Source organism: Triticum aestivum, chromosome 5A (assembly GCF_018294505.1).
Source record: "Triticum aestivum cultivar Chinese Spring chromosome 5A, IWGSC CS RefSeq v2.1, whole genome shotgun sequence".
NCBI lineage: Eukaryota > Viridiplantae > Streptophyta > Magnoliopsida > Poales > Poaceae > Triticum > Triticum aestivum.
In genome coordinates this window covers 85,852,753-85,924,841 of record NC_057806.1, presented here as the reverse complement: position 1 = coordinate 85,924,841, position 72,089 = coordinate 85,852,753, and the positions used below count along the sequence as shown (strand labels likewise).

The 72,089-nt window shown below is 44.1% G+C and overlaps 2 protein-coding genes across 4 annotated transcripts; both read left to right on the top strand.

The window, feature by feature from the left end:
* The first annotated feature begins 6,029 nt into the window (after positions 1–6,029).
* LOC123106639 (uncharacterized) lies at positions 6,030–7,493 on the top strand. 3 transcript variants are annotated; one of them, XM_044528738.1, is made up of 3 exons: positions 6,030–6,274; positions 6,440–6,569; positions 6,672–7,493. In XM_044528738.1, the coding sequence occupies exons 2-3, from the start codon at positions 6,489–6,491 to the stop codon at positions 7,209–7,211; spliced, it is 621 nt and encodes a 206-aa protein (XP_044384673.1). In that variant the 5' UTR covers positions 6,030–6,274; positions 6,440–6,488; the 3' UTR covers positions 7,212–7,493. The 3 variants fall into 3 exon arrangements, with proteins under 3 accessions (XP_044384673.1, XP_044384674.1, XP_044384672.1); XM_044528739.1 differs by having other exon boundaries at positions 6,060–6,274; positions 6,460–6,569; XM_044528737.1 differs by having other exon boundaries at positions 6,061–6,274; positions 6,457–6,569.
* Positions 7,494–36,758: 29,265 nt separating this feature from the next.
* LOC123102428 (pyrophosphate--fructose 6-phosphate 1-phosphotransferase subunit alpha) lies at positions 36,759–42,800 on the top strand. Its single transcript, XM_044523775.1, has 19 exons — positions 36,759–37,872; positions 37,971–38,143; positions 38,237–38,349; positions 38,621–38,695; positions 38,784–38,897; positions 39,146–39,213; positions 39,304–39,387; positions 39,514–39,567; positions 39,663–39,743; positions 39,831–39,924; positions 40,045–40,118; positions 40,202–40,312; positions 40,407–40,451; positions 40,528–40,584; positions 40,669–40,773; positions 40,845–40,961; positions 41,321–41,424; positions 42,124–42,289; positions 42,373–42,800. The coding sequence occupies exons 1-19, from the start codon at positions 37,780–37,782 to the stop codon at positions 42,508–42,510; spliced, it is 1,866 nt and encodes a 621-aa protein (XP_044379710.1). The 5' UTR covers positions 36,759–37,779; the 3' UTR covers positions 42,511–42,800.
* Positions 42,801–72,089: the final 29,289 nt, after the last annotated feature.

Genomic DNA, 72,089 nt, shown 5'->3' with positions numbered 1-72,089 from the left:
GCATTAAACATAGCATGGACCATGATTGAACAGAGCGACCGCTGCAAAATAAATGTATAACAAGAGCGGGCAGCATCAACATGTAATAGACGTGTATTGTTATCTATGAGTGTTGTCGCTAGTGAACGCATACAGTTGCAGTTGCACTTCTGCAACCTAAAGGGGAAAGAAAAATCCAGTTGTTAACCCAAAGGACTGAAAAAATTCATTACAAAAGAAAAAAAACAGCTTTCCTAAGTTCACTTGCTGGGTGAAAAAATCAGCTATTATAAAAGTGAGCTCCAGATTTCAGCATGTATCATGCAGTTTTGTGTATATGGTTCACACATGAAAAAAGGATTTTGGCCAGTGCTAGGACATGGCATTTGTGGCCTGATAAAAGATTAGTTTGTGCTATCTTCAGGACAAAATGGGCACGGGAGTTACCAAACCAGAAGGGGAGGCCATGAGTATAGGTGGACTGAAACTTCTTGCTCGGTTGGAGCTTAATGAATCTGATCAATAGAAAATAATTTAATTATTTGAAATTAGTATACTAAAAAATGTAAGGGACATTGCAGAAACAACAGATTAGCAAAATTCAATAATGCAAAACCGAACCCACCATAGGGGAAGCATAGAAAGAAAATCATCGTCTAAACCCTATTATCCTAATCCACCTACAGATCCAATTTATATGCATCATGCCATGGAATTTCCAAAAGCATGGCTGCAGCCGCTGGCAATGATGTTGACCCAATGGTGCTTGTGCGGGCGAAGTACATCGCTATTGGGCTTGTTGCCGAGGAGTTCTGCAACTCACCGCAGCCTCAGGTCGAGAAGGTCAAACCCTCAGGGTGGGATTGGATCCAGCTTCCCCGTAGCATCAGAAGTTAGAGTCCATCGCAATGATGTGCTGCGCGACGACGAAGGACGGAGGATGAGAGGAAGATCGGCGAGGAGGTATCGATAAGGAGAGGCAGCAAAAGCGACGTGGGCCGATGATGTGTTGGCGGGTGCGAGGGGACATTGAGGACAGCGGCCAGCGCCGTGCGCGAGAGCACGATGGCGCCTAGCGGAGGAGCCGATCGAGCGGCGGGTGTGGCTGGCAGCTGCTAACCCTAGCGTGTCGTGCTTTTGTTGACACAGAGACGTGGGTTGGATCTCATTCTTTGCAGCGCTTGGCCCATGTATGGGTGTGCGGGCAGGGACGAACCGACGACCATCAAAGAAGCGGTAAAAGAATCGGTAGCGGGGATGCCTTCGATCGATGGTACGTTGGGCAGGAACGAACGACATACTAAGAGTAGAGATTAGGAAAGGTAACAATTGATGCGTTAGGAAAGTTAGGATTTTGATTTGATTTTTATGAAAATAAGGTTTTATTGTTTGGTAACGTGATATTATTACATGCTTGTTTGTGACGTGCCTAGTTAGGAAAGTTTAAAAATTAGGATTTGGAATTGATTGTGATGAAACTAAATTTTATTGATTGGTAATGCGCTATCAGTTCCTGCCCGTTTATAACGTGTCTAGTTAGGAAACTTTGGAAAGATTAGGAAAGTTTTTATTCTGAGGGTAAAAAAATCAACGTGAGGAGAGATGCTGATTGGATGTGAGACGAAAATAAACCGAACGAAAATAAACCAGACGAAATATAACCAGACGAAAATAAATCATGAACGCAATCCTACCAACTCAGACATTAGTAGTAGAGATACCTTAACTAACCACCAAATGCTTCATCGTTTATGTATTAGGGGCTAGAGACTATTCACCCGTTGCAATGTACTTACACAACTTAAAATATAGAGCAAGAGCTAGAGACATATATCCCGCAAAACAAAAAGGGCTAGAGCATATTACAGTTTTTTCACCCATTGTTACAATGCATGGGCATTTTCGCTAGTAGTAACTTAAATATAGAGCAACAATTGTTCACAAACTTTCCTCACACATTGACAAAAAAGAACTCCAGGTAGGCTCCTCTCACTCACTCTCTCACCCTTACGTAATAATGATGCTGACGGCACAAAGTTTATGTTATCTTAACCTAACTAGAGTAGAGTAGCTGTTACGGCAGCGGCTCGCGCTTCCATGGAAACCGGAATGATGAGTTGGGCGGCAGCCTCGAGGCGGCGGCCGGCGCGCGTGTGGGGAGACAGACAGAACGGAGCCTGGCTGCACCCTGAATTTCTCACACACGCCGATGCACCACCTTTCTCTCTCAAAAGTTTAGCGCTGAATTTTAGCCAACGAAACGCCCTCGTCAGCCTGCCCGTGCGACCGCATGCATTGTCCCCTCAGATTAATTTACCTTCCTCCCACCATCCTGATCTAGTAGCCATGGGTAATTCCTCCTGTTGTTTATTTCAATCATCCGTCAGGAAGGATGATATGAGACGAGATGGGCTCAACTTCAGAGTATTCTCCGAGCAGAAATAAAGAAGAGGTTTTGTCAGGTGTTCTGTCTGTCTGCCTGTTAACACAAGACATCAAATAATCCTATAAACTTGCGTCATTACCACACTTACTTGGTATGTTTTGAGTAGTAAATTATGTCATTAGGCTTCAAATTTCTAATCAATTTCGAACTGTGACCTGAAACCCACGACACTCCTTTTCAGTACGTATGCTATGCTTTTGAGATGTTGCACGCTGCTCTCTCTGACAGACCACACTGTTGCGTTGTGCATGGATCGGTTCCTTTTCCGAGGAAACAACGTCCCTTTTCCTGTCGTGAAAATCATGGAGTGATAGGTGGAAAAGAAATGTGCCTAAGCCCCTGACGAAAGGACCTTTTCTTTCCGCCATGGGAGAGAGCTTGCCGTACCTTTTGGCCTTTACCACTTTAGAAGTATGCAAAGGAGGTGAGGTGGCTTTCTCCCCGACCTACAAAGCTTCTACTGTTCCTGTTTCCTACTACCTGTTGGCCATGAAAGATGCACGGCTACAGAATTATTGGAAAATGGCACGCTATCAACTATTCCCTCCTTTCTGAATTATAAGATGTTCTAACTTTTTCCCGATTTAGATGTATATGAACGCATATTAGTGTGTTTGTTTATTCATTTCAGTCTGTATGTGACATCTATAGAAGTGAACGGAACTTTGATACGACAGCCTAGATTCCACATCCTAAAGGTGTATTATTTTATAGCGAGAAATTTATTGCTCATCTTGAATCGGCATTACAAGTGTTCATGCACACAACCATCCAACCATCATCTAGTATGAAGTTTGAGAAAAATACACCATCACCAAGATGTAAGCTGCGAGCCATCTGCACAATTTTCTCCACCCTTCCTGCCCATCTCCTCTTTACTAAATAGCGGTTCTTTCCTGTTCAGTTTCTACGTTCGTACGTGATTTGTTCATGATTCTAGGTTTGGTTGGGTTTGTGAGGCTGCTTCGGGCTTTCAATTTGTGGTTGGCTGGGTGGTGCTTTGAGAGAGGGTTGTTTTTTTTCCGGTTGGTTGTCCTAATGTACACCGGTGTCCCCAATGACCGACTCTCATTTTTCTATAGAAGGAATAATGCCTTTCAACTCAAAAGTTTAAGAAAAATAACCAGATCGATGCAAACGTTGAACATTTTGGAAGCAAACACCAAATTTATGGTAAAAAAGGGGGAGCTAAAAATGGAATCAGAGAACATCAAGCTATGAAGAGTTGACGTCACCAAGTGACCTCCTTGAATGCAATGAACCGTCAACGAAATAATGCCATTACGATTGCTTCCATACACTTACTCTATTGATCAATATATTCTAGTAACTCTACTTTCTACATGGGCGTCCACAATATACGTGCACAACCAAAGGCCACCTATTTTGTTTGACAAATAAATCTTACTCCTATGTCGAATGTGGAAGAGTGGGTTAGGGGAGGGGTAGTGCCATTTTGGCATAACCAAATAGTCGAATGTGACCTCCTATTCCATACATTTTTGGTTTGCCAGCGTGGAAGAGTGGGTTGGGAAAGGGGTAGTGCTTAACTATTCGACTATTTGGTTATGCCAAAATGGCATGCTTGATACTGATAATTAGAGTATTTAAGTGCTTAAGGGTTTTAGGGTTTCGGGTTTAGGCTCGGTTCTTGGAGAATTGTGGACTAGTGCATGCTCAAGGTCCCCATGTGCTAGCAAAAGAACTCTGGATTCCCCATTCATATTGGCTGTTAGGTTTATTTGGTGAGAACAAAATAGCAGAGGCTTTGACCAAACCTACACTTCAACTCATGGGCTTCAGGACAAGATCAAAGCGGAGGATAAGCCATGGGTTATTGTGTGCATAGATTGGATATCTGTGCATGGTAGTGTAGATTTTTTGGGGTCATATGATCCATGGTTTCGCTTTCTCTTTCTCTTTCTTTTCTTTGTGTTGGCTAGTGTTGTGGAGAATTGTTATCGGGGTTTTGCCGGTTGTAGCTATCTTTCTATCTATATGTTCCTTTGCATTATCAAGATTGATTAATTTTTGAAAAATTCCACATGTTCTCATTTGCGAGCTGCACAAGAATTGTTTTGTGTCTATAATAGTAGTGAACAATGCATCTGCTATAGACATATTTTTTTTTCTTTTGGTAGCCCTCAAATAAGCATATTTTTGTATGAAAATTACATGCACTTACTAGTAAGAATGCAAATATAAATGTGCAAACTATTTCATAATCTTCTAAAACTTTTAAATGCTGTTTTCAATTATTTTTGTAAATGGGACCCGAGAAACCAGGGCCCGTTTTGCAGTTTCCAAAGATAGCCATCAGTAAAATCAAAATGCTTTGCTAGTTTTTCTGGTGAGAGACAAGTTTTATCTATCTATCTATCCATATGTTTAAAAGCCTTTGCACTAGGGAGAAGACCGAAAGAAAGCCGAGAAAGCTGGAGTGCCTCCCTCTGGCCCACCACGCCGTACGGCTGCGCCTCCCTCCACCGGCAAAGCGTGCTCCATTGTCTTGTCCCTTGGACTATCCGTCCCCTTTGCTTAGGCTTTTTAATCAGTATAGTATACTCCTATTAGTAACACTAATCACTGTTGTAATGCTAAGCAACTGCCTGAATATTGCAATTTCTTTCTTGGTTTTGGCTCCCAAGTAATGTGGCTGATGAAGGAACTCCTTAATTAACTGAAATATATTACTATGCAAAGCCAAACTTAATACTAGTAGTAGCAGTGCAGACATGCATGCATGCTTTGATGCTTCCTCTGCAAGGGATGTGTCTGCATCAAGCTTTATCTTCTCCTTCAGTTTCAGTCTCAGTTTCTGCCTGCCTGCCTGCCTGCTTGGTTTTCATGCAATGCCAACACACAAACTGTTGCTGCTACCATCCCTCAAAATAGTCTTTTGATTTGTCAGGACAGGAGGCGCCATGCCATGCAACAGTTGGGCAAGAACCTGTCTGCATGCCCCTATATCGTGTACTAGATCTCCATACAACCGATATACAGCAAATATATGCAGAGATACTATCAAATGTACAATGCCTGTGGGGGTCAATAGTTAATAATGCAGGCAGTAGAGCACACATGTACATGCAATGTTCATCATCAGGCCAAGTGGATATTATGAATCATACCATGTACCTTTGCTTGTTTTCAGTGACAATCTGACAGCTCCATCTTACTAGGTTGTTGCTTGTTTGCTTGCTTGTTTGCACATACATACACAAAGTTCCAAAGATATACTAGTACTAAATGGAGCTGGAGGCTGAAGCAATGCATGGTACATGCATATCCATATCCTGCATTTGGGCATGCCAATGATCAGGGCAACACCATGCATGTCACATGGAAACATTGAAGTAGTATAGTTTTGCATCACACACAAAGTGCACACGCACTGTTTGAAATGCACTCCTCCTCCTGAGCTATCAGGATTAATATTAGCAGCAGTTTCTGCAGGTGGGGCCAACCCAGGATTAAACAAGGCTCTTGCAGGGGCTGTCTGCTCTTGGAGGGGCAGTGCCTGGCCGTCCTTCATGCAAGTGCGTGCCACTGGGTCTCTTGTTGCTTGGCATGCCAAAAAGGTGGGCTGCCAAAAGCAAAAATATGTGTCTACCTAGTGTCCAGTGACAGGCATTCGCCATTGGAGGCAGCCAAGCAGCTGTGTTTATAAATGAGCACCTCCCCTGCAACTGCAACTTCCATTCCCAGTTTCAGCATCAACACCTGATCTTTAGTCTTTGCTCCGTTCTATCTTGCTTGTCCCTTGCAAGTTTGAGTGTAGAAGGAGCGAGCTGAAGAGAGCTAGCTAGATAGACAAGGGAGAGGACAGTTCTTGGCTTATATTTACAGGTCAGTTACTTCTCTGTGGTTTGCATGAGCAATACTTGTCAAACATGCTGTTTGCATCTCTGGAAGAGTCAGAGGATGTTCACCATCATGAATCATGCTGTCAAGCATGACCAGAGTTTCTTCCTTTAGATGGATGCTTAGAAGTTTTTGAAATTTTAATTATAGGTTCTTCCACATTTCAGCAGGCTTAGAGCAAGTTTGAGTTTGAGGAGAGATGGGCAAGTTTGTGAGGCAATGTGACATGGAGGTCATGAAGATGGCCATGCTCAAGCATGAGGAGACCTTCAGGCAACAGGTACGTAGCAATTAATCTTCTTCGGTTCTTCTTCACCAGATATAGCAAACTGTTGCGTGCTATGAACTGCTAATCATTTGCGTTGCTAATCACCTTGCGCAGGTTCACGAGCTGCACCGCCTGTACCGCATCCAGACACAGCTCATGGGGGCCGACCTCAGCACCCGCCGGCAGCCGCGGCGGCGCGGCAACAAGCAGCCACGCCGGGCGCTCAACCTGCAGCTCCCCGCCGACGAGTACATCGTTGGCGCCGCCGACGAGGACGACGACGGCTGCGGCACCGGGGCTGAGCTGGAACTGACGCTCGCCGTGGGAGGGAGGAGGACCGGCTCCGGCACCGCCCGCAAGAACAACGTTAGCAAGAGAGGACAGGCCAAACACGACGGCGCCGGCGGCTTCTCCTCCCCCTTCGCTTCCGACTGCTCCGGGGGCACGAGCCTTTCGTCGTCGCCGCCGTCGTCGGCCGAGTACTCGGAGAGCGCCTTCGGGGTTGCGCTCCACGGCGGTTACCCGGGGGTGGCGGCACCGCCGCCGTGCCAGAGAGCCATGACGTTCGACCTCGGCGTGGCGGAGGCGATGAAGCAGCACCAGTCGCCCTGGCAGCTGGTGCAGTGCCAGTACCTCAGCCTCAGGATGACATGAACGAATCAACTCCTTCGAAGCTCGTTGATCATATATATCATCATCACCATCCAAGCCATGGCCATGGCCATGGCATGATCGCGTCGTACTACTTAGTAGCTTGTGTTGCATTGTAGAAGCAAGTAGCCATGAGTATTCCTTATCTTTTCTTTCCCTTTTTGCTGTTGCTTAGATGTGTGCCATTGATGGAGCTCGGGGAGGACCGGGTTCTGAATTCCGATCCTCATCCCAAGCTGCTGCTAATTGGTTAATCATGACAAATGAGTGCATGCTGATTGATTAGTCATCGATGTTCAGAGCCGAGACTGGTGTGAATTGATGAATAATATGCCATGTTCATGATTTGTACTCCATTTTTTGATGCGTGCATGCATGCAAAGGTTCACAGGAAAAAGGTCAATTGCAGTAAAAAAGTGAGGAACAGAAGTGCAGAGAAACTAGTATAGAAAGCATGAAAAGTGAATAGTGGCACATACCACATAGGGAGAAGGAGGCTACGTTTACAGTGCAAAAGGTTACAGTTGTTGATGGACAAGGACAATAGATTTGGTCATGTAGAGTTGCAAATTAACATGGAATTCAGATGTTTTGAACAGAATTACAAAATGGTGGAGATAAGTCATGGACGAGTTGACCTTTCTCTCTCGTCTCTCATGATTGATAATTTGATATCCTGATGGACTAGATCGAGTTCCAGCAAAAAGTTTCGAAAGAAGTTGCAGATTTAAAAAACGGGGAGTGCCGAAAAGAAGTGAAAAGAATGCATCCATTTTTTTTGCGGGGAAAAAATGCATCCATGGTTGCATAATTAGCAAGGAAAGGGAGTATTCCTAATCAAACGGAGAAGCATGTGAGAGCTAGGCAGGGTGCCTGCCCAAAGCTGGAGAAATCTCAGGTAAACCTTTTTTTCTTGAGAGAGAGAGAGAGAGAGAGAGAGAGAGAGAGAGAGAGAGAGAGAGAGAGAGAGAGAGAGAGAGAGAGAGAGAGAGAGAGAGATCTAAGTAAACCTTGCGGCGGCAGGAACCAAATGAAATTAAATTGTTCTTGGCGGCAACTCGCATGTGCTTCATGCATGTAGCACTATCTTGGATCCAACAAGACAGGAAGGATTTTTTTTGTTGTTGTTGTGAAAAATATATTAAGGAGACTGCCTTCAGTGGCTTGTACTCAAGTCAAGCCTGACTAACCAACAACAAAGGAACATTTGATCGCACGTACGGTACGTGAAATCCCCGGCAGCACTTCCGGTTGCATCCGAATAAGAAACCATGACAGCAACGGCTAGCAACTGGGGATGCCATGATCTCCGAGAAGATGAGCACGGAAATGGAAATATCAACGTCGTGCTCTACGGCAACCACGCACACAAGAAGGAAAAGAAGGAAAAAGGTGGAGCAATGGAGAAAATCCTAAGATGATAGGAATGAAAGGTTCGTCTTTGGGGCTTTTGGCACCTTCTACCTAGAGTTTTAGACCATTCAGTTTGCATCAAGATCTGTGCTATCCTTATATTGAAACTTCTCTTTTTCGTTTTTTCAAATCAGATAACATTTCACCTTGCAGGTCAACTATGCAAAAGTGTCACTCTTTGTATAACATGTTTTCAAATTTTTTTTTATGAAACATAACATTATCAAATTTTTAAATTTCAAATGAGTTGTACCATTTAAAAAATTGTTGTGCCAAATATTCGAAAAACATTTCAGCACATGCTAGTACTTGTGTGATGGTGATTTGCAAAGTTTCGAGTTCAAATGTTCTTCATTTGGGAGAAACAAAAAAGAGAAGTTTACCTGCATGAATTTTGATGCAAAAAGATATGAAGACTGTAGAATTCCTGCTTTACCCACTTAGTGGTCGGGCCTAACCCTACCCCCGCTCGCGTGCGGTGCCGCCGCGCTGCACCAGAGCGCCCCAGCCTCCCCCCCCCCCCCGGGCGCCACCGCCGGCAGCGGCGGCCTTCTCCTCGCACGCGAGCGGCTCAAGATCGATGCGGTGGATCCGAACTCGATCTCGGCAGTGATGGCGGACAACGACGGCTGGGGTGTGGCGACGAGGCTATAGCCGCAGCGGCGGCCATGCTGCAGCTGCTCAACCTCCGGTTAGGCTTCAGATCGCGGTGCTGCTCCTGGTCTTTGTTCTGCATCATGCGGGCGCCCGGGGCTTGGCAGTGGTGGTCGGCTTGAAGCTGGGTGGTCGGATCTCAAGAGCCGTCATCTAGTCCCAGTTGCGAGTTGGGGAGACATAGTTGCTTCTGAAAATCGAGCCGATGGCAGGCGATGGTGGCGGTCTGCGCCGCTACTTTGATGAAGGCATCGTCATGTAATTATTGTCGACCCACTCGTGCTGCTCCGGGGGAAACCCTAGGATCTGGTCTTCCAGATCGGATGATGGCGGCACTGCAATGTCGTTTCTCTCTTGGGAGCATCGTTTATGGATCAGCATTGGAAGACAGAGGCAGGAGGTGGAGCGGCTTCATCTTGTATGGAGTTTCGGTGGAGATGTCAAGTCATGCCTGACCGACAGGTGCTATGTTGTGCCATGCCTGTTCGGTAGGTGCTACGCACGACAGATCTTCCAGAGACTTCAAGATGTGTCGGTGGGTGGTACGTGGCGGCATGGTGCTGTGGTGTACCAGCGGCGACCGTGACGTGCTCAACAGTTTACGCGTAGGGAGGTGGTGCTGTTGGACGTCGTGGTGGCATTGACGGGATGTCCGGACTGGCAAGGATGATGTGGATCACTTTTCTAAAGATGGGTCAGCGGTTCGATGATGATGTCAGCTTCTAAAACGTATGCATGTGGTGTACGCTTTAGGTTGGTCGCACCGGCTATAGGTTCCGATACGTTATGTAGATGGATCAACGATGACACCAGTTTTAGATATGGGGAGTGAGAGTGCTCAACATTATCGAGTTTGTAGGTGTGAGTGGTGGCTTCGGATGGCTTGATGTATGTTCTTGTCAAACCTTTATTGAATAATTAATAAAGATGATTGCATCCATCGATTGATGCAGAGGCGGGGGTTTAAACCTCCTTTTCCAAAAAATGAAAACTCTAGTAGTACAATCACAACTTCCCCCTTTTGGAAGTGCAAATCATGGTCCCTTGGATGTATATACTTCCTTATAGCAACTCCACCTGGTCTTCATATTGCAGTCTTGATAATGCATATGAAGCACGCTTCATAAAGTATTGGAGACTAGTGAGGCCATTGTAACATCCGAGAGCAACCCTATTATAATTATTTTGCATACATTCATCATCATGTCATCATACAATTGCATTGTACAACTCAAATGCTACACTAGAAAATTCTTAAAACGATTTTCAAAAGTTAAATGCTATTTAATTAAATTGCCCTCCTCTTATTTGAATTTAAAGCACCCGTATTCCTTTCAATATGTTGGTGCTTCCCTTGATCCCAAACCTTGTACACATTCTTTTCATAGTATTTGGGAGTCACCCAAATTATTTCATGATTTTAGCACAGGCCTAGATATCTCTCATAGTTTAACCCTATTCATTTAAGTGAATGGAGATATTTTTCAAGTTCACTAGGTAAACAAACTCTAATTCTGATAAATTATTCTGTGTGGCCTCATTACGGTATAGAGGGGTCACATATAAATTTGCGAGTCATTCTAAGTTCGTTTCACTACTACAGAACCGAACAGCACTAGCCGACCAAATTACATCTTCACTGACTAGTTTCTAGACCATCAGTGCCTCAGGGTTAGCGATGATCGGCCGCCTGGCCTGTCAGTAATGACTTACGAGCATAGACTACTTGACATATCCAGTAATATTGTTTTCAGGCACTTGTTTCTGTTGTTGCCAACCAAGGAAATGAAATTGATTAAAAAAACATAACACAAAATATATAGGCACACCTCATGCATCATATATTTGCACAAGCACTTTACTTTTCATTATACAAAATCATATATTTAGCCAACATGTACATTTGTTGAACACACTTTGTAGCCAACATATTGAACATAGATATTTTTTTGACACTGACATATTGAACATAGTTGTAAGATCAACAAATATAACTTTATTGTGATGTGGTCATGCTACATCTTAGTCCCGACTAATTCATCCATCTCTCCTGTAGTGCAGGCGCATGGTGGAGGACATGTGATTTAAGGTCTTTTGGCGCAGTGCCACTAAAATATAATCTATCAAAAACAAATTAACAAACAAGTTATGATTTATAATAGTAACACATGAGTACGATAGAACTAAATGAAGATTACTTGGAATAATTATACTTGCCTCCAGATAAGAAGTTGATAGGCCGAAGTAAGAAGATACAAGTCCTGAAGGCAAACTTTTATCATCTAGAGTAGCAAGTGTTTTCTCCTGACCCTTCCACTTCTCTTCAAAACTTTTTGTGCGGTGCAACTAAGACATAATTTCATCACCGCCTTGACATTTTGGTGACATTGTACAGAACAAAATTGACTTGTCTTTACTACATCAAGTGAGATATGTAATCTAAAGCCATAAAAGATGTGTCTATCTCTAGTAGCATGAGTTAAAGAATTTGAGTATTTCTTCAACACCATTAGAATACTCTGACAAAATCTAAAGCATTGGCATAATTCTATAAGCATTATCTATAAAAGGATGTGCATGTAAAAAGTTTCATCATCGGATTAGTGTCCAGTACAACACCATTAGAATATGTTGACTAAAATCTAAAGCATTAACATAATTTTATAAGCATTAGCTATAAAAATATGTGTAGGTAACAAAGCTTCATCATATGATTAGTGTCTAGAGCAAGACATTTAGCATAGCTTCACCAAAATCTAAAGCATTAACAAAATCTTTAAGCAATCATTTTTGTTCGATCTTTGTTGTGTGTTCATCATTGACTTGCAACTTGTTGTAGTTCATGTCCATCATATTCGCCAATATTTTTTTAACTTCCAAACATTTTTCAACTTGCGGACATTTTTTGAATCCATGCTCATTTATTTGAACTCATGAATTTTTATGTATATGTGAACATTTCTGGAATTCATGTATATTTTCAAACTCCTGAACATTGTTTTCATATTCGAGCACTTGTTTTGAATTTGCGAACAATTATTAAACTAGTGAACATTTTTCATATTCTTGAATTATTGAACAATTATAAAATATGCGATGAACATTTTTACAACATAATGTTGACCAATTTTTAAATGATTTCACAATATGCAACGAAATTAAATTTGTGAGATTTTTTTTAGTTCCAAAGACATTTTTAAGTTTCAAGATTTTGAATTTTTTAGAACATTCTTAAATCACAAACTTATTTTTGAATTCCTGGTTTTTTTTCTAAAAAAGTACTAACATTTTTTAATCGTGCACACAACACACACAGTTTTGATGTATCCCTTTTTTTATAGAACAACAACCCATGGTGTCCCTTGTCTATCAAAGGAAAACAATGTGTAACTCAAAACAAACAGGAACACATACATGCTTTGGTCGACCGGCCCAAAATTTGGCATGTTGCCGCACTGCCGGAAGATTAGGCCAGCCCATGTCCTTCGATCTTAACCACCTCTCCGCCTTGATCCGCTTGGGCAGGAAAAAAATTCCCCAACGACGCCTGCATCTCTCACCTCCCCTGTTGGAACGCATGAGTAGCTTGCCGTCGGCCATGGATGTAGCATGGAAGACCAAAGTCCCTGTCATCCATGGATGTGGCATCCACCGCCACCACCGTTTGCATCCCCAGCCATCACCGTCCCCAACACGAGTTCTCGCCACTAGTTGCAGCAAGGTCGTTGGCCAAATCCAGGGTTGTGGGTTGCAACCTCTCACGTGCGCGTCCTTGCAGCCTTAATTACTTCATTTTGTGATCCAAAAATAGAGCAGAAAGGATTCTTGCCTTTTTCTCCAGAGGTGGCCATGAGTTATCGAACCCACTGGAGGAGGATGCCCTTTAAGTTAGGGTTTCAAACAAGCTTATATTAAAGAAACAATTTCAGATTTTGACCGGATCAAAATCAAACAATTGAAGTGAAACACTTATAATAAAAATAGGCATGAGCATGAGGTCTTAATGCTTACAACCATATATTTGTGACGGGACCAAATATAATCTTAATTTGTGCTATGAAAGTCACCCCTCGAGATGTGTACGAACCGAAGTGGAGGATGTGTCCAAATTGCGTCTTGATCGGCATGCATCCTGCATCAAGAGTCAGTTGTCCAATCGAAGGCCCTATCTGTCTTGCAGGGCAGCCACGATAATTAAGATGGCAATAATCAGACAAAAATATTGGGCATTTAATGACTACACCACTTAAATTCCCAGAGATAGGATCCATGTTACTGTACTAAACCTTTCTGTCACTGGTGGTCAGAATAACACTTCACGATTTCCATACCCTTAATCTCTCCGTGGCTCGTTCTCCATGCAAGGATGAAGAACATGAACGAGACAAGAGACATCTATAGGCCAATTTTATTTCACACATACATGACGTTAATTCAGCGCACTTCTATTGATCCCTCCAACAAATACATTGGGATGCAAGGCTCTTGCCTTGATCCATACCTTACCAGACTACTCACGCGTGGAGATCGGATCACGCGAAGAACACATCATAGAACACATAATGAAGGTAGATTGATCGATAATATGTCTTATAATGGATGTCGTGTGTGATACATGATTACAAGTATGACTAGAGGAGGAAGAACTAAAGGAAATATGCCCTAGAGGCAATAATAAAGTTATTATTTATTTCCTTATATCATGATAAATGTTTATTATTCATGCTAGAATTGTATTAACCGGAAACATAATACATGTGTGAATACATAGACAAACTTAGTGTCACCAGTATGCCTCTACTTGACTAGCTCGTTAATCAAAGATGGTTATGTTTCCTAACCATGAACAAAGTGTTGTTATTTGATTAACGAGGTCACATCATTAGTTGAATGATCTGATTGACATGACCCATTCCATTAGCTTAGCACCCGATCGTTTAGTATGTTGCTATTGCTTTCTTCATGACTTATACATGTTCCTATGACTATGAGATTATGCAACTCCCGTTTGCCGGAGGAACACTTTGTGTGCTACCAAACGTCACAACGTAACTGGGTGATTATAAAGGAGCTCTACAGGTGTCTCCAATGGTAGATGTTGGGTTGGCGTATTTCGAGAATAGGATTTGTCACTCCGATTGTCGGAGAGGTATCTCTGGGCCCTCTCGGTAATGCACATCACATAAGCCTTGCAAGCATTGCAACTAATGAGTTAGTTGCGGGATGATGTATTACGGAACGAGTAAAGAGACTTGCCGGTAACGAGATTGAACTAGGTATTGGATACCGACGATCGAATCTCGGGCAAGTAACATACCGATGACAAAGGGAACAACGTATGTTGTTATGCGGTCTGACCGATAAAGATCTTCGTAGAATATGTAGGAGCCAATATGGGCATCCAGGTCCCGCTATTGGTTATTGACCGGAGACGTGTCTCGGTCATGTCTACATTGTTCTCGAACCGTAGGGTCCGCACGCTTAACGTTACGATGACAGTTATTATGAGTTTATGCATTTTGATGTACCGAAGATTGTTCGGAGTCCCGGATGTGATCATGGACATGACGAGGAGTCTCGAAATGGTCGAGACATAAAGATTGATATATTGGAAGCCTATGTTTGGATATCGGAAGTGTTCCGGGTGAAATCGGGATTTTACCGGAGTACCGGGAGGTTACCGGAACCCCCGGGAGCTATATGGGCCTTAGTGGGCTTTAGTGGAAAGGAGAAAGGGGCAGCCCAAGGTGGGCCGCGCGCCTCCCCCTCCCCTAGTCCTATTAGGACAAGGAGAGGTGGCCGGCCCCCTCTCTCTCTTTCCCCCCTCGAGGAATCCTATTCCAACTAGGATTGGGGGGGGGGAATCCTACTCCCAGAGGGAGTAGGACTCCCTTGGCGCGCCCTCCTTGGCCGGCCGCCCCCTCCCCCTTGGCTCCTTTATATACGGAGGCAGGGGGCACCCTAGGACACACAAGTTGATCCTTGAGATCGTTCCTTAGCCGTGTGTGGTGCCCCCTGCCACCATATTCCACCTCGATCATATTGTAGCGGTGCTTAGGCGAAGCCCTGCGACGGTAGAACATCAAGATTGTCACCACGCCGTCGTGTTGACGGAACTCCTCCCCGACGCTTTGCTGGATCGGAGCCCGGGGATTGTCATCGAGCTGTACGTATGCTAAGAACTCGGAGGTGCCGGAGTAACGGTGCTTGGATCGGTCGGATCGGGAAGACGTACGACTACTTCCTCTACGTTGTGTCAACGCTTCCGCAGTCGGTCTGCGTGGGTACGTAGACAACACTCTCCCCTCTCGTTGCTGTGCATCATCATGATCTTGCGTGTGCGTAGGAAATTTTTTGAAATTACTACGTTCCCCAACAGTGGCATCCGAGCCAGGTTTTATATGTTGATGTTATATGCACGAGTAGAACACAAGTGAGTTGTGGGCGATATAAGTCATACTGCCTACCAGCATGTCATACTTTGGTTCAGCGGTATTGTTTGACGAGACGACCTGGACCAACATTACGCGTACGCTTACGCGAGACCGGTTTCCCCGACATGCTTTGCACATAGGTGGCTTGCGGGCGACTGTCTCTCCAACTTTAGTTGAACCGAGTATGGCTACGCCCGGTCCTTGCGAAGGTTAAAAAGGAGTCAAATTGACAAACTATCGTTGTGGTTTTGATGCATAGGTGAGATTGGTTCTTTCTTAAAGCCCGTAGCAGCCACGTAAAACTTGCAACAACAAAGTAGAGGACGTCTAACTTGTTTTTGCAGGGCATGTTATGATGTGATATGGTCAAGGCATGATGATGAATTTTATTGTATGAGATGATCATGTTTTGTAACCGAGTTATCGGCAACTGGCAGGAGCCATATGGTTGTCGCTTTATTGTATGCAATGCAATCGCGATGTAATGCTTTACTTTATCACTAAGCGGTAGCGATAGTCGTGGAAGCATAAGATTGGCGAGACGACAACGATGCTACGATGGAGATCAAGGTGTCGCGCCGGTGACGATGGTGATCATGACGGTGCTTCGGAGATGGAGATCACAAGCACAAGATGATGATGGCCATATCATATCACTTATATTGATTGCATGTGATGTTTATCTTTTTATGCATCTTATCTTGCTTTGATTGACGGTAGCATTATAAGATGATCTCTCACTAAATTATCAAGAAGTGTTCTCCCTGAGTATGCACCGTTGCCAAAGTTCGTCGTGCCCAGACACCACGTGATGATCGGGTGTGATAAGCTCTACGTCCATCTACAACGGGTGCAAGCCAGTTTTTGCACACGCAGAATACTCAGGTTAAACTTGACGAGCCTAGCATATGCAGATATGGCCTCGGAACACGGAGACCGAAAGGTCGAGCGTGAATCATATAGTAGATATGATCAACATAACGATGTTCACCATTGAAAACTACTCCATCTCACGTGATGATCGGTTATGGTTTAGTTGATTTGGATCACGTGATCACTTAGAGGATTAGAGGGATGTCTATCTAAGTGGGAGTTCTTAAGTAATTTGATTAATTGAACTTAAACTTATCATGAACTTAGTACCTGATAGTATCTTGCTTGTTTATGTTGATTGTAGATAGATGGCTCGTGCTGTTGTTCCGTTGAATTTTAATGCGTTCCTTGAGAAAGCAAAGTTGAAAGATGATGGTAGCAATTACACGGACTGGGTCCGTAACTTGAGGATTATCCTCATTGCTGCTCAGAAGAATTACGTCCTGGAAGCACCGCTGGGTGCCAGGCCTGCTGCTGGAGCAACACCAGATGTTATGAACGTCTGGCAGAGCAAAGCTGATGACTACTCGATAGTTCAGTGTGCCATGCTTTACGGCTTAGAATCGGGACTTCAACGACGTTTTGAACGTCATGGAGCATATGAGATGTTCCAGGAGTTGAAGTTAATATTTCAAGCAAATGCCCGGATTGAGAGATATGAAGTCTCCAATAAGTTCTATAGCTGCAAGATGGAGGAGAACAGTTCTGTCAGTGAGCATATACTCAAAATGTCTGGGTATAATAATCACTTGATTCAGATGGGAGTTAATCTTCCAGATGATTGCGTCATTGACAGAATTCTCCAATCACTGCCACCGAGCTACAAGAGCTTCGTGATGAACTATAATATGCAAGGGATGAACAAGACTATTCCCGAGCTCTTCGCAATGCTGAAAGCTGCGGAGGTAGAAATCAAGAAGGAGCATCAAGTGTTGATGGTTAACAAGACCACTAGTTTCAAGAAAAAGGGCAAAGGGAAGAAGAAGGGGAACTTCAAGAAGAACGGCAAGCAAGTTGCTGCTCAGGAGAAGAAACCCAAGTCTGGACCTAAGCCTGAAACTGAGTGCTTCTACTGCAAGCAGACTGGTCACTGGAAGCGGAACTGCCCCAAGTATTTGGCGGATAAGAAGGATGGCAAGGTGAACAAAGGTATATGTGATATACATGTTATTGATGTGTACCTTACTAGAGCTCGTAGTAGCACCTGGGTATTTGATACTGGTTCAGTTGCTAATATTTGCAACTCGAAACAGGGACTACGGATTAAGCGAACACTGGCAAAGGACGAGGTGACGATGCGCGTGGGAAACGGTTCCAAAGTCGATGTGATCGCGGTCGGCACGCTACCTCTACATCTACCTTCGGGATTAATATTAGACCTAAATAATTGTTATTTGGTGCCAGCGTTGAGCATGAACATTATATCTGGATCTTGTTTGATGCGAGACGGTTATTCATTTAAATCAGAGAATAATGGTTGTTCTATTTATATGAGTAATATCTTTTATGGTCATGCACCTTTGAAGAGTGGTCTATTTTTGATGAATCTCGATAGTAGTAACACACATATTCATAATGTTGAAGCCAAAAGATGCAGAGTTGATAATGATAGTGCAACTTATTTGTGGCACTGCCGTTTAGGTCATATCGGTATAAAGCGCATGAAGAAACTCCATACTGATGGACTTTTGGAACCACTTGATTATGAATCACTTGGTACTTGCGAACCGTGCCTCATGGGCAAGATGACTAAAACGCCGTTCTCCGGTACTATGGAGAGAGCAACAGATTTATTGGAAATCATACATACCGATGTATGTGGTCCGATGAATATTGAGGCTCGTGGCGGATATCGTTATTTTCTCACCTTCACAGATGACTTAAGCAGATATGGGTATATCTACTTAATGAAACACAAGTCTGAAACATTTGAAAAGTTCAAAGAATTTCAGAGTGAAGTTGAAAATCATCGTAACAAGAAAATAAAGTTTCTACGATCTGATCGTGGAGGAGAATATTTGAGTTACGAGTTTGGTGTACATTTGAAACAATGCGGAATAGTTTCGCAACTCACGCCACCCGGAACACCACAGCGTAATGGTGTGTCCGAACGTCGTAATCGTACTTTACTAGATATGGTGCGATCTATGATGTCTCTTACTGATTTACCGCTATCGTTTTGGGGTTATGCTTTAGAGACGGCCGCATTCACGTTAAATAGGGCACCATCAAAATCCGTTGAGACGACGCCTTATGAACTATGGTTTGGCAAGAAACCAAAGTTGTCGTTTCTTAAAGTTTGGGGCTGCGATGCTTATGTGAAAAAGCTTCAACCTGATAAGCTCGAGCCCAAATCGGAGAAATGTGTCTTCATAGGATACCCAAAGGAGACTGTTGGGTACACCTTCTATCACAGATCCGAAGGCAAGACATTCGTTGCTAAGAATGGATCCTTTCTAGAGAAGGAGTTTCTCTCGAAAGAAGTGAGTGGGAGGAAAGTAGAACTTGACGAGGTAACTGTACCTGCTCCCTTATTGGAAAGTAGTACATCACAGAAAACTGTTTCTGCGACACCTATACCAATTAGTGAGGAAGCTAATGATGATGATCATGAAACTTCAGGACAAGATACTACTGAACCTCGTAGATCAACCAGAGCGAGATCCGCACCAGAGTGGTACGGTAATCCTGTTCTGGAAATCATGCTGCTAGATCATGATGAACCTACGAACTATGAAGAAGCGATGGTGAGCCCAGATTCCGCAAAATGGCTTGAAGCCATGAAATCTGAGATGGGATCCATGTATGAGAACAAAGTATGGACTTTGGTTGACTTGCCCGATGATCGGCAAGCAATTGAGAATAAATGGATCTTCAAGAAGAAGACTGACGCTGATGGTAATGTTACTGTCTACAAAGCTCGACTTGTCGCAAAAGGTTTTCGACAAGTTCAAGGGGTTGACTACGATGAGACTTTCTCACCCGTAGCGATGCTTAAGTCTGTCCGAATCATGTTAGCGATTGCCGCATTTTATGATTATGAAATTTGGCAGATGGATGTCAAAACTGCATTCCTGAATGGATTTCTGGAAGAAGAGTTGTATATGATGCAACCGGAAGGTTTTGTCGATCCAAAGGGAGCTAACAAAGTATGCAAGCTCCAGCGATCCATTTATGGACTGGTGCAAGCCTCTCGGAGTTGGAATAAACGCTTTGATAGTGTGATCAAAGCATTTGGTTTTATACAGACTTTCGGAGAAGCCTGTATTTACAAGAAAGTGAGTGGGAGCTCTGTAGCATTTCTGATATTATATGTGGATGACATATTACTGATTGGAAATGATATAGAATTTCTGGATAGCATAAAGGGATACTTGAATAAGAGTTTTTCAATGAAAGACCTCGGTGAAGCTGCTTACATATTAGGCATAAAGATCTATAGAGATAGATCAAGGCGCTTAATTGGACTTTCACAAAGCACATACCTTGACAAGATTTTGAAGAAGTTCAAAATGGATCAAGCAAAGAAAGGGTTCTTGCCTGTGTTACAAGGTGTGAAGTTGAGTCAGACTCAATGCCCGACCACTGCAGAAGATAGAGAGAAAATGAAAGATGTTCCCTATGCTTCAGCAATAGGCTCTATCATGTATGCAATGTTGTGTACCAGACCTGATGTGTGCCTTGCTATAAGCTTAGCAGGGAGGTACCAAAGTAATCCAGGAGTGGATCACTGGACAGCGGTCAAGAACATCCTGAAATACCTGAAAAGGACTAAGGATATGTTTCTCGTATATGGAGGTGACAAAGAGCTCACCGTAAGAGGTTACGTTGATGCAAGCTTTGACACTGATCCGGACGATTCTAAATCGCAAACCGGATACGTGTTTACATTAAACGGTGGAGCTGTCAGTTGGTGCAGTTCTAAACAAAGCGTCGTAGCGGGATCTACATGTGAAGCGGAGTACATAGCTGCTTCGGAAGCAGCGAACGAAGGAGTCTGGATGAAGGAGTTCATATCCAATCTAGGTGTCATACCTAGTGCATCCGGTCCAATGAAAATCTTTTGTGACAATACTGGTGCAATTGCCTTGGCAAAGGAATCCAGATTTCACAAGAGGACCAAGCACATTAAGAGACGCTTCAATTCCATCCGGGATCTAGTCCAGGTGGGAGACATAGAGATTTGCAAGATACATACGGATCTGAATGTTGCAGACCCGTTGACTAAGCCTCTTCCACGAGCAAAACATGATCAGCACCAAGGCTCCATGGGTGTTAGAATCATTACTGTGTAATCTAGATTATTGACTCTAGTGCAAGTGGGAGACTGAAGGAAATATGCCCTAGAGGCAATAATAAAGTTATTATTTATTTCCTTATATCATGATAAATGTTTATTATTCATGCTAGAATTGTATTAACCGGAAACATAATACATGTGTGAATACATAGACAAACTTAGTGTCACTAGTATGCCTCTACTTGACTAGCTCGTTAATCAAAGATGGTTATGTTTCCTAACCATGAACAAAGTGTTGTTATTTGATTAACGAGGTCACATCATTAGTTGAATGATCTGATTGACATGACCCATTCCATTAGCTTAGCACCCGATCGTTTAGTATGTTGCTATTGCTTTCTTCATGACTTATACATGTTCCTATGACTATGAGATTATGCAACTCCCGTTTGCCGGAGGAACACTTTGTGTGCTACCAAACGTCACAACGTAACTGGGTGATTATAAAGGAGCTCTACAGGTGTCTCCAATGGTAGATGTTGGGTTGGCGTATTTCGAGAATAGGATTTGTCACTCCGATTGTCGGAGAGGTATCTCTGGGCCCTCTCGGTAATGCACATCACATAAGCCTTGCAAGCATTGCAACTAATGAGTTAGTTGCGGGATGATGTATTACGGAACGAGTAAAGAGACTTGCCGGTAACGAGATTGAACTAGGTATTGGATACCGACGATCGAATCTCGGGCAAGTAACATACCGATGACAAAGGGAACAACGTATGTTGTTATGCGGTCTGACCGATAAAGATCTTCGTAGAATATGTAGGAGCCAATATGGGCATCCAGGTCCCGCTATTGGTTATTGACCGGAGACGTGTCTCGGTCATGTCTACATTGTTCTCGAACCGTAGGGTCCGCACGCTTAACGTTACGATGACAGTTATTATGAGTTTATGCATTTTGATGTACCGAAGATTGTTCGGAGTCCCGGATGTGATCATGGACATGACGAGGAGTCTCGAAATGGTCGAGACATAAAGAATGATATATTGGAAGCCTATGTTTGGATATCGGAAGTGTTCCGGGTGAAATCGGGATTTTACCGGAGTACCGGGAGGTTACCGGAACCCCCGGGGAGCTATATGGGCCTTAGTGGGCTTTAAGTGGAAAGGAGACAGGGGCAGCCCAAGGTGGGCCGCGCGCCTCCCCCTCCCCTAGTCCTATTAGGACAAGGAGAGGTGGTCGGCCCCCTCTCTCTCTTTTTCCCCCCTCGAGGAATCCTATTCCAACTAGGATTGGGGGGGGGGGAATCCTACTCCAGAGGGAGTAGGACTCCCTTGGCGCGCCCTCCTTGGCCGGCCGCCCCCTCCCCCTTGGCTCCTTTATATACGGAGGCAGGGGGGCACCCTAGGACACACAAGTTGATCCTTGAGATCGTTCCTTAGCCGTGTGCGGTGCCCCCTGCCACCATATTCCACCTCGATCATATTGTAGCGGTGCTTAGGCGAAGCCTTGCGACGGTAGAACATCAAGATCGTCACCACGCCGTCGTGCTGACGGAACTCCTCCCCGATGCTTTGCTGGATCGGAGCCCGGGGATTGTCATCGAGCTGTACGTGTGCTAAGAACTCGGAGGTGCCGGAGTAACGGTGCTTGGATCGGTCGGATCGGGAAGACTTACGAGTACTTCCTCTATGTTGTGTCAGCGCTTCCGTAGTCGGTCTGCGTGGGTACGTAGACAACACTCCCCTCTCGTTGCTGTGCATCATCATGATCTTGCGTGTGCGTCGGAAATTTTTTGAAGTTACTACGTTCCCCAACAAAAACTATGATGGAGATGGAGATGATAACTATGGAGATAGAAAATGACGGCGGTTAGGATTGATGAAGATGGAGATGACTTTTGATTTTATGTGGTTCCTCTCACGGTTGTTTTGTTGACATTTTGGTCTCAACCCCTTTATAAAGTTTGTCCGGTGGACAAGGAGCATCAGTTTTCCACGCCATATGACCGCTCATGCGAGCGAGGGCGGTCGCTTGAAACGCCGTCTTTTGTGTTGGTTCTTCTGGTGCTCCTCCACTTGAATTCTTCTATCTCTTCCTCTACTCTTTTCCTTGTTCTGACTTGAATTCGTCCATATTTAGCTCATTTCTCGTGGAGACACAATAAAGAGAGGATTTGTGGAATCCTATGCATTTATTAGTCATTAGTGGCAATATTAGAGCGAATATCTCGGTTTTAATGAAATATATGAGTTTAAACTCAGTGTAGAGGAGTGTAAAAATAACACTCATCAAGCCTCACCGGCGCCAACTCGGTTGCAGCACCGACATACATGGTTGTAACATCGTCGAAACGATTGCAACTCTGGTGAACGTGGATGTAGCTTCTATAGTGTACGATTGTAGCATTTGTCGATGATGGCACCGCCAGTTGCAGCTTTGGCGAACATGGATGAAGCTTCTATAGTGTACCATTGTAGCATTGGCGACAATGGCATCCCCGGTTGTAGCTCATGTGTAAAGGGTTGTAGCTCTGGTGAACATGGATGTAGCTTTTGTGAGTATGGTTGCAACAAAACAACAACGACCGCGTTGCCCGCTGCACCTCCGGTTGCAGCAAAATCCGTCGCCGGATGCAACATCTCCCGCAACCGATTCCAGCATACATCATAGCTGGTTCCGACATCCTCATCCAAGTCAAATCCAGGAAAAACCATCGCTGGAAGCAGTGCCAGGGCAGTCGTGCTTGCAGCGCGCTGGTCGCCATCGTTAGCACCGGTGGCCTGCCCGGCGCGCAGCAACCGCGTCATCGTTTAGCGGGGGAGATTGGAGTTGGAGCCGACGTGTGGAGAGAGGAGAGGTAAAAAAACGAGGTTGGGCAGAAGCTCCATGGCTGACGGCGAGAGCAAAGGAGGAAGATGAGCCGCAAGAGGACCAGATAAGGACGGAAAGAGCCATGCAGCTAGTCGAAGTTTCAACTGGCTGGTCAGTGGTAAGCGTTTCACTTTAACAAGGAACAATTTCGGCCCAACTAGTTAGCCACCTTCCCTCCAATTTTTTTGTTAGTGCACTAGCCATGTAACCGAACTAACCTAGCAAGTAGCAAACACTCTCGTCTCAGGACGCGGCTATACCTCGCTTATAGTGAGGCAACCTTCCGATTCGCTAAAGCACGTTGCAGCCACGCGAGCATATGGGCTGGCCCAGTGGCCTCGGCCACGGCCTCTTTTTTGTGTGTTTGTTTTTCTTCTTTCGTTTATACTTACAAATATTCTAAATAAATACTATATTACAAAAAACACTGAACATAAAACATTTCAAAAACTGTTAACCAAGCATTTGAAAAAAAAGTTAAATTTACATAGAGAAAATGTTTCGCATGTATACGAAAAATGTGTACAAAAAATATATAACGGGTGTGAAAACGTGATCATGTATTTAAAAATGTTAATCCAAGCATTTGGTAAAACTGCTGAACAGGTATTTGAAAAAATGTTAATTAACAGTTCAAAAAATGTTGAATATGTATAGAAAAAATGTTGACCATGTATTCAAGAAAATGTCAAACTTGTATTTGAAAAATATTAATCAAGCATTTGAAAAATGTTAATTGTGTATAGAAAAAGTTAAAGATATAGGAAAAAATGTTAAACTTTTACATGAATTTTTTAATCGAGGTTTTGAAAAAATTGTTAAATGTGTATAGAAAAATGTTGACCATGTATTGAAAATATACTAAACTTGTATTTGAAAAATATTAATCAAGGATTTGAAAAAAAGTAAAATGTGTATAGAAGAAATGTTGGCCATATAATCAAAAAATGTGAACCTGGGTAACCTGGTACTGCAAAAATGTTAATCAATCATTATAAAAATTTAATTGTATGTAGAAAAAACATTGACCGTATATTCAATAAATGGTAAACTTGTATTTGCGCAAAAAAATGAAAAGTATATTAGAAAAGTATATTCGATATATACTTAAAATGTGTATAGAAAAAATGAAAACCTGAGACAAAACAAAAGAAAACCAACGAAAAGAAAGAAAAGCAGAAGAAAAATGAAGAAAAGGGAAAAATAAATAGTAAAAACAGAGAAAGAAACAAAGAAACCGGTGAAAAAGCTTGAATAAACAAAAACAAAAAACCTGGAAAAACAGTGAAAAAAACTACTCTTTTTCTTTAACAATGTTGCGACCGACTATTCTAGCACAAACCTGACGGTGGCCTGGTGGCTAGCTGTCCCTTTTTTTTAGTAGTTTTTTTTGAGAGAAGGCCATCATAGCTAGCTTTATTAAATTAAAAGACAGTTACATCGTCTACGAGCTTTCCAACCACAAAGTCAGGTGGCTCGTCTAACCAATTTAAAATAGACTTATTACAATAATTGTAGTTAGCTAGCACATGAGATGCTCGATTACAAGAACGAAGACAATGTTTAAATATGACCTTCCCAATTGTAGTGCTTATATCCACGCACTCCGCAAATAATGCTGCGGCTTCATCCCACCATTGTGTATGACCGGTACAAAAGTTAATTACTTGGAGAGAATCTGACTCCGCTTCTATTCGGTTAAATCCCAAAGAATTGGCAAATGATAGTCCATCTCTCATAGCCATCGCCTCCATGGTAATTGCATCAGCTACCACTGAGATGAACTTACATTGCGCGGCGATGAAGTTTCCCCTGTCATCTCTAAGAATGGCAGCCGTCACACCACTGCCATCATCTGCAAAGAAAGATGCATCGACGTTTAACTTTGTGAATCTTGGTTCTGGCTTGCACCATCGTGTTTCAGGCATTTCATATGATTTTGTCGAGGCATTCTGGAAGTTTCTTGCAATAGATAGAATAGATATTGGCCATCTCCAACTCGGCGGTACAGGTTCATTATGCGTCAGTTGTCTCCGAACCCACCAAAGATACCATCCTCCTACTGCTAATGCTTGTTTGAAGTTCACACTTGGGTGTATACTTAGATGATCATCCGGTAGTGATAGCAGATGCTCAAAAATAATAGATCCTGATCTGTCCACCGGCAAGGATTTATCTATGAGGCCCGACATTCCTAGACGCCTCCACAAGTCCCTCGCGTTCACACACTGGAACAGGAGGTGCCGAATATCTTCCGCGCCCTGGTGGCAGATCGGACATGGGCCATTAGAGCCAACATGCCTATTGGTCAGGATAGCTTTAAGTAGTTTATTTCCTTCAACTATGTGCGAATGGGTTGGCCCGCAAATGTACTTCAGGCAAGACCGAAGGAAGACTCGCTATAAGCAAAACATGGCGCTTCCTATTTAGCGCTGCAGGCGCCAGTTTGTGTGCATTTTGCAAACTGGCGCCTGCAGATCTTCGCGCTGGGCCGGCCCAACTAAGTCTCCTTTCGGCCCAACTAAGTCTACTTGGAGAGAATCTGACTCCGCTTCTATTCGGTTAAATCCCAAAGAATTGGCAAATGATAGTCCATCTCTCATAGCCATCGCCTCCGTGGTAATTGCATCAGCTACCACTGAGATGAACTTACATTGCGCGGCGATGAAGTTTCCCCTGTCATCTCTAAGAATGGCAGTCGTCGCACCACTGCCATCATCTGCAAAGAAAGATGCATCGATGTTTAACTTTGTGAATCTTGGTTCTGGCTTGCACCATCGTGTTTCAGGCATTTCATATGATTTTGTCGAGGCATTCTGGAAGTTTCTTGCAATAGATAGAATAGATATTGGCCATCTCCAACTCGGCGGTACAGGTTCATTATGCGTCAGTTGTCTCCGAACCCACCAAAGATACCATCCTCCTACTGCTAATGCTTGTTTGAAGTTCACACTTGGGTGTATACTTAGATGATCATCCGGTAGTGATAGCAGATGCTCAAAAATAATAGATCCTGATCTGTCCACCGGCAAGGATTTATCTATGAGGTCCGACATTCCTAGACGCCTCCACAAGTCCCTCGCGTTCACACACTGGAACAGGAGGTGCCGAATATCTTCCGCGCCCTGGTGGCAGATCAGACATGGCCATTAGAGCCAACATGCCTATTGGTCAGGATAGCTTTAAGTAGTTTATTTCCTTCAACTATGTGCGAATGGGTTGGCCCGCAAATGTACTTCAGGCAAGACCGAAGGAAGACTCGCTATAAGCAAAACATGGCGCTTCCTATTTAGCGTTGCAGGCGCCAGTTTGTGTGCATTTTGCAAACTGGCGCCTGCAGATCTCCGCGCTGGGCCGGCCCAACTAAGTCTCCTTTCGGCCCAACTAAGTCTACTTGGAGAGAATCTGACTCCGCTTCTATTCGGTTAAATCCCAAAGAATTGGCAAATGATAGTCCATCTCTCATAGCCATCGCCTCCGTGGTAATTGCATCAGCTACCACTGAGATGAACTTACATTGCACGGCGATGAAGTTTCCCCTGTCATCTCTAAGAATGGCAGTCGTCGCACCACTGCCATCATCTGCAAAGAAAGATGCATCGATGTTTAACTTTGTGAATCTCGGTTCTGGCTTGCACCATCGTGTTTCAGGCATTTCATATGATTTTGTCGAGGCATTCTGGAAGTTTCTTGCAATATATAGAATAGATATTGGCCATCTCCAACTCGGCGGTACAGGTTCATTATGCGTCAGTTGTCTCCGAACCCACCAAAGATACCATCCTTCTACTGCTAATGCTTGTTTGAAGTTCACACTTGGGTGTATACTTAGATGATCATCCGATAGTGATAGCAGATGCTCAAAAATAATAGATCCCGATCTGTCCACCGGCAAGGATTTATCTATGAGGTCCGACATTCCTAGACGCCTCCACAAGTCCCTCGCGTTCACACACTGGAACAGGAGGTGCCGAATATCTTCCGCGCCCTGGTGGTAGATCGGACATGCGCCATTAGAGCCAACATGCCTATTGGTCAGGATAGCTTTAAGTAGTTTATTTCCTTCAACTATGTGCGAATGGGTTGGCCCGCAAATGTACTTCAGGCGAGACCGAAGGAAGACTCGCTATAAGCAAAACATGGCGCTTCCTATTTAGCGTTGCAGGCGCCAGTTTGTGTGCATTTTGCAAACTGGCGCCTGCAGATCTCCGCGCTGGGCCGGCCCAACTAAGTCTCCTTTCGGCTTTCTAAAAAGGCAAAAAAAGCACACAGGGAGAAGTTCGATCCAACAACCTCTTGTAAGGTGGTACACTCCGCAAATCACTAGGCCGCTAAGGCAGTTTTATTAGGTTACATCTTTTCCACTCTTTTCTTCTTTCCTTTTTCCCATTTTTTAATTTTTGCTTTCATTTGTTCGTCCTTATTTGATGATTTTTTTAAATTCGTGAACCCTTTTCAAATAGATGAACTTTTTCTTCAAGTGAACGAACTATTTTCATTTCTCGATGAATTGTTTGTCAAAATCGTGAACTGTTTTTCTAATCTGATGAACTTTTTTTAAGCTCGATGAACTTTTTCAATCTGGATGAACTTTTTCCAAATTTGTTGAAATTCTTTCAATTTCGATGAATTTGTTTCCAATTCGATGAACTTATTTCAAACTTCATGAACTCCTTTTGATTTTGCGAACTTTTTCAAAATATATTGAACTTAAAAAATCGAAATTCTTTTGAAATCTTGAACTTTTTTGGACACATGAACTTTTTCGATTTGCTGAACTTTTTTCGAATACCTGAACCTTTTCTGCATGCTCATGAACTTCATTTGAAATCTATGAACATGTTTTCAAATAATTGAAAAATGTAAATGTTATGTAACCAAAAAGTACGTTTAAGTTTCTGTTTTTACATGTTCCGCGCTGTGAATAGTGAATCCTTTGCTGGATCCCAGTCAAGAATCCTTTTTGCGTGGGTTTTTTTTTGCGGTCCGTGGTCGTGGGCCGGCCCACCCGGACGCTGCTGCAAGCGCCAGTTAGTTGCTCGGCACTGAAGGCGCCAACCAGGAGGTCCCGCAAAATATATCCTTTGCTGGAAGGAGACTCAGCGCGGACCCTCGCGCCTTCAGCGCACCCTTTTGGGTCGGGCAATCTGCGAGTACCCTGTTTTTTTTAATTTCGTCTCTTTTATTTTTATTTTTTCTTTGCTATTTTCAGTTAGTTGCTCGGCACTGAAGGCGCCAACCAGGAGGTCCCGCAAAATATATCCTTTTCTGGAAGGACACTCAGCGCGGACCCTCGCGCCTTCAGCGCACCCTTTTGGGTCGGCCCATCTGCGAGCACCTTGTTTTTTTTATTTCATCTTTTTTTTTCTTTTTTCTTTGCTATTTTCGGTTTTTCAACTTTAAAGAATTTGAGATTTCACGAAAACAAATTAAAGAAAAGAATTTTGGAGAAAAATGTTCAAGAAATCATAAAATGATTGTGGATTTTAAAAACATTTCGCATATTAAAAAATGCTCAAGGTTTTGAACAACTTTCATGTATTCAAAAAATTGTTCATCACTTTTAATTTTTTTTGCGAATTGAAATAGTGTTCATGATTTTTTAAAATATTTAAAACAAATGTTTCAAAATTGTAAAAATTGTTGCCAAGTTTCAAGAAAACTTCATCAACTAAAAAAATTCATTGATTCAAAATATGTTCACGCATTTCCAAAACTTGTTCATCCAAAAAATATTCCAAAATTTTAAAAAATGTTAGCCAATTCAAAAAATCTTCACGTGTTTAAAAATATGTTTGCAATTGCAAAAAATACTCACGAATTCTAAAAATCTTCATGGTTTAAAATGTTCATGAGTTTGTAAAAATGTTCAAGAATTTGGCGTATGTTCACGATTTGTAAAAAATGACCATGATTTGAAAATAAATATTCACGAATTTAAAAAATGGCCACAAATTTGAAAGATGTTCATGTTTTGAAAAAATGTTCACAATTTAAAAAAATCACAAATTTGAAAGATATTCATGATTTCAAAAAAATATTAAAAATTTGTTAAAATGTTCCCGATTGCAAAAAAATGTTCACAATTTCAAAGGTGTTTGCAGAAATAAAAAGTAAAAAGTAAATAATTTTTTAAAAAAGTAGAAAGAAAAAGGAAAAAGTAAAAAAGAATGCAAAATAAAAATAGTAGAAATGTAAAAGAAAGACAGTAGGAATCGAAAAAAAAACAGTTCTGATAAATACATCCTAAAATGGGTCGGGCCAAATAATAATTCGGCGCGCTAGAGGGGCGAGCACTAAGTCACTCGTGCTCGACCCACACGCCAAATAGGAGACTCCTCGCCCAACGCTATGGGCAACCGAAAGGAACGGGCAACCAACATTAACAAGAAAAAAAACTAAATGCCTAGCCCAATGGTTGACACAAATCACAACCTACAACCCACAACCAAACAATCAGGACAGAACAAAAGGAACAACAAAAATAGATGACATCATCTTTATGACTTTAAGTCACATTTAGATGTACCTTAGACTGGCCCTCTCGTAAAAGAAGGACATCAAAACAAATGGACGGTGTTAGGAATAGGTAAAACCTTTGTATTCCATCAGATGATAACAACATGAATCAATCTGTGGTTGGATGGTTAGAGGGACTGTGTATCCCCAGCCCACCAGGGTTCAATTCCTGATGCTCGCATTTATTTCTAGATTTATGAGTTAAATACATCACGGGTGTCTCAACTTGTCCGGCGCGGTCATTTTGGTGCCTAAACTTGTAAAATACGTAAAAGTGGTGCTATAACTTGTCGCATGGTGCATATACGGTGCCTTCGCCCGTATGCCGCCATATGTGTTGTTCGCGATGTGTGACAGCTGGCGGCTGCCCCACATGTCAGTGTGTGTGAGCGTCGCCTTTGCTGGTGAGGTGCGTGCAAGTTATTTTTTGGAAACACCCTAAGGTTTAATTAAATGTGATAAAAAACCACCCTCGCTTATGCTAGTAAGTGGGAAAAAAACAATCATTGAGGGTTTCAATCTTGGTACCTGCAGGTTTAACAGTATGTACACTAGCCATTGGGACGATGAATACTTTCTGAACAATTGTTAGCTGGGACTAATATAGTTTAGGGTTTGTCTAGGTCTCAGTCGACTGATGACATCAGCATCTGTACAAATCAGGCCTGCTTTGTTTATTGAACTGTTTGCATGTTTGTGCTGCCACGGGCTGGCTTTGTACTTCTACTGGGCTTTTATCTCATCTTTTCCCCTGTGATCTGTTGCTTTGTTGTCAGATTTTTTTCCCTCTTTTTGTAGTTAGGATGTACGACTGCAAATATATTATGTATTTTGCTATCCAGCTACAACCTCAACGAGTGAGGTAAATTTTTTGTTCAAATCATAGCATTATTTGTTGCCGGAAAAAATCTTGTATATGCAATACGATGCATGCTTGTAGTGTTTTTTATATGGTCATGTAACTTATTGTCATTTTTTCATGATACAAAGTATTTGAACACAAAGAAAAGATATTGAAGAAAATAATAATAGTTTTGTGCTTGCTATTGCTTGCCCGCGAGCTATGAAGTTGTTGCCCGCTGTTGTTAAAGTATAGAAGGACAAAGGTCAAACACATAGGTATATACAGTATATACATCATTTTTGTTACACGAACAATTTTTTAAAAAGTGTCTGAGCATTTTCTAAAAATTACATGAGCATTTTTAAGAACCGTGAACAGCTTTCAATTTTACGGACAGTTTAAAAGAAATATGAAACGTGTTTTCAAATATGGACAATTTTTTAAATGCATGAACATTTACTAAGAATTGCATGAAAAATTCTAGAAAATTGTTCGTTGCATATTGAAAAAAATGTTCACCGCATATTCGAAAAGTGCTCACTAATTATTTAAAAAAAACTTAAACATGTATTTTTAAAATATTCATATACACACACAAGGAAATGTATTTCTACTAATGGGAAATTAAAATCATATTAAAGGGGAAAAGGAGCAAATTAACTGCAAGTGTCCCTCTCCAGCCGCCCTCTGGCAAAACAAGCGTCGGTTGCAATTGAGGGCAGCACTTGCAGTTGCGTGCCTAGCGTCAGACATGCAACTGCCCCCGCCCCCTCTCCCGCCGCCCACCGACAAAGCAAATGTTAGTTGCAGTCGGGTGTGTTGACATGCAGTTTCACTCGAGAGCGACACTTGTAGTTGCGTGCCTAGTGTCAAACATGCAACTCCCCCCTCTCTCGCCACCCTCCGACGAAACAAAGGACAATTGAAGTCGGATGGGTAGACATACAATTGCAGTCGGGGGCGAAACTTGCAGTTGCGTGCCTACGGTCATACATGCAACTGCCCCCTCCTCCCCCCTCCAGATGTCCTCCGACATAAGAAAAAAATTAGTTGCAATCGGGTGGGTAGATATGCAGTTGCAGTCAAGGACAACACTTGCAGTTGCATGCCTAGTCTGAGGCATGCAACTACCCCTCTCCTGCCGCCCATCGATAGAACAAAAGTCAACTGCAGTCGCTTGTGTGGACATGCAGTTGCAGTTGAAGGCGACATTTGCAATTGCATGCTTAGTAACAAACATGCAACTACTCCTCCCCTCTCCCACTATTCTCCGACAAAACAAAGGTTAGTTGCAGTCGGGGGCAACACTTGCAGTTGCATGCCTAGTGTGAGGCATGCAACTTTACGGTGTACGCATGTGAAAAAGAAAAGAAAAACACATAGCATATAAACACAATAAAAAATTGTTTTTGGGTAATACACGAAGAAACAAAGTAAAAAAATATAGACAGGATACAAATAAGCAAATAAAACAAAAGTCATGTAGAAAAGGCAATCACATCTCAAAATAAAAAAAATAAGACAACAACATGTGAGAATAAAAATTGTTCATGCGGTGTCAAAATGTATGTTCCTAAAAAATATAAATTTTCCATTTTTCCTAAACAAGAATGATTAAAAAATTGAAAATGGAAATACAAGTACACATGTATACTGTATACATAAACATAGAGTCATCTGCCCGATTAACTTTCTTCTTCTGTGTGTTCAAATAAAAAAATCTTCTTCTGTACATACATGGTGCACACAACCAGCAAAAAAAGAAGAAGAAAAAACATACAAAGATTTACATGAGACAACTATAAGAATATAAAAATAGACAAGCACAAAAGAAAGGGCCGCAAGCCACGGCCCACAACTGACCTAGTGTGTTTTGAAAAGGAAGAACACATCAGCGATTGAAACAGGTGGATAAAACTGGACAGCTAATCTCGTCGACTGAGACTTCGTAAAGTCTCAGGCGACTGAGTTTTAGCGTTCCCCTATAGTCTACGTATCGCTCTGCAGTTTACATTATGTTTTTTTTCTGTTGCTGTTTGGTTTTATGTTATGAAAAATTTCCAATATAAATATACAATAATTATCTTAAATCTTTATTCTATTTTTATTATTGTGTAGTTTGAAGAGGTAAACCTAAACTTTTTCTAAATTTATGTGGATTTAAACAGGTTCAACATATATTATACAATATTGTGTAAATTTTTATTTTATTATGTAATGTTGTATTTTGAAAGTTTTTCAACGTGTATTAAAAATGATTGTGTAAAAACAATAAAATCTATAAATATGTGAAAACATGTTAAAAATTGTATAAATGTAAGAATAATTTTACACAATAAACTTTTATTACATGTTCAACATTTTATGAAATAGATGTTGTAAATTTTGAATGCATGGCAAACATTTTTCAAAATCACCTTTACAGTTTCTTAATACATGAGAATTGCCAAAAGTATGTTGAATATTTTTTTCAAATGCATTAACACTTTTTTAAGTTAATGGCGGTTGTAATATTTTCTTATATTTCTTTTCAAATTGGAAAAATAAAAAATCATGAAATTGGAAAAAAAGCCTAATAATGAAATTGTGCGGGCCCACAAGACGCCATTCTAAGCTCCTAGATTCAAATTCCAGCATGGCAACTTTTTTTCTTTCTGTTTATTAGTTCATGCAGTATCACTCCTTTTTATAAGTAGGAATCTATTTTCGAGTGCAGCGATTCGGTGCCCAGGGTCATCTGCACCCGATCAGAATTTTTTTTAGAAAAAATGCTAGAAAAATTCAAAAATTCCAATTTTTTTCATGGTAGACAACTTACTGCGTGAGGTTCACTCCAAATATTAGTACATTTGGACATCTAAGTAACTCTCAGCAAAAAGACAAATCAGGTCAAAACAGTATGTGAACAGTAAATTGTTTTACATACCCTGAATTTGTCGTTTTTGCCGAGAGTTGCTCAGTTGCCCAAATCATATGAAAATTGGGTCGGACCTCACGCACCAAATTGTTTACCATGAGAAAAATATAGAATTTTTAGAATTTTTTAGTATTTGTTTTGAATTTTTTATTCAACACAGGTGCAGATGAGCCCGGGCTCAGAAAAGGATTTTCGTCTATTTCCATACTACACATACCACTACTATCGGCACATGTGCGCACACTGTGTGCTTAGGTACCTGTTTCCGGCGATGCACTTTCAGTGAGAGGAGACGTTCCCGTCGACGACGAGACGCCTACGGTGACTTCGTAAATCATAAGATGATATGCCGGCTCAGTCTCTCGGAGGTGCTCATAGGGGTAGGATGTGTGTGTGCGCGTTCATAAGGATGAATGTATGCGCGTGTATATGAGCGCTTGTGTTTGTACTGATGCTCAAAAAAGGTACATGTTTCGAATCGAGCCGGTGCGCCATTTTTCTTTTCTTTTTAGTACTATTTTATCCACGTGCGAACTCGATCTGACAGGTGCGATCAATGCAATTCGTCATATTTAAATAAAATGTGAGGTGCTTTTGCAAAACTCAATTAAAGTACATGAAGTTTCCTGTAAAAAAACCAGCACCCTCCATTCACAGCCATTGACATGTGGGCAAATGCCACGATGGCACGCCATGTGGGCAGTGCATACGCCCAGATATGAATGGATGCACCGTATTTGAACAATCCAACAAGTTATAGCACCATTTTTATGTATTTTTACAAGTTTAGGCATCAAAGTGATTGCGCCAGATAAGTTGAAGTACCTGTGGTGTATTTAACTCTAAATTTATTTCAGGATTTCTGACGATGCGCATTCAGTGAGAGGAGACGTTCCCGTCGACGACGAGGTGCCTACGGTGACTTCGTAAATTTCAAGATGGTATGCCTGCTCAGCCTTTCGAAGATCTTCATAGAGATAGGGTGTGCATGTGTGCGTTCATATGGGTGGGTGTCTGCGTGTGTATATAAGCGCTTGTGTCTGTACTGTGTTCAAAAATCAAATTATAACAACGATCACGTAAACTGTGTCCCCTGCGCGACACGTGCCCTTTGTGGACCAGTCCACCGCTTCCTCCTCCGGCCTTGGGCCAGTTCTTTTGTGCGATTCTACCAGAATCGCCCCCCTCCTCAGCTTCTTCCAGAATCACCACTCCATATGTTTTTTACAATCCTAGCTAATTAGATCTTAACTAGATAGGATTGTAAAAAAAATATGGAATGGCGATTCTGGGAGAAGCGGGGTGATTCTGGAAGAATCGCCGAAAAAAACTGGCCCCTTCTATCCTCACACAATCTCTCCTCCACAGCTCCACTTGCTCTCCTCCTTGTCTCTCCCCCCTCTCCATCTATCTTTCGTTGTATCCGAGAGGGAGAGGGTGCCCATGGTGACGCTGACCTCTAGCTGTCGCTGTTACGAACCAGGAGGGACGACGACGACCATCGCCAGCTGCATCCCGCCCCCAAATAGTTGTGTTGTTGCTGCGAGCGAGGGGACACATCACCAACTGTTGCGTCCTCACCATGAAGAGGCGACGCCGGCCACTAGAGTATCGCTGCCGCTGGTTTGCAATGCAGCACGAACGCCGGAGGCGGGCGCCGCTCCTGACTGGTCTGCGATGCAACACGCAGGAGGAGGCTGGGCTGCTCACCACCAGTGTTGCAAGGCAGCGCGAAGGCCGGAGGTGGGCTCCGCTCGCCGTTGGTGCCGCAATGCCGCACTCAGGAGGCTGGGTTGCTCGCTGTATGTTTGCGTTGGAGCTTTTGTCATGGCGCCGGAGCTATGGAAGCTGTGACGGGGATGCAATGGAGCGCCGCCTGGGTCGTGGAAGCTGTGACGGGGAGGCAAGGGAGCCCCGCCGGAGCCACAATGAAGCTTCGTCGGACATTGTCGTCTGATATGAGTCAATGACGTCTGACATGACGACCCCGGGAAGGGAAGGGAGTTCCGGGGTAGCATGATGTCTGACATGACGACCCCGGGAAGGGAGTTCCCGGGCAGTGTGATGTCAGGAACTACGACCCCAGGAACACTTACGCCCACGAGCGAGGTGGTTCCCGGGCAGGCCGTGTCCCCGCCAACAGCGCGGTCGGACCTGTTCAATGCCAACAACGACGTTGCCACTCCACATAGGTTACAACGTCTAGGGGAACCTTCTCGGCGAGTCTGCGGGACGATCACAACACCTCGAGATCAAGAAGGACGAGCACGGCGCCATCATCAAGCACAAGGCGCGGCTCGTCGTGAAAGGTTACATACAGCGCATGGAGGAGGACTTGTAGAAGGTCCTCGCTCTAGTGGCAAAGCACGACTAGGGCGTACGGGCTACACAAAGTCCGAAAAGACGGACATCCCGACGAAGGCATTTGGTCGCGATCGGTTCCAAAAATTGCGTGACAAGGTCGGGATCGTCAACATCCAACCTGCTCGACAGGGTTGAGAGGGAGATTGTGGGCTTCACCCCTGTCTCCAAGGCAACAAATCTTAGGTGGTAAGTTGACTGGAAGTAGACCAGCGTAAGCATGCAAGTACGCAGCAGTTTCTTTGAATGTGCTTTGCATGTTCATGCTAGTAGTCACGGAGGTGATATGCATGTACATAGTAGTTTCCTAGTAGTCTTCAGGGAGTTTACTTAGATTGACCTGGGCTGACTTGTGGCCTATAAAAGAAGATGAATCCCATCGATTGTAAGCAGGCCATTTCACTTCAATACAAGGCATTTTCAGTTCTTCCTAGTACCACCGTGTGTGCTCATTCAGCTCAAGTAGTACTCCAACTCTAATCTCTAGTGTGTGTGCATTTCACTAGTCCGTGGCGCAGCTAGTGAGTGTGTAGCCGCCGGTTGTAGTGTTCCTCCGCTAGATTGTACTGAGAGAGAGAGAGAGAGAGAGAGAGAGAGAGAGAGAGAGAGAGAGAGAGAGAGAGAGAGAGAGAGAGAGAGAGAGAGAGAGAGAGAGAGAGAGAGAGAGAGAGAGAGCTAGCTACTCGCTACTCGCTAGTATTTTGGGCTAACACCGGAGCTATGGAAGCTGTGACAGGGATGCAATGGAGCGCCGCCTGGGCAGTGGAAGCTGTGACGGGGATGCAATAGAGCTCCGCCGGAGCCGTAATGGAGCTTCGCCGGACATTGTCGGTGCTACGTTGCAACTTTTGTCGCGCTGCCTGGTGCGCCATGAGAGCTGTAAGGGAGCTTCACTGGGGTGTCATCAGTGCTCGGCGGTGCGTTGTGCTGCTGCGATCGGACGGCCACAGATCAGACAGCTGGCTAGGCGGGAAGTCATCCGGTTGAGAATAATCAGAGGATCTTCCCACGAGCCAACAAAAATATCTCTATGCAAAAGCAACACTTTAGCAGTTTAGCTATATGTGCAATCAAATCGATCGAATACTTTTGTGTCAACAGTATAAATCAATGGGCAGTGGGCGTCGCTTTCCGGCCGCCCCCTCCGTGAATAAAGAGCCGGGCATACATTCGAAGAAGCAAAAAGCACAGAAAAATCAGGGGGCAGCCCATAGCCTAGGGCCAGCACCCGTGTGTCGCTCTCCCGCCGGTTTGACGAAACAGACAACGACGACGCATGTCAAACCGCCGGCGCCGCCCCGTGGTATGACAATACCCACACTCTCATATCATATCTCCCCCAATCTTTCTTCACCAGACCAACGCACCAGCACCACAACTCCATCAACCAGCAAGTAAAATCGTCAATCTTGTATCGACCGATCGATCAAGAGGGAGGGATGAACGCGGACTACGGCGCGCCCACGGAGCTGGCGGGGCCCCTGCAGCAGAGGCGGGCGCTGTACCAGCCCCGCCTCCCGCCCTGCCTCCAGGTGATCATCCACCGTCGTGTCCCTGGCCCTGCTGCCCATCTCCGTTCTCTCGTTCTTGGGTGAGTGGTGATACTTAAAGAGCTCGTTGTCTGTCCCAGGGAGCGACGGTGAGGGTGGAGTACGGCGACGCCACCGCCACCATCGACCCCACCGGTGCGCACGCCGTCGCACAGGCCTTCCCGCGCACCTACGGCCAGCGGCTCGTCACTTTTCTCACGCCGGACGGCGCCGCCGGGGCTGGCAAGGCCGTCGACGAGCGCCCGCCCATCAGGTCAAGCTCGACAGCTTGCCCGGATCGTTTGATAATATATCCGTCCAATGGGAATCTGCAACACTGATGCATACAGTGATGCTGATTTTGCAGGGTGGGTGTGGTCTTCTCCGGGAGGCAGTCACCTGGAGGCCACAATGTGGTCTGGGGCCTCCATGATGCTCTCAAGGCTTACAATCCCCAGAGTATTCTCTACGGATTTATTGGTAATCTTTTAGTTCCAAAGTCTCAACTTCTTATGTTTTTTTTTGCGGCTCAGTTTCCAAAGGTAAAATAGTTTTCCAAGGGAAAAATATTTTCTTGATATTGCGTCAACATCTGGATTTTTTTCTCACATACTAAGTGGCTCTATATAAGAAATGCATTTTTTTTTCGAAAAGGAGGATTCCCCGGCCTCTGCATCAGAACGATGCATACGGCCCTATAATAAGAAATGAAGGAATTTTGTTTATTAAAGTAGGTTGTGCTTGTGTGTAGGTGGGACTGAGGGGCTGTTTGCAAACAAGACATTGGAGATCACAGATGATGTTCTTGCTTCATACAAGAACCAGGGTAAGTGTGTTCATCTACCGTCGGTTCTTGACACGCTTCTGCAGTTCTTATGGATGACAGAATAAACTTTGCACCTCTGTTTTCCCAGGTGGTTTCGATTTGCTGGGCAGAAGTATTGACCAGATCCGCTCGAGTAAGCAAGTGAGTGCTGCTATGACGACGTGCCAAGATCTTAACTTGGATGGCCTGGTCATTGTTGGAGGTACCAACACGAAAACCCAATAAAATTTGTTATGACAGTCCATGAAAACTAATGATCCAGGTTTACCTACGCCAATAATATGATGCACGAGCTATTTTGAGTTATATTATATAGTGTACCATGTTGTCAACATGCATGATATGTTTTCAAGCATAATTAGTGTTGCAATTTCAGACCCATCAAATATCCCATCTCAGTAGAAGCATGTACGTGGTTCTTTTAACACTGCAGTTATTCTCTGTTATCAGGAGTGACTTCCAATTCAGATGCTGCACAGCTTGCAGAGACCCTTGTCCAAAAGAACTGTAAGACCAAGGTACTGTATTAATTTAAGCTGTAATATCAAATGCTTGTATTCTTAAAGGGCCCAAGAAGTCTCTCAGGAACTAATGTCTTTATTGAACAGGTCGTTGGTGTGCCTGTTTCACTGAATGGCGATCTCAAAAACCAGTTTGTCGAGACAACCGTTGGATTTGATACAGTGTGCAAGGTGACCCACTGGATTCCACGAGAAATTTTCTACGACGAAATGTCCTGCGCATAATTAAAGAGGCATCGGATGTGGTTTAGCACTGTCAGTTTATTACCCCTGTCATTTATGGAAATTCTTTTTCAGGTGAATTCTCAGCTTATAAGCAATGTTTGCCTGGATGCAATCTCGGCTGGAAAGGTAACACTATAATTCACTCATTCGGATTAGATGTTAAATAATCCTAATTACGTATCATTAATATAGCACTTGCCTTCTGTTCATTTTCCTACCAGTACTACTATTTTGTTCGTTTGATGGGTCGAAAAGCGTCTCATGTCGCCTTAGAATGTGCGCTCCAATCGCACCCGAACATGGTATGAGTCATCAAACTTGTCAGCCAGACTACTATGCATGAGAAAAACAATATTATCAGCTTTATGCTTTTGAATTTCTCCATGCAGCTTATCATGGGAGAGGAGGTGGCATTGTCAAAACTCACACTGATGGAAGTTATAAACAAGATATGTGACGGAGTACAAGCAAGGGCAGAATTAGGTTTGTACAGCCCTTCGGCCGGTTTGTTTGCGAGATTAGCTGAAAACTTTGCCCATCATTTTTATGCCATCTTCATACATATATTTTGTGATAAATTGATGTCCCGGTATCCATGTTCAGGAAAACACCATGGTGTGCTCCTTATACCAGAGGGACTGATAGAAAGCATTCCAGAAATGTATGCACTCATTCAGGTATAATGGTTCTGGCCACCTGATAATAAGATGAAGAACATAACTTTGGTTCCACCTTATTCATTTCTGTTCAACCATTCCAGGAAATCAGTAACCTTCACAACAATAATGTGCCTGTTACAGAGATACCAACACAACTGTCTCCGTGGGCAGCGGCACTGTTCCAGTTCTTACCACCCTTCATCAGAAGAGAGGTGCTGCATTTCCAGCAAAGTTTCTTTGCATAGTCTTATGACATTAGCTGATTAACATAAACTAAGTTCCAAATACATTCCATTTTTCACTCAGCTCCTCCTCCATCAAGAATCTGACAACTCTGCCCAGTTGTCCCAGGTTTGTGACTCGCCATGCTCTTAGTTGCTGTAATTTTTATCATGCAACCGTTGGTATCACATTGTCGCTTTGACAGATTGACACCGAACAACTGTTAGCTCACTTGGTAGAAGCAGAAATGATAAAAAGAACAGTGAGTTTTGACGCTTCTGTTTCTTTTATTTGGGTTTTAAAATTTCAGGATTAGTGCCTTCTGATCATGTTGCTTAATTTCCAGAAAGAAGGAAGATACAAGGGAAAGAAGTTCAGTTCAGTCTGCCATTTCTTTGGATATCAGGCTCGAGGATCCCTACCGTCAAACTTTGACTGTGACTATGCTTATGTAAGGATTGTAACTTGTACGAATATAATATTTTTTTAAAGGCAAAATACTCTAATATTTGAACTATGCAGGTTCTTGGCCATATCTCCCTGCATATGATAGCAGCTGGTTTGACTGGCTACATGGCAACTGTGGCTAATCTCAAGGACCCTGTACACAAGTGGCGATGTGCTGCTGCCCCACTAACTGTAAGATATTTATTATGTGTTGCCATTTCTATTCCTTAATCTTTTGTTTAGACTTTAAAGCATGGTCTTGACAAAAAAAAAGCACTTGTATCAATTTCTATTCCTTAATCTTTTTGTGGTTAAGTAAAAACCCATCATGTACAATTAAGAAGCAGATAAGCAAGAATTATTTTGTCCACTAGACTTCTTGTCAACTAGAAATTTCTTCGGCCATACTCGCATTCTGGACTGCTTGTTGACTAGACTACTTCTGTAAAACTTGTTGTGTTTAAGTATTGTCTGAATTCAGTACAAAAAGAGTTATCTTCTGTTTAAGTAGTCCTTACTGACCCAGTAATACTTGTTGTTGTCATTAACAGGCAATGATGAGTGTCAGGAGGCATTTACGTGGCCCGGGGGCAATCCCTATAGGAAAGCCTGCCATTCATCCTTCTCCTATCGACCTGAAAGGGAAGGCATATGAGTAAGTCATTACCAGATTGGTTATATCTACATCAGTTTTCTACACTAAAAATTAGGTGTCATCTTCATTACTGTAGATGAGGAAAAAAAATACTGGAATCAAGTGTTCAACCACATGAATGTCCCAGCCCCTCTAGCTGCATTAAGCATAGCTGACAGACTATCAATAACCAAACCAATTGAGCAGTAGGGGGGAAGAGGATCCCCAGTGTAACTCCCCTATCATTAAACATATTCCCCTATGATTGAGCAGTATGGACAGGTCGAGCCTTAACTATAACAGAAAAATATGTAATGTTAAGATTTTACTACAGCAGAACCATTAAACATATTCCCACAAAAAAACATTATACATATTGTTGAGAAACGTTTATACTTCGAAACTGAATAATTTAACCTGTAAAAAATTCCCGCAAGAAATAACCTGTAAAAGAACTTGTTGGTTTAAATATTGATAACATAAATCACATTCAGCGATTTACGAGACCCCTGATATAATAAAACACGAAGGCTAGGGAACTCATTTTATTTAGAGGTCATCATTGACCAAAAGTAACGCATCAGTTCATGATGCATAATGAAATTTTACAAGAAAATAATGCCCGATTACTCCTAGTAGTAGTAACACTTAAAAGTCCTGCTTTTATCTGGTCACGATCTTACGCCTTATACAAACTGAATTGTTTCATGTGTGACTCAGGTTGCTGCGAGAGAAAGCTTCGAGCTTTCTCCTTGATGACTTCTACAGGACTCCTGGAGGTATTCAATTTGAAGGACCTGGTTCGGATGCAAAGCCAATCACACTGACCATTGAAGACCAGGACTACATGGGCGACATCGAAATGCTAAAACTGTATCTCGACAAGGTTCGTGCCAGAAACCCAGTTGCATTTTGTTGCCTGTCTCGTGTTTCAAACTATGCCAAGACTACCAATGAATTTACTTACAGGTGAAGACGATCGTGAAGCCCGGTTGCTCAAGGGACACCCTCAAAGCGGCGATAAGCTCGATGATCTCAGTGACACATGTGCTGACAGTGATGTCCCACCCTCTCAATGCTGAGCTGCCTCTCTACCATTTCAACTGAGCATGAATCACTCACTGCATCTGAGTTACAGGAGGCTGGCTTGAGCTATTCTGTTTTCCTCTGTGATCCTTTTTTGAAGGACAGCGTGTGAAAGCACTGCAGTCTATATGCCAGCAAACGTCGAGATAATAGTACTAGTTAATAATCCTTGTGTGAGACTGGATATGTTTGTGATGAGCAACCGATAGACTCGAGCTGAAGTAATCAGAACTTCAGGATCAGTTAGTCTCGAAAACTTTTGATTGCAAATGACTTGTAGTTGTTCTAAGTAATGACTTATAATTCGGACATTGCAACCTTACTGAATGTACAACCGGAGATCATCAACTCATCAACCGGAGGCCAATCCTCCCTCTCGCGTCGCACCCCTTGCGGGCGACACGAGAGGCCGGCGCCGGGCAAAGCCCGTGCGGTTGACGGTAGCGGTGGAGGGTTGTTCCTCCTTCTCCTGGGTTGAACGGCGGGGGGGGGGGGGGGGGGGGGGGGGGGGGGCGCTGGATCATGGGGGAGCGGCCTTTTCGTCGGTCCATGTCGGCGCGGTGGCTCCCGACAGTGGCGTTTGTGGTGGCGCGGGTGGAGATCGTCCAGAGGATGGGGGTGGGGTTGGGTGTGGCCGATGGCGGCGACGATGTCCGACCTGGATCTTGGGGTGGTAGCCCTGGTCGGTGGCGGTGGTTGAAGCTCAGGCGGCCTGCGGTGGCAGGGCGTGGTGGTGCCCCTGATCAAGGCAGAATTGCGCCAGCGATCTGGTGGTTTGGCTCCAGATTGGATCAGATCAGCGACGGTGACCAGCGGGAGCGGGATCTTTCCCGACGGCTATGGCAAGGTGGGATGGCGGACCTCCTCCAGGCTCCAGTAGTGGTGCACTCTGTCGGTGGCCGGTGCATCAGGGCTCCCGTGGTGGCAATGCTGTTGTGGGTGATCCGCAGATCTGCGTGGCTAGATCTGAGACTTTAAAGGTGGTTTAGTTAGTTGTAGGATCGAAAATATATTTAGAGGGGGTGATTAGACTACTTGATTAAATAAAACTTATTTTTTTAATTTAATTGTAAGCAGATTTTAGCAATTATGATAAGTCAAGCAACATCGTACCCATGCAATTTTAAGAGTATTGCAACGAAAAGTAAGACATTGCATATGTAAGTAAAGGAGGGGTTTGGAGAAGGCAAACACAATGGGGACACAAAGATTTTTGGCATGGTTCTGATAAGTGGTGCTATCATACGTTCAAGTTAACGGAGACTTCAACCCATGAAGGGTAATGGCTGCGTGATTCCACGGAGAGCTCCACCCACGAAGGGTCCACGAAGAAGCAACGTTGTCTATTCCATCATGGCCATCACCCATGAAGGACTTGCCTCACTCGGGTAGATCTTCACAAAGTATGCGATCTCCTTGCCCGTACAAATTTCTTGGTTCAACTCCACATCATGTCGGAGGCTTTCAATCGACATCTAACCAATCTAGGAGACATCACTCTCCAAAAGGTAATAGATGGTGTGATGATAGTAAACTCCTTGCACTTGTGCTTCAAATGATAGCCAACCCAACACTCGACTCTCTCTCACAGATTTAGCTACGGTGGAAGAAGGATTTGAGTGGAAAGCAACTTGAGGAAGGCTAGAAATCAAGGTTCAAATGGTACGAATGGAATCTCTTGATCTCAACACATGAGTAGATGATTCTCTTTAGGAAAATGAGTAGTGAAAGTATTGGTACATTCTGATAGCTCTCTTACTTAGTAAGGGGGGGGGGGGGTGGAGGGGTATATATTGTTAGGGAACGTAGTAATTCAAAAATTTCCTACGATCACGCAAGATCTATCTAGGAGAAGCATAGCAACGAGCGGAGAGAGTGTGTCCACGTATCCTCATAGACCGAAAGCGGAAGCGTTTAGTAACGCGGTTGATGTAGTCGAACGTCTTCACGATCCAACCGATCCAAGTACCGAACGTATGACACCTCCGCATTCAGCACATGTTCAGCTCGATGACGTTCCTCGAGCTCTTGATCCAGATGAGGTCGAGGGAGAGTTCCGTCAGCACGATGACGTGATGACGGTGACGACGAAGTTATCGGCGCAGGGCTTCGCCTAAGCACTACGACGATATGACCGATGTGTGTAACTGTGGAGGGAGGCACCGCACACGGCTAAGAGAAGACTTGGTGTGTCTTTGGGGTGACCCCTCCCACGTATATAAAGTGGGGGAGGAGAGGTGGTCGGCCCTAGGGGGGGGCGCCATGAGGGAGTCCTACTTGGACTCCCGGTCCAAGTAGGATTCGGTCCCCCCCTTTCCCGGTCCAAGTAGGATTCGGTCCCCCCCTCTCGACCACTTCGATACTCCTCGTCATGTCCGTGATCTTATCCGGGACTCCGAACAAACTTCGGTCATCAAATCACATAACTCATAATACAAATCGTCATCGAACGTTAAGCGTGCGGACCCTACGGGTTCGAGAACCATGTAGACATGACCGAGACACATCTCCGATCAATAACCAATAGTGAACCTGGATGCTCATATTGGCACCTGCATATTCTACGAAGATCTTTATCGATCAAACCGCATAACAACATACGTTGTTCCCTTTGTCATCGGTATGTTACTTGCCCGAGATTCGATCGTTGGTATCATCATACCTAGTTCAATCTCATCACCGGCAAGTCTCTTTACTCGTTCTGTAATGCATCATTCCGTTACTAACTCATTAGTCACATTGCTTACAAGGCTCATAGTGATGTGCATTACCGAGAGGGCCCAGAGATACCTCTCCGATACACGGAGTGGCAAATCCTAATCTCGATCCATGCCAACTCAACAAACACCATTGGAGACATCTGTAGAGCATCTTTATAATCACTCAGTTACGTTGTGATGTTTGATAGCACACAAGGTGTTCCTATGGTATTCGGGAGTTGCATAATCTCATAGTCTGAGGAACATGTATAAGTCATGAAGAAAGCAATAGCAGAAAAACTAAACGATCATTATGCTAAGCTAACGGATGGGTCTTGTCCATCACATCATTCTCTAATGATGTGATCCCGTTCATCAAATGATAACACATGTCTATGTCTAGGAAACTTAACCATCTTTGATTAACGACCTAGTTAAGTAGATGCATACTAGGGACACTCTGTTTGTCTATGTATCCACACATGTACTACGTTTCCGGTTAATAAAATTCTAGCATGAATAATAAACATTTATCATGATATAAGGAAATACAAATAACAACTTTATTACTGCCTCTAGGGCATATTTCCTTCAGTCTCCCACTTGCACTAGAGTCAATAATCTAGATTATATAGTAATGATTCTAACACCCATAAAGTCTTGGTGCTGATCATGTTTTGCTCATGAGATAGGCTTAGTCAACGGGTCTACAACATTCAGATCCATATGTATCTTGCAAATCTCTATGTCTCCCTCCTTGACTTGATCGCGGATGGAATGTTCTTTTGTGAAATCTGGATTCCTTTGCCAAGACAATTGCACCAGTATTGTCACAAAAGATTTTCATTGGACCCGATGCACTAGGTATTACACCTAGATCGGATATGAATTCCTTCATCCAGACTCCTTCATTTGCTGCTTCCGAAGCAGCTATGTACTCTGTTTCACACGTAGATCCCACCACGACGCTCTGCTTGGAACTACACCAACTGACAGCTCCACCATTTAATATAAATATGTATCCGGTTTGCGACTTAGAGTCATCCGGATCAGTGTCAAAGCTTGCATCGATGTAACTGTTTACGACGAGCTCTTTGTCACCTCCATAAACGAGAAACATATACTTAGTCCTTTTCAGGTATTTGAGGATGTTCTTGACCGCTGTCTAGTGATCCACTCCTAGATTACTTTGGTACCTCCCTGCTAAACTAATAGCAAGGCACACATCAGGTCTGATACACAGCATTGCATACATGATAGAACCTATGGCTGAGGCATAGGGAATGACTTTTATTTTCTCTCTATCTTCTGTAGTGGTCGGGCATTGAGTCTGACTCAACTTCGCACCTTGTAACATAGGCAAGAACCCTTTCTTTGACTGATCCATTTTGAACTTCTTCAAAACTTTATCAAGGTATGTGCTTTGTGAAAGTCTAATTAAGCGTCTTGATCTATCTCTATAGATCTTGATGCCCAATATATAAGCAGCTAGCTTCACTGAGGTCTTTCATTGAAAAATTCTTATTCAAGTATCCTTTTATGCCATTCAGAAATTCAGTATCATTTTCAATCAACAATATGTCATCCACATATATAATATCAGAAATGCTACGAAGCTCCCATTCACTTTCTTGTAAATACAGGCTTCTCCAAAAGTTTGTATAAAACCATATGCTTTGATCATACTATCAAAGCGTATATTCCAACTCCGAGAGGCTTGCACCAGTCCATAAATGGATCGCTGGAGCTTGCACACTTTGTTAGCACCTTTTGGATCGACAAAACCTTCTGGTTGCATTTTTGGCATCCATTTGCCAAATTTCATAATCATAAAATGCGGCAATTGCTAACATGATTCGGACAGACTTAAGCATCGCTATGGGTGAGAAGGTCTCATCGTAGTCCACTCCTTGAACTTGTCGAAAACCTTTCACAACAAGTCGAGCTTTGTAGACAGTAACATTACCGTCAGCGTCAGTCTTCTTCTTGGAGATCCATTTCGCGGAATCTGGGCTCATCGCCGCTTCCTTATAGTTTGTAAGTTCGTCATGGTCAAGTAACATGACCTCCAGAACAGGATTACCATACCACTCTGGTGCAGATCTTACTCTGGTTGACCTACAAGGTTCGGTAGTAACTTGATCAGAAGTTTCATGATCATCATCATTAGCTTCCTGACTAATTGGTGGAGGAATCACTGGAACCAATTTCTGTGATGAACTACTTTCCAATAAGGGAGAAGGTACAGTTACCTCATCAACTTCTACTTTCCTCCCACTCAGTTCTTTCGAGAGAAACTCCTTCTCTAGAAAGGATCCATTATTAGCAACGAATATCTTGCCTTCGGATCTGTGATAGAAGGTGTACCCAACAGTCTCCTTTGGGTATCCTATGAAGACACATTTCTCCGATTTGGGTTCGAGCTTATCAGGTTGAAGTTTTTTCACATAAGCATCGCAGCCCCAAACTTTAAGAAACGATAACTCAGGTTTCTTGCCAAACCACAATTCATATGGTGTCGTCTCAACGGATTTCGATGATGCCCTATTTAACTTGAATGCAGCCGTCTCTAAAGCATAACCCCCAAACGATAGCGGTAAATCAGTAAGAGACATCATAGATCACACTATATCTAATAAAGTGCGGTTACGATGTTCGGACACACCATTACGTTGTGGTGTTCCAGGTGGCGTGAGTTACGAAACTATTCCACATTGTTTCAAATGAAAACCAAACTCATAACTCAAATATTCACCTCCACGATCAGATCGTAGAAGCTTTATTTTCTTATTACGATGATTTTCCACTTCACTCTGAAATTCTTTAAACTTTTCAAATGTTTCAGACTTATGTTTCATTAAGTAGATATACCCATATCTGCTCAAATCATCTGTGAAGGTCAGAAAATAGCGATATCCTTCACGAGCATCAATACTCATCGGACCGCATACATCAGTATGTATTATTTCCAATAAGTCTGTTGCTCACTCCATTGTTCTAGAGAACGGAGTCTTAGTCATCTTGCCCATGAGGCATGGTTCGCAAGCATCAAGTGATTCATAATCAAGTGATTCCAAAATCCCATCAGCATGGAGTTTCTTCATGCTCTTTACACCAATATGACCTAAACGGCAATGCCACAAATAAGTTGCACTATCATTATTAAACTATCTTTTGGCTTTAATACTATTAATATGTGTATCACTACTATCGAGATTCAATAAAAAATAGGCCACTCATCAAGGGGGCATGACCATAAAAGATATTACTCATATAAATAGAACAACTATTATTCTCTGATTTAAATGAATAACCGTCTCTCATCAAACAAGATCCAGATATAATGTTCATGCTTAACGCTGGCACCAAATAACAATTATTCAGGTCTTAAACTAATCCCGAAGGTAGATGTAGAGGTAGCGTGCCGACAGCGATCACATCGACTTCGGAACCATTTCCCGCGTGCATCGTCACCTCGTCCTTAGCCAATCTTTGTTTAATCTGTAGCCCATGTTTCGAGTTGCAAATATGAGCAATAGAACTAGTATCAAATACCCAGGCACTACTACGAGCATTAGTAAGGTACACATCAATAACATGTATATCAAATATACCTTTCACTTTGCCATCCTTCTTATCCGCCAAATACTTGGGGCAGTTCCGCTTCCAGTGACCAGTCCCTTTGAAGTAGAAGCACTCAGTCTCAGGCTTAGGTCTAGACTTGGGCTTCTTCACTTGAGCAACAACTTGCTTGTCATTCTTCTTGAAGTTCCCCTTCTTCCCTTTGCCCTTCTTCTTGAAACTAGTGGTCTTGTTGACCATCAACACTTGATGCTCCTTCTTGATTTCTACCTCCGCAGCCTTTAGCATTGTGAAGAGCTTGGGAATTGTCTTATCCATCCCTTGCATGTTATAGTTCATTACGAAGCTTTTGTAGCTTGGTGGCAATGATTGAAGAACTTTGTCAATGACACTATCATTAGGAACATTAACTCCCAGTTGAGTCAAGTGGTTGTGGTAACCAGACATTCTGAGTATATGTTCATTGACAGAACTATTCTCCTCCACTTTGCAGCTGTAGAACTTATTAGAGGCTTCATATCTCTTAATCCGGGCATTTTCTTGAAATATTAACTTCAACTCCTGGAACATCTCATGTGCTCCATGACGTTCAAAACGTCGTTGAAGTCCCGATTCTAATCCGTAAAGCATGGCACACTGAACTATCGAGTAGTCATCAGCTTTGCTCTGCCAGACGTTCATAACATCTAGAGTTGCTCCTGCAGCAGGCTTTGCACCTAGCGGTGCTTCAAGGACGTAATTCTTCTGTGCATCAATGAGGATAATCCTCAAGTTACAGACTGCTACCTCTTGAGCACTGCGTTGGATTTCCTTGAAGAGGAAAGGATGATGCAGCAAAGTAGCGTAAGTATTTCCCTCAGTTTTTGAGAACCAAGGTATCAATTGAGTAGGAGGCTACGCGCGAGTCCCTCGTACCTGCACAAAGCAAATAACTCCTCGCAACCAACGCGATAAGGGGTTGTCAATCCCTTCACAGTCACTTACAAGAGTGAGATCTGATAGATATGATAGGATAATATTTTGGTGTTTTTGTGATAAAGATGCAAAGTAAAATAAAAGCAAAGTAAAAAACAAAGGAAATAACTAAGTATTGGAAGATTAATATGATGAAGATAGACCCGGGGGCCATAGGTTTCACTAGTGGCTTCTCTCAAGAGCATAAGTATTTTACGGTGGGTGAACGAATTACTGTTGAGCAATTGACAGAATTGAGCATAGTTATGAGAATATCTAGGTATGATCATGTATATAGGCATCACGTCCAAGACAAGTAGACCGACTCCTGCCTGCATCTACAACTATTACTCCACTCATCGACCGCTATCCAGCATGCATCTAGAGTATTAAGTTCATGAAAACAGAGTAACGCCTTAAGCAAGATGACATGATGTAGAGGGATAAATTCATGCAATATGATAAAAAAACATCTTGTTATTCTCGATGGCAACAATACAATATGTGCCTTGCTGCCCCTTGCAAGATTGAACCCAAAGCCAAGAACTTCTCCCATTGCAAGAAAGATCAATCTAGTAGGCCAAACCAAACTGATAATTCGAAGAGACTTGCAAAGATAACCAATCATACATAAAAGAATTCAGAGAAGATTCAAATATTGTTCATAGATAATCTTTATCGTAAACCCACAATTCATCGGTCTCAACAAACACACCGCAATAAGAATATTACATCGAATATATCTCCACAAGAGAGGGGGAGAACATTGTATTGAGATCCAAAAAGAGAGAAGAAGCCATCTAGCTAATAACTATGGACCCGAAGGTTTGAGGTAAAATACTCGCACTTCATCGGAGGGGCTATGGTGTTGATGTAGAAGCCCTCCGTGATGGATGCCCCCTCCGGCGGAGCTCCGGAACAGGCCCCAAGATGGGATCTCGTGGATACAGAAATTTACGGTGGTAGAGTTAGGGTTTTGGCTCCATATCTGATCGTTTGGGGGTACGTAGGTATATATAGGAGGAAGGAGTACATCGGTGGAGCAACAGGGGGCCCAAGATGGTGGAGGCGCGCCCCCTACCTCGTGGCCTCCTCCTTTATTTCTTGACGTAGGGTCCAAGTCTCCTGGTCATGTTCGGTGAGAAAATCACGTTCCCGAAGGTTTCATTCCGTTTGGACTGCGTTTGATATTCCTTTTCTTCGAAACCCTAAAATAGGCAAAAAAACAACAATTCTGGGCTGGGCCTCCGGTTAATAGGTTAGTCCCAAAAATAATATAAAAGTGGATAATAAAGCCCAATAATGTCCAAAACAATAGATAATATAGCATGGAGCAATCAAAAATTATAGATACGTTGGAGACGTATCAAGCATCCCCAAGCTTAATTCCTGCTCGTCCTCGAGTAGGTAAATGATAAAAACAGAATTTTTGATGCGGAGTGCTACTTGGCATAATGTAATTCTTCTTAATTGTGGTATGAATAGTCAGATCCGAAAGATTCAAGATAAAAGTTCATATTGACATAAAAATAATAATACTTCAAGCATACTAACTAAGCAATTATGTCTTCTCAAAATAACATGGCCAAAGAAAGTTCATCCCTACAAAATCATATAGTTTAGTCATGCTCCATTTTCGTCACACAAGAATGCTCTCATCATGCACAACCCCGATGACAAGCCAAGCAATTGTTTCATACTTTAGTAATCTCAAACCTATAAACTTTCATGCAATATATGAGCGCGAGCCATGGACATAGCACTATGGGTGGAATAGAATATGATGATGGGGGTTATGTGGAGAAGACAAAAAGGAGAAAGTCTCACATCAACGAGGCCAATCAATGGGCTATGGAGAGGCCCATCGATTGATGTTAATGCAAGGAGTAGGGATTGCCATGCAACGGATGCACTACATCTATAAATGTATGAAAGCTCAATAAAAGAAACTAAGTGGGTGTGCCTCCAACTTGCTTGCTCATGAAGACCTAGGGCACTTGAGGAGGCCCATTGTTGGAATATACAAGCCAAGTTCTATAATGAAAAATTGCCCACTAGTATATGAAAGTGACAAAACAAAAGACTCTCTATCATGAAGATTATGGTGCTACTTTGAAGCACAAGTGTGGCAAAGGATAGTAACATTGTCCCTTCTCTCTTTTTCTCTTTTTTTGGGGCCTTCTCTTTTTATGGCCTTTCTCCTTTTTTTTAATTCCTCACTTGGGACAATGCTCTAGAAAATGATGATCATCACACTTCTATTTATTTACAACTCAATGATTACAACTTGATGCTAGAACAAAAGATGACTCTATATGAATGCCTCCGGCGGTGTACCAGGATATGCAATGAACCAAGAGTGACATAGTATGAAAGAATTATGAACAGTGGCTTTGCCACAAATACTATGTCAACTACATGATCATGCTAAGCAATATGACAATGATGAATGTGTCATGATAATCGGAATGGTGGAAAGTTGCATGGCAATATATCTCGAAATGGCTATGGAAATGCCATAATAGGTAGGTATGGTGGCTGTTTTGAGGAAGATATAAGGAGGTTTATGTGTGAAAGAGCATATCATATCACGGGGTTTGGATGCACCGGCGAAGTTTGCACCAACTCTCAATGTGAGAAAGGGCAATGCACGGTACTGAAGAGGCTAGCAATTATGGAAGGGTGAGAGTGCGTATAATCCATGGACTCAACATTAGTCATAAAGAACTCACATACTTATTGCAAAAATCTACAAGTCATCAAAAACCAAGCACTACGCGCATGCTCCTAGGGGGATAGATTGGTAGGGAAAGACCATCGCTCGTCCCCGACCGCCACTCATAAGGAGGACAATCAAAGAAGACCCCATGTTTCAAATTTGTTACATAACGTTTACCATACGTGCATGCTACGGGACTTGCAAACTTCAACACAAGAATTTCTCAAATTCACAACTAGTCAACTAGCACGACTTTGATATTATTACCTCCATATCTCAAAACAATCATCAAGCATCAAACTTCTCTTAGTATTCAAAACACTCATAAGAAGTTTTTTACTAATCTTGAGTACCTAGCATATTAGGATTATTTAAGCAAATTACCATGCTATTTAAGACTAAATAATCTAAGTGAAGCATGAGAGATCAATAGTTTCTATAAAACAAATCCACCACCGTGCTCTAAAAGATATAAGTGAAGTACTAGAGCAAAACTATATAACTCAAAAGATATAAGTGAAGCACATAGAGTATTCTAACAAATTCCAAATCATGTATGGCTCTCTCAAAAGGTGTGTACAGCAAGGATGATTGTGGTAAACTAAAAAGTAAAGACTCAAATCATACAAGATGCTCCAAGCAAAACACATATCATGTGGTGAATAAAAATATAGCTCCAAGTAAAGTTACCGATGGAAGTAGACGAAAGAGGGGATGCCATCCGGGGCATCCCCAAGCTTTGGCTTTTAGGTGTCCTTAGATTATCTTGGGGGTGCCATGTTCATATCCAAGCTTAGGCTCTTGCCATTCCTTGTTCCATAATCCATCTAATCTTTACCCAAAAATTGAAAACTTCACACCACAAAACTTAAGGAAGAAAATCTCGTGAGCTCCGTTAGCGAAAGAAAAAAAAGACCACATCAAGGTACTGTAATAAAATCATTATTTATTTATATTGGTGTTAAACCTACTGTATTCCAACTTCTATATGGTTTATAAACTATTTTACTAGCCATAGATTCATCAAAATAAGCAAACAACACACGAAAAACAGAATCTGTCAAAAACAGAACAGTCTGTAGTAATCTAGAGCTAGCGCAGGATATGGGACCCCAAAAATTCTAAAATAAATTTCTGGACATGAGTAATTTATATATTAATCATCTTCAAAAATAATTAACTAAATAGAACTTTCCAAATAAAAATGGCAGCAGTGCTCGTGAGCGCTAAAGTTTCTGTTTTTTACAGCAAGATATCAAGAGTTTCCCCAAGTCTTCCCAACGGTTCTACTTGGCACAAACACTAATTAAACACAAAAAAACAAAACTAAAACAGAGGCTAGGTAAATTATTTATTACTAAACAGGAGCAAAAAGCAAGGAATAAAAATAAAATTGGGTTGCCTCCCAACAAGCGCTATCGTTTAACGCCCCTAGCCAGGCATAAAAAGCAAGGATAGATCTAGGTATTGCCATCTTTGGTAGGCAATCCATAAGTGGCTCTCATAATAGATTCATAAGGTAATTTAATTTTCTTTCTAGGAAAGTGTTCCATGCCTTTCCTTAACGGAAATTGGAATCTAATATTTCCTTCCTTCATATCAATAATTGCACCAATCGTTCTAAGGAAAGGTCTACCAAGAATAATAGGACATGAAGGATTGCAATCTATGTCAAGAACAATAAAATCTACGGGTACATAATTCCTATTTGCGACAATAAGAACATCATTGATTTTTCCCATTGGTTTCTTAATAGTGGAATCCGCAAGGTGCAAGTTTAAAGAGTAATCATCAAAATCACGGAAACCTAACAAATCACACAAAGTCTTTGGAATCATGGAAACACTAGCACCCAAATCACATAAAGCATAGTACTCATGATCTTTAATCTTAATTTTAATAGTTGGTTCCCACTCATCATAAAGTTTTCTAGGTATAGAAACTTCCAACTCAAGTTTTTCTTCATAAGATTGCATCAAGGCATCAACGATATGTTTAGTAAACGCTTTATTTTGACTATAAGCATGAGGAGAATTTAGCACGGATTGCAACAAGGAAATACAATCAATCAAAGAGCAATTTTCATACTTAAATTCCTTGAAATCCAAAATAGTGGGTTTAGCAACATCTAGGGTTTTAATTTCTTCAATCCCACTTTCATCAAATTTAGCATCAAGACCTAAAAACTCCGAATTTTTGGAATGCCTTCTATGTAAAGGTGGATCATATTCAGTCCCATCATTATCAAGATTCATATTGCAAAACAAAGATTTAATAGGGGACACATGAATAACTTTTAGATCTTCATCTTTATTTTCATAGAAATCCGGTTTAGCAGCCATCCTATTAAGTAAGGTAGCCTGCTTATCCGAAATTTCAGCGGTCAATTTCTCAAGACGAGCAATTTGGGATCTTAAACCATCAAATTATTTAGACATATCATCGAGCTCTTTATTCATAAAACTCATAAAACTTTTTTGTTCCTTAAGCTCGTTTCTAAAGAAACTATTATGCTCAAATTGCAAGACCATAAAACTCCTGACATTGTTTTCGATTTCTTCTAACCTTTTAAGGTGAAGATCACCAAATCGGGGAAGAGCCATCGAGACAAGCAGGCAAACCAACACACAAGCAACCACAAAGCAAGCGGGCAGAAAGAGGCAAACAGAGAAAGAGAGGGAGGATAGAGAGAGGGGGCGACTAAAATGACAAGGGTGAAGTGGGGGAGAGGAAAACGAGAGGCAAATGGCAAATAATGTAATGCGGGAGATAAGGGTTGTGATGGGTACTTGGTATTTTGACTTTTGCGTAGACTCCCCGGCAATGGCGCCAGAAATCTTCTTGCTACCTCTTGAGCACTGCATTGGATTTCCTTGAAGAGGAAAGGATGATGCAGCAAAGTAGCGTAAGTATTTCCCCCAGTTTTTGAGAACCAAGGTATCAATCTAGTAGGAGGCTACGCGCGAGTCCCTCGTACCTGCACAAAGCAAATAACTCCTCGCAACCAACGCGATAAGGGGTTGTCAATCCCTTCACGGTCACTTACGAGAGTGAGATCTGATAGATATGATAGGATAATATTTTTGGTGTTTTTGTGATAAAGATGCAAAGTAAAATAAAAGCAAAGTAAAAAACAAAGGAAATAACTAAGTATTGGAATATTAATATGATGAAGATAGACCCGGGGGCCATAGGTTTCACTAGTGGCTTCTCTCAAGAGCATAAGTATTTTACAATGGGTGAACGAATTACTATTGAGCAATTGATAGAATTGAGAATAGTTATGAGAATATCTAGGTATGATCATGTATATAGGCATCACGTCCAAGACAAGTAGACCGACTCCTGCCTGCATCTACAACTATTACTCCACTCATCGACCGCTATCCAGCATGCATCTAGAGTATTAAGTTCATGAAAACAGAGTAATGCCTTAAGCAAGATGACATGATGTAGAGGGATATATTCATGCAATATGATAAAAACCCCATCTTGTTATCCTCAATGGCAACAATACAATACGTGCCTTGCTTCCCCTACTGTCACTGGGAAGGGACACCGCAAGATTGAACCCAAAGCTAAGCACTTCTCCCATTGCAAGAAAGATCAATCTAGTAGGCCAAACCAAACTAATAATTCCACTACAAAAAAAGACACATCCATGACATTTTGGGCCAAACGATTTTTTTTTCCTGTCATACATATGACACTTCTATGACGATAATTGTGACAAAACCCGGTATCATCATAGATGTGGTGGGCTCCTACTTCTATGACAAAAAATCATGACAGAAAATGGGCTTTTCGTCCTGGGCAGGCCGGAGACGCAGCTGCATGACATTCTTTGGGTCGTCCATGACGGAAAAAACCGTGGTAGAAGCAAGGGGGAGGAAAATTTCGGGGAGTTCTCGGTTACGGTGGGAGGTCGGGGACCGAGCGATGCGTGTTTCTCTCGTACACGTACGCGCGTGTGTGCGAGGTGTTGTCTCTAACTGAACCCGAGCGAGGCGTTGGGCTCTAACTGAACCCGAGCAATTGCACTGCAGGCTATGCGTTACTGAACCCGAGCGATCGATCGATGGCTGTTAACTGCACCCGATCGAGCGATTCCTTCGCTACTGCTGCTAACTGAAGCCGATCGATGCTGCCTCTGGATGAACAGTGAGCGTTGCGGGGGGGGGGGGGGTTGGATGAACAGGACCCCGTGGTGTTGCCTCTGGATGAACAGGACCCCGATCGATCGAGCCAGTTGGGGCTGGATGAACAGGACCCCGTGGAGGGCTGGATGAACAAGACCACCCCGTGGAGGGCAGGATGAATAGTAGACGGTGGAGGGCAGGATGAACAGTAGTCCGTGGAGGGGTGGTTGAACAGGAGCCCGTGGAGAGGGGTGGTTGAACAGTAGCCGATGGAGTAGCGCGCGGTGGAGGCTGGATGAACAGGAGCCCGTGGATGAACAGTCGCAGGTGGAGGCTGGAGGAGGTCGACGGTGGATGAACAGTAGCTCATGGAGGCTGGAGGGGGTCGACGGTGGAGATGAACAGTATCTCGTGGAGTCCCGTTTTAGGGTACGCCACATCCCTCCCGATGAACAGGACCCCCGTAACAGCTCATTGTCGGTGTCAAAACCTGCGGATCTCGGGTAGGGGGTCCCGAACTGTGCGTCTAGGCCGGATGGTAACAGGAGGCAAGGGACACGAAGTTTTACCCAGGTTCGGGCCCTCTTGATGGAGGTAAAACCCTACGTCCTGCTTGATTAATATTGATGATATGGGTAGTACAAGAGTAGATCTACCACGAGATCGGAGAGGCTAAACCCTAGAAGCTAGCCTATGGTATGATTGTTGTCTCCTACAGACTAAAACCCTCCGGTTTATATAGACACCAGAGAGGGTTAGGGTTACATAGAGTCGGTTACAATGGTAGGAGATCTACATATCCGTATCGCCAAGCTTGCCTTCCACGCCAAGGAAAGTCCCTTCCGGACACGTGACGAAGTCTTCAATCTTGTATCTTCATAGTCCAGGAGTCCGGCTGAAGGTATAGTCCGGCTATCCGAACACCCCCTAATCCAGGACTCCCCCACTCATGATGCCACATGCCAAAACATTCCAAGTTCAACTTTGCAATCAAACACAAGGCCTGGCATTACATAGACAATATTCAGAACAAACTCTTAACACAGGAATATCTCAGCAGAGTAACTATTTACTTCTAAACTGAACACAGGAATAGGAAAAACACTCGACGCTACTCACAGCAAGGGCGTCCCAATCAAAAATATCAAATGCATGTCTTCTGGCTAACATCAATGAGCAAATTTTGACAAGGTTTTCCAATTCCAATATATTAAACTAACATCTTCTTGCTAACATCAATGATTAAACTTTGACAAGCTTTTCCCATTCAAAATATGTAATGCCTATGATCGTGGAGGCCTGTTGTAGCTTTTATACTTGTGTGGGCACTTTTTGCCCAGGGCACTCCACATATTGTTAAATTGCCAATGGTCTCTACATACTAGTCATGTCAACGGTGTCTAATAATACTCTATAAAGCTTCTCGGTCATTCCTTCTGTAATGTAGCGCAAACAGTGACTGCTTCTTTCTGCAAAGTGGAACGACCAACTAGACCCAGTAATGCAGCAGTTTGCCTTACACATTGGCTCCTTTTGTGCAGTTCAACTAAAATCGAAGTCGGAATAAAACCGAGCTTTAATTTTGATATCCCTGTAAGCAACAATAGGTATAAGGGAAACAATTACTAAGAAATAACGGTTGATGACTTGTACTCCCAGAAGAAAAGCATCTACTGATCTACTTTATCTTAATGGGAAACAAAGCAGGAGAGTAGCAATTCTCCATAAGTGTGATTCATTCATATTGACTGAGACATTATCTTAACAATGCCTTGTTTCAACATGTATAAAGAACGACAAAGCTTATAAAGGGGGTGATGCTGAATTTGTTGTAACAAAGCAACAAGCATCATGTCTGGGTTGGTCCCATTTTTGTTCACTACTTAATGGGAAAAGACAGCAATACAATAGCTTCAATTTATCATTTATTTAAAACAGTACCAATACAAGTAGCACAACATCTCAAAACACACTGCACGATCATGTGGATGAAGGCAAGTACCAACCTATCATGACGCACACAAGATCACATACGAATCTGCCAACACGAATAGGAAATCCAATCTCGTTTTGTGCAGTTGCACTGAAATCAAGCAAAGTGTTTCGGGTAGCAAAGCAAAATGTCACAATAGCAACAAGTTGAATAGATATCCTTGTATAAACAGAGGCAAAAAAGGAATCAATTACTGGCTAATAAAGGAGGATGAAACATGCGGCCACAAAAATGGTAATCCCGCCAATCCCTAACAAGTGTTGCAGTTTTGAAATAAGATTCAGTAGTTAATTCTGAGAGTGGCATCAATTACTGGCTTATAAAGGGGGTGATGCTGAATTTGTTGTAGCAAAGCAACAAGCATCATGTCTGGGTTGGTCCAATTTTTGTTCACGACTTAATGGGAAAAGACAGCAATACAATAGCTTCAATTCATCATTTATTTAAAACAGTACCAATACAAGTAGCACAACATCTCAAAGCACACTACGCAATCATGTGGATGAAGGCCTGTACTGACCTTTCATGAGACGACCAACATAAAATACGAATCTACCAACACGAATAGGAAATCCAATCAAGTTTTGTGCAGTTGCACTGAAATCAAGCAAAGTTGCCGGTGTGACATTTAAGTTTTCTATAGCAACAAGTTGAATAGGTATCCCTGTTTTAAGAGGCAAAAAGAAAACAATTACTGGCCAATAAAGGAGGATGAAACATGCGGCCACAAAAAGAAGCATCTACCTTATCTTGATGGAAAACAAAGTATAGGACAGTGGCATTTCTAAAACGGTTGCATTGATTCATATTAATAGAGAAATTCTTTTAAAACAGATCAGTAGTTAATTCTGAGATTAACAACAGCAAAATAGCTGCATGGGACATGCCAGCACCATGTGCGTCCACACGTATAAATGGGTGATGCAGAGTATGTCGCCAAGCATCATATATTCGCTGGTCCCATATTTGTTCTCTTTGAACCTTCTTCCTATGTGAGAGAAGCAAATCTAGTCGTGCACAAACTACCCAATCCCCCAGTTTCTTTCCCTTTTCAACAAAGAGATCGGTTCCTTACAGATGTGTGTACTGGGTTACCCCCTTTTCCCCTTTTCGACCTACAAAGCGGCTGGATAGCCAGTCTATACTACTTCCCGCCCCTCCTTTCCTCATTGAACCACGTCCTAGATTCTTGCTCTAGCCCACCGCACCCTTCATTCCTCTTTGAACCAAGACCTAGATTCGACTACAGATCGAAAAAGATCCACATGTAGCTAGAGCAACGACGGTTTCAAAGAAACTTATACCTTAGGGTCATCGGGATGTGGCAAGGCGTGCGGCGGGAGGCTAGATCTGCCCACACTAAGTATGGCAGCGAGGAAGAAGGGGTCGGTGGCCCTCCCGCACAGGTGTAGGGTGAAAGAGAATAGCGCAGCCGACAGTGGATTGCCTCCCTCGCCGAAGGCGATAGAGTGAACGTTGCACCTCCTCCCCTTCCCGGTGCGACGGGATACGGACGCCTCCTTCACCAGCTGTTAGGGGGGGAGAGAGACAAGAGGCCAACGCAGTCTTGTTTAGATCTGGTGAAGAGAGGGTGAGTGTAACACCCCGGATGTGATTTACCCTATATGTACTCCAACTCTTGCTGTTTCCGGCGTTAAGTTATTTTATTTTCTCGGGTTCGGGTTTTTGTCTCCATGTGTTGTTCCCGTTGTCATGCATCTCATTTCATGTCATCATGTGCATTGCATTTGCATACGTGTTCATCTCATGCATTCGAGCATTTTCCCCGTTGTCCGTTTTGCATTCCGGCGCTTCGTTCTCCTCCGGTGGTCAATTCTACCTTTCTTTCATGTGTGGGGATTAAACATTTTCGGATTGGATCGAGACTTGCCAAGCGGCCTTGGTTTACTATCGGTAGACTGCCTGTCAAGTTTCGTACCATTTGGATTTCGTTTGATACTCCAACGGTTAACCGAGGGACCGAAAAGGCCTCGTGTGTGTTGCAGCCCAACACCCCTCCAAGTTGGCCCAAAACCCACAAAACCCCTCTCCATCATCTAGAGCGTTCGATCACGATCGCGTGGCCGAAAACCGCACATCATTTGGACTCTCCTAGCTCCCTCTACCTCTATAAATAGAACCCCCTTTTCCATTCCCGGATCTTCTCCTTCCCTAACCCTAAAAATCCGCTCCGCCGCCGGCCGGACATGTCTGTCGTCCACCGGACAAACCCCGCCGTCGTCCCGCACCAATAGGAGGGCGCCAGGTGTCCCCGCCGTCCCTCTCTCTCCTCCGGCCCGGAGAGCCCGGATCGGGCCCTCCCGGCCCGCGCGCCTTCGCCGCCACCTACCGCGCCTCCCCGCCTCCCCGCGGCTCGCCGCCGACTGCCGCCGCCACCACGACGACCACCACCGCCGCCTCGCTCGGCAAGCTCTGGCGCCCTTCGCCGGCCGGCTCCGCCGCCTCGCCATCGCCGCCCGGGGTCGCCGCGCCTCGTCCGCCTCCTCGCCGCCCGGGTCGTCGCCCCGGCCACCGGCGCCCGACGCCGCCGTCCTCCTCCTCCGGCCGCTGCGTCCATCATCTCCGGCGAGCTCCTTCCCCGACAAACCTCGGGATCCGCGCCAGCTGGATCTGGATCTAGATCTCGGTTGACCTAATCTCGCCCGAAACCCTAACTTTTTACGTTTTTCCTCATGCTATAACTCCTCATCCGTAGCTCCGTTTTTGGCATATAGCATATCAAAATGTTCGTCTCAGAGAGTACGTCATTTCATTCCATTGCATCATTTTCATTTGAGTTCATCTTAATGCCGAAATGCTGTTAGAAGAGTGCTACTTGAGATAATTGTCAGATCTGCTGCTCCATTTAGATATTTGTCATTTTTGTCATGATTATTGTGTGCATGATATGCCCATGAGTTCTACATATGTTTTGTTAAGGGTTTTGCCATCTTTCCAGAGGTGCAACCCATGTATTTTTGTGATGTGTGTGGTGACTAGCACAATTTTGCAAAGTGAGGCACTTGGTAATGCTGATTTCAGGGGGTTAGCATTTCCACTAAGTCCTTGAGCTGTTTATCTCATATGGCCTTATGTTCATGTTGTTTCCTAGTCATCCGCGCCTCCTTTGAGGATGATCAGTAAGGATGTTTTGTTAATCTTGTAGTGCTCTATCCATCCATGTCTTTGTTTGCAATTATGGAGCACCCTAGCTTGAGTCAATCGAGCTCTACTTTTGTCATTTCGTGAATCTAGGCAGATTGTCTACTTGTTAGCGATTTCGCCGATGATGTTGTAGTTGGTCCGTGCATGCTATGTTATTGTTCTTGCCATGTCTAGCTTGTATTTTCTGTGTTCTTGATGGGTGTATGCTTAGTTTGCCATGACTTGCTCTGTAGTGAGTGCATCGAGCTCGTAAACATGCCTACTTGATATCTGTTTCAGCATGCTCCAGTTTTCACTAAGTCTGAGAACTGAATATGTTTTGCCATGTTCACATGCTTGCAATTGTATTTTCTGATCCCTTTTGGCTCAAGGTCACTAAGGGACTTTTGTTAATCTCTTTGAGTAGCTCCATGCCATGCTTTACTTTGCCATGTTGAGGTCCTGTAGCATATAGTTTTGTTGCTCCGAAGAGTGCTATCTGATCTGAAATTCCAGACAAGTGTTAATTTCACTAAGTCTGAGATCTGTTTACCATATGCATATTTGCCATGCTTGTTTGAAGCTGTTAATGGATGATTTGGCCGTAGCTCAGTGCTAGACTTTTGTTAAGCATCATGAATGCATCCCTTCCATGTATTTTTATGCCATGTTTGAGTGCTGTAGCATGTTCATCTTGTTGCATTTAGATGACTACTAGCTGTAAATCACAGAACGTGGTCATATTTGAATTGCTTGCCATTTCCAAACCGTAACTCCGATTCCGGTGATCTTTATATCGTTTTCAAGCGATTTCATCCCATCTTTCCAGTGGCACACTTGGATTTCCATGTTGAGGCCAGGTTCATGCATCCCTTGTCAAATCTTGCATATGCATCCCGCATCGCATCCCGCATAGCATACCATCTTTGCATCATATTGTTTGAGCTTTGCACGTGGTTGATTGTGTCCTTGTTGCTTGTTTGTCTTGTTTGGGTAGAGCCGGGAGACGAGTTCGCTAACGAGGAGCCCGTTGAGTTTGCTTTCGAGGATCCAGTCAACTCTGACAACTTTGTAGGCAAGATGATCATACCCTCGAAACCACTACTATCTTTGCTTTGCTAGATGCTCACTCTTTTGCTATGCCATGCTACGATGCCTACCACTTGCTTTCAAGCCTCCCAAATTGCCATGTCAAACCTCTAACCCACCATGTCCTAGCAAACCGTTGATTGGCTATGTTACCGCTTTGCTCAGCCCCTCTTATAGCGTTGCTAGCTGCAGGTGAAGATTGGAGACTGTTCCTGGTTGGAACATTTATTTACTTGTTGGGATATCATTATATTGCCATGTTATCTTAATGCATCTATATACTTGGTAAAGGGTGGAAGGCTCGGCCTCTCGCCATAGTGTTTTGTTCCACTCTTGCCGCCTTAGTTTCTGTCATATCGGTGTTATGTTCCCGGATTTTGCGTTCCTTACGCGGTTGGGTTATAATGAGAACCCCTTGATAGTTCACCTTGATTAAAGCTTTTCCAGCAATGCCCAACCTTGGTTTTACCATTTGCCACCTAGCCTCTTTTTCCCTTGGGTTTCCGGAGCCCGAGGGTCATCTTTTTTAAACCCCCCCGGGCCAGTGCTCCTCTGAGTGTTGGTCCGACTGAGCTGCCTGCGGGGCCACCTCGGGGCAACTTGAGGGTTGGTCTTACTCGTAGCTAGTCTCATCTGAGTGTGCCCTGAGAACGAGATATGTGCAGCTCCTATCGGGATTTGTCGGCATATTCGGGTGGTGTTGCTGGTCTTGTTTTAACCTGTCGAAGTGTCTTGAAGAACCGAGGTACCGAGTCTGATCGGAACGTCTCAGGAGGAGGTCTATTCCTTCGTTGACCGTGAGAGCTTGTCATGGGCTAAGTTGGGACTCCCCTGCAGGGATTTGAACTTTTGAAAGTTGTGCCCACAGTTATGGGCAGATGGGAATTTGTTAATGTCCGGTTGTAGATAACTTGAACCTTAACTTAATTAAAATGAACCAACAGTGTGAGTTGTCGTGATGGTCTCTTCTCGGTGGAGTCCGGGAAGTGAACACGGTGTTGGAGTAATGCTTGCGCAGGTTGTCCTCTAGTTTCTCGCTCGCGCTTTGCCTCCTCTTCTCGCTCTCTTTTGCGAACAGGATAGCCACCATATATGCTAGTCGCTTGCTGCAGCTCCACATAATTACCTTGCCTTACCTATAAGCTTAAATAGTCTTGATCGCGAGGGTGCGAGATTGCTGAGTCCATGTGGCTCACAGATTACTATTACACCAGATGTAGGGCCTGATGATTCCGCTCCAGGTGACGCGCTCGAGCTCAAGTGGGAGTTCGACGACGACTCTCAACGATACTACGTGTCATTCCCTGATGATCAGTAGTGGTGCCCAGTTGGGGGTGATCGGGACCGTGTCGCATGTTGGGTTGTCTTTTATTTTGGCACCGTAGTCGGGCCATGAGTGTTTGAATGATGTAATGTTATCTATGTACCTTGATTGACGTGGCGAGTGTAAGCCAACTATGTTATCTCCCCTTTTATTAATTATATTACATGGGATGTTGTGAAGATTGCCTACCTTGCGACATTGCCTTCAATGCGATTATGCCTCTAAGTCGTGCCTCGACACGTGGGAGCTATAGTCGCATCGAGGGTGTTAAAGAGAGACTGTGAATATAGAAAACCCTAGCAAATGTATCTAGACTCATTTTAGTACTAGATACCTCCGTATCTAGACAAATCTAAGACAAGTAATTCAGAACGGAGGGAGTAACATATATGTAGTGCGACGAGTGTGAGGAGAGTGCAAACCCTAGTGAACAAGCGCTGAGGCTCCCGCTTATATATATACTATTATAGTACGGACTGAGCTCCGGTGCCTTCACTGCACCTGCTTTTGGCTGTATGACAGGTGAGCCAGCCACATTTTGGGCCCACCTGTCGTAAAATCCTAGCGAAAATTGCACCAACGTGAAAGACAACTGCGTCTCCAATGCAACCAAGGTGAACTGACGAAGGATATCATCTTTGTGTGTAACAAGCGAAGATCACTGATGAAAGATAGCTTGTTTTTCGTCAAAAATCGATCAGCTTCACCAGCCGACGCAACCATGAGGTGCAACCATGAGCATCAATAGGTCATCGTGGTGATGCATCATCCATTTGGCATCAAGTTTGGGTGAGGCACCTAAGAAGTTCGACAAATCCTCACTGTGGTCTGTTTCTTCTCAGTAATCAAGCTCGAGGAAGGAAGAACCACGTGGCAGAGGACAGTGAGGTGGAACAACAATGGCCATCCAATTTTGTGCAGTTCCACTAAAATTGAGGAAGACATGCCCGGGTATGGAGACACGCATCGCTGTTTCCAAAAGTATAAAAAAGGGTTAGCAACGACATCTCAATTGTCAATAAGAATTAATGAAAAGTACACCAACAAACAGAAGCATCATAATTATCTTGATGGGAACTAAACCAGGATACCCGAGAAAAAAGCATTTCTTCATTTAACCAGTGATAGTACTACCGCCATATGGACAATGACCGCACAACCACCATGTACTTTTTGTCGAAACAACATGTATACCTCCACCGAGGCATAAATCAGGACAACTTTTTGAGTGGCATTTCCTCTATAATAGTACTAGTAGGTGATGTTGGACCAGCCGACGAACCCTAGCTACTATGCATGGGGAGCTGGGGAGTAGTCGCATAGAAGAAAACCCGCACGCAGCGACCTGGGGAGCTGGACCAGTACAAGAAGTTATACCTCAGGTGGGCGAGATGTCATTTAGGCGGGTGGGCGGGATCTGCCCACACGAAAGCAGCGAACAAGGGCGCAGAGGATCTTCGTCCGTGCCAGCGCCGGCTCCGAGAGGACGGTGCGCTTCGGCTTCCTCCGTCGCCGACGGCGACAACGTCAACGCTGCACCTCCTCACCTCCCGCAGCGGACAGGATTCAGCCAGATCTGTGACCACCGGTGAGGAGAGAGATAGAGTGGACACTGTCATCTTGTTTTGATATGGAGAGGGTGAGAGAGCGAGACGCGAGAAACTCTATCAAACAAGAGGCTATAATGGAGTAAAAAAATCTCTCCATAGTAGTGGTTTTAAATAGAATACGCGCGTTCCCGGAAAAAAGAAACGAAAACTGGCGGACAATTTTTTAAGGGTCTGTCTAGGACACATCTAGATGTGACATAGTTATGTCACATATAAGTTGATGTCCACTCTATTTGTGGTCTTTTCCTAGTTTTTTTGTTTCTTGTTGCTACATTATATACTTGTGGGAGCTTAGATGTGATATCCTTAAATAACATCTAGATGTGAATTAGACAAACTGATTTTCTAACGTACCAAGAAAGAAAACTCAATCAAAAACATGCCCCTCCAAATGTAAACATGCCCCCGAACCAGGCTTCAATGACGATGAGTCCGGCGCGCAGATTTTCTTCGGCATTGCAAGGCGGGTTCTCCTCCAAATTCCGTGTACCTGTTGAATAAAGTCCGGTTTCTTGTAAATGTTGCGCTCCTTGGCTTCTACGCCCAATAATGGCCGTCTCCCACGTGTCAAACGAATATGAAAAGTCTGAGTGTTTTTACATCCACACCCCTAGCCGCATAAATGAGCCGCCCATTTAAGGGGACGAGGATTTAGATCCAAACCACACCTTCTTCCCTTCGCGAGTGTTCATCAGAGTGCATCCGACAAAGGTCCATTCCACCATGGCCAGCCGTCGCAACTCCTCCTTTCGCCCTTCCAGCCCTCACCCTGGATATTGGGAGAGATGCTCCATCCCGCATAGCGAGCTAGTGACGCTCCAGACCAAGGGATTTCTCCCCCCGACCTATATGGTCCCGGTTCGAGCCGGTCTTGCCATCTATAACGGCGGAGAGCAAGCGGAGAGTGCCCCTAATCCCTCCAAAGGAGAGCGGGTATGCCTTGTCCCTTATTTAATAAGAGGGCTCGGATTTCCAATCCATCCGTTTCTCCAGGGGCTCCTGGAGTTCTATGGACCCCAGCTACACAATCTTACGCCTGCCTCCGTATTGCATATCGCGGGCTTCGTAGCCCTCTGCGAGCTGTTTTTGGGTGTTGAGGCTCATCTCGGGCTGTGGAAAGAGCTATTCTGCCTTGTGCCCCATTCTTAGAAGGGGTCAATATATCAAGTGGGCGGAGCCGAAGTGTGGCGCATCGCCGAGACCGGATATCTATCCGGAACCCCAAAGAAGGCGTCCGAGGACTGGCCTTCGGAATGGTTTTACATAGAGGACGTCCCGCTGCCGGATCCTGTCCGGATCGGCCTCCCTGAGTTCGACAGTGCTCCACTAAAGAAGCGCCTAAGTTGGCGTCCACGGAGCCCTCAGAGGGAAAGTGACAAGGACGTTCTTTACCTGATGGGCCGGATAAGATTGTTAGCTCATTCTGGACTGACCATGATCGGGGTCATGGCCGCATGCATCATGCGAGGGGTGCAACCGCTACAGTATAGAGGCCACCCCATGTGGGACTTCAACGGGGAGGACGACGCCACCCGCTACGGCCGTAAGTGGCCGGATTCGGCTGCGGCTCTAACAAAGACCTTGTCCGCTTTGTACAAGGGAGAAGAGGAGGAATTTCTCCGCGTCGACCCACAGGGTGGATTTTCTATGTACAATCCCCCAAGCTGGGTAAGTGGTCACATTTACTTGCCCATCCGTTTTATATTCCCATTGTTAAATATTCAGTCTAACGACTTCAACGCAGGAACTGCGCCAGGCTGTTAAAGAAATAAACAACCCTCCTCCACAACCTGAGGACCCAGGACGGTCCCTCGACCCGGCCTCTCAAGAGGATCCGGACTTATCTGTGGAGCTGATTGATGGAGTGTTCCATCAATTGAGCAAGGACAACGCCTTGGTGGCCATTACGGCCGATTACCCAGGGCTAATCCCGGCCTCCCAGGTAACTGAGATCGAAGTCCCAGTACCCCGAATAGGGGTCCGCCCTCTCGTGTTTTCAGTTTCCTGATTACAACCGAGCTTTGCAGGGGAGGTTTTTGAGACGGGAGGCCGAACCTGCGGCGACAAGCCAACGAGGGGCCGCAGGGCCCCGTGGGCAGAAAAGAGGTGCAGTCCGGACCGAGGCGTCAGCGCAAAGGTATGGCGCGCCCCCTTATCCCAGGTGTTATACCTTCAAGGCATATTAACACTCGTGCTCTCTTCAGGACAAAGAGACCTCGCCGGACTATATCCGGAGAGGCTGCCAATCGCGCCTCCACCAGCCAGGCTCCAAAGCCTGGTCCGGAGGCGGAGGCGAACACAAGGCGCGCACCGGACGCTCCTCCGACGGAGGATGTGGACAGGTTGTCTGCCACCAACTCTGAGGTGGAGAGTGCCATGAACCACAGGCGTCGCCGGACAATTCTTCGCGACGCTTGTTTCTCCCAAGAGGCATTAGATGCCTTCAATTCGGGAGATGCGTACCTCCGTGCCGCTCAAAATGGTCTAGCCAGAGCCACGGAGCAATATGTAAAAGACATACGGGTAAGAAAATTTTGGTAATTATATATATACCAGTAGCACCCGAGACTTGAAACAGTTAGAATAACTGATTTAAGGATCATTTGTTATGCAGATTCTTACAGAAAAGAATTCCCTACTGTCCCAGGAGCTGGAAGAGTGCAAAGCCCAACTTGAGGCCGCACTAGCCGCGGCAGGGGAGCCCAAGGAGACCCCCTCTGGTAATATACACTTCGAAAGATAAGTATTTTGCGAAGCACGGCATGGGTGCGAATCTGACAACTGAAATTGCAGATGGCGCCGGATTGAATCTGGAAAAGCAACAACTCCTACGCCAGCTGAAGGCTGGTGAGAAGGTGCTGACAAAGGTGAGGCGGGAGAAGAACGATCTCCAAGATGCCAACACCAAGCTGGGCGTCGACCTGAAAGATGTTCGTGCCCAGCTGTCAGACTCCGTTAAGGAGAATCAGCGGCTTCGGCGCGGCATATTTAGTAAGTGCTTGAACGAACCTTTGAAAAAAAGTTCGGCGGGGAAGTCGACTAACAGAGTAATGTCTGTAGGTGTGCTAACAGGTCGTCCTGCAGAGGAGATGCCCGGTTCTACGGGTGACCTTCTTCCCGAGCTCTCGCAACTGCTCGAGCGAGTTCGGCAGGCGATGCAAGGCGTCGCCCAGGCCTTGTGGCCATCCATCTCCATGCCCGAAGGTCTTGGAGAGCTTGCGGAGAAGCTAAAGGGAGCACGGCGGCGCTTCCGATTGTGGAAGATATCGGCCTGCCGTCAAGGCGCTAGGGAGGCCTGGGCCATGGTGAAGACGCGGTACACAAAGGCTGACCCCAACCACATGGCCGAGGTCGGTCCTGTGGGGCCCGATGGGAAGGAGATCCCTGTAAGCTTAGTATACGGCCAAGTAGAATTGGCCGCAAAGTATTCCCAGCAGGACTGTAAATTAGACAGCCTGTTAGATGGTATTGAAGAGGAATACAATCAGTCAGAATGACTATGTAATTTAATTGACATTTATAATGCCTTCTAGCCGGATTGTAGATCGTTTGTCATGGCCGACCTTTTCGCTTCAGCCTCGGGACCTGACGGTCCGGAGTGTGTCCGAATTCCCATGCGGTTATATAAGAACCGGGGAATGCATGGAGACCAGGCGTAGGGGTCATTAGTGCGTGAACAGACAAGTGCCCGACTAGTTATGTTATATTACATGGTTAGTAAGAAACATCTTCCAGGGAGAATAGTTCCGTTAGGGGTTCCTTTCCCTGGGAGGCATGCCCTAAAGTGCATGCCCATTCTGCGAAAAAGACGCGGGAAAAAGCATCTGGGGGCGCATAAATAAATAAGTGAAAAGATCATCTTTTAGGTCACCGACCGAATATTCCCTTAAGAACGCTAGCTTTCGGCTTCACCCAGTCTGAGGTACACATCCGGCTGATCCGGCAGTAACAATCGCAGAGGTGCTCCCTTTACCGCCTAGCCGAATAATCGGGAACGTAGGGGTAAGCACAGGAGCCAGGCAACCCAGCTTGGCCAAAACTTAAGTCATATCGATGCATATAATGGTGAAATAAAAGGTACATGCGGAAGTGTAACACATGTGTTGGGCATGAAGCCCGTATAAATAAGCTTCTGTTAAAAGAAGCCCCCAGGTTTAATGAGTGCGAATAGCACGTCATTTGATGAGCCTTTAAAGGCTATAAGAGAAAGGAAGGGGAGAAGGAGAGAAATGTAAGACAGACAGTATATAAAAAATGGACAGAGGAAGGAGACGAACACAGAGTCCAGCGCTAGGCATAGAATCTTCGGAGACGGGCTGCGTTCCATGGGTTCGGCTCGAGTCGGTTATCCGATGCATCTCGCAGGCGGTACGCTCCACCAGTCAGGACTTGGTCAATTATGAAGGGACCTTCCCACTTGGGCTTGAGTTTGTCCTTTTTCTTGTCCGGCAGGCGTAGAACTAATTCGCCAACGTTGTAATTTTTGGCCCGTACTTCTCTGCTTTGGTATCTTCGAGCCTGCTGTTGATAGAATGCGGAACGGGCTTTTGCCACGTCACGCTCCTCCTCCAATGCGTCCAAACTGTCCTGCCGATCGAGCTCGGCTTCTCTTTCTTCGTACATGCGCACTCGAGGTGAGTCATGAATTATGTCGCAAGGCAAAACTGCCTCTGCGCCGTACACCATAAAGAATGGTGTGTATCCGGTGGTGCGATTCGGCGTGGTCCGCAGCCCCCAGAGTACGGAGTCGAGCTCCTCTACCCAGTGCGTGTTAGATTCCTTGAGGGACCGCACTAATCTGGGTTTGATGCCGCTCATGATAAGACCATTTGCACGTTCGACCTGGCCGTTAGTTTGTGGGTGATAGACGGAAGCATAATCGAGCTTGATGCCCATGTTTTTGCACCAGAGTTTTACCTCGTCGGCCGTAAAGTTCGTGCCGTTATCAGTGATGATGCTGTGGGGGACGCCGTAACGGTGTACAACCCCGGATATAAAGTCTATCACCGGTCCGGATTCGGCCGTCTTAACAGGCTTGGCTTCTATCCATTTGGTGAACTTATCCACCATGACCAGTAAGTATTTTTGCTTGTGGGTTCCGCCTTTAAGGGGTCCAACCATGTCAAGCCCCCAGACCGCGAAGGGCCAAGTGATGGGGATAGTTTGGAGGGCGGTGGGTGGCATATGGCTTTGGTTTGCAAAGAGCTGGCAACCGACGCATCGTTGGACTAAGTCCTGGGCGTCTGCCCGGGCCGTCGGCCAATAAAAGCCTGTACGGAAGGCCTTGCTTACAAGGGACCGAGCTGCAGCGTGATGACCGCCGAGTCCGGCATGAATTTCAGCCAGGAGGTTCCGCCCTTCCTCTTCGGAGATGCACCTTTGAAGGACTCCGGTAGTGCTTTTCTTATAAAGCTCTCCCTCGTGGACTTTGTAGGCTTTGGATCGCCGCACTATGCAGCGTGCCTCATTTTGGTCCTCGGGGAGTTCCTGCCTAGTAAGGTAGGCGAGGAATGGTTCTGTCCACGGGGCGATGACGGCCATTATTACGTGGGCTGAAGGTGTTATTTCATTGGCAGAGCCTCCGATTGTGTCAGAATGTTCGGTGTCGGGCAGTGCGGTTGGGTCCGGGCTGTTATTGTTCGGCTCCCCTTCCCATACTACGGATGGCTTGAACAGCCTTTCCAAGAAGATGTTGGGGGGGACTACATCGCGTTTTGCGCCGATGCGTGCCAGGACATCTGCCGCCTGATTATTTTCCCGGGCTATATGGTGAAATTCAAGCCCTTCGAACCGAGCTGACATTTTTAGGACGGCGTTGCGGTAAGCTGCCATTTTTGGATCCTTGGCATCGAAGTCTCCATTTATTTGGGATATTGCGAGGTTCGAGTCCCCGCGCACCTCTAGGCGTTGAATGCCCATGGATACTGCCATCCGGAGACCATGTAAAAGGGCCTCATATTCGGCTGCATTGTTGGAGTCTGTGTACATAATCTGGAGTACGTATTGAACTGTGTCTCCTGTGGGGGACGTCAAAACGACGCCAGCCCCTAGTCCGGCCAACATCTTGGAGCCGTCGAAATGCATGATCCAATTTGAATATGTGCCGTACTCTTTAGGGAGTTCGGCCTCCGTCCATTCTGCGACGAAGTCGGCCAAAACTTGCGACTTGATGGCTCGCCGTGGCTTATAAGTTATGTCGAACGGGAGGAGCTCAATGGCCCATTTTGCAATCCGGCCCGTTGCGTCACGGTTGTTTATAATATCGTTAAGTGGTACTTCCGAGGCTACTGTTATTGAACACTCTTGAAAGTAGTGTCGTAGCTTCCGGGATGCCATGAATACCGCGT

Coding starts and splice junctions, on each gene's coding strand:
- LOC123106639 (XM_044528738.1), top strand. CDS start 6,489: ATGGGCAAGTTTGTGAGGCAATGTGACATGGAGGTCATGAAGATGGCC. Junction 6,570..6,671: donor AGGAGACCTTCAGGCAACAG/GTACGTAGCAAT, acceptor CACCTTGCGCAG/GTTCACGAGCTGCACCGCCT.
- LOC123102428 (XM_044523775.1), top strand. CDS start 37,780: ATGAACGCGGACTACGGCGCGCCCACGGAGCTGGCGGGGCCCCTGCAG. Junction 40,313..40,406: donor CACCCTTCATCAGAAGAGAG/GTGCTGCATTTC, acceptor TTTTTCACTCAG/CTCCTCCTCCATCAAGAATC. Junction 40,452..40,527: donor ACTCTGCCCAGTTGTCCCAG/GTTTGTGACTCG, acceptor TCGCTTTGACAG/ATTGACACCGAACAACTGTT.